The sequence below is a fragment of the Haemaphysalis longicornis genome, unplaced genomic scaffold (genome assembly GCF_048455015.1).
Source record: "Haemaphysalis longicornis isolate Haplotype H1 unplaced genomic scaffold, Haemaphysalis longicornis Haplotype H1 scaffold_90, whole genome shotgun sequence".
In the NCBI taxonomy this organism is placed as follows: Eukaryota; Metazoa; Arthropoda; class Arachnida; order Ixodida; family Ixodidae; genus Haemaphysalis; species Haemaphysalis longicornis.
In genome coordinates this window covers 149220-221308 of record NW_027526461.1, presented here as the reverse complement: position 1 = coordinate 221308, position 72089 = coordinate 149220, and positions in this window count along the sequence as shown.

Genomic DNA, 72089 nt, shown 5'->3' with positions numbered 1-72089 from the left:
ATGGCGCTTGCAGTGGAACTTGATTACACTGGCTTGAGGGAATTTTTTCACGTTTATCGGGGGAGGAGCGAGACGGGAGGACAAGATCGTGAGAAGTGGGTGAGGGAGCGAATAGAGGTATTGACGTGGCAGAGGGGACAGAAGACTATCTCCTTTCGACGGCCTTTGCAGCGAAGTGGGCAGATACGCAGCCAATTTTTACAGTTTTTTCTTAAGGCTACTGAGCGCGCCCTAAGGGGCCTCTCTCTACTGGAGAACTGTCGTCAGCGGAGCATTACTTGATAAAAGGAGATTAACTCAGTACTAAAAGCAAAAACATCACATGCCATGACTTTTGAAAGTAATAGTATATAAACGTGTTAACGACTTTCTTTACAAGATATCTTGTAGAAAATTGTGAAGTTGCATAGTTTTGTAAAAAGAGATAATTTTCATTTGCGATGCGTATATGCTTTTTTGAAAACAAATGATTTACCTTTTAGGCAAAGAGAGAACACTACAAACACAAAAATTATTTTTGTTGAAGTTCATTCTGTAAATAAAAGGGGGTATTGAATTTATTTAGGAATAGAGAGAACTTGCGTATATACGAACCAGTGGCTATTCCTCCTCTTTTGTGCCAACTTGAGCGGAAACTCTTTATTGCGCTGGAAGTTTTTCTTTGAATGAACAGAAAGATGTATTCATTCATTTTTATGTTCAAAGAGCTTAGGAAACCAAAAATTGAAGCCTTCGAAATTTTCAAGTAATGTTACGAAACGCGCTTGCCTAATAAACTTCCCATCCTTGCGTATTGGTATCATTTTATGCCGGGCTATAGGGTTCTAGCGGGTTCAAAAAATGTCTTGCACAATAATGGAGGACACGAGAGGTACGTAACCAGACGATGCTTTTCCCTTATGAATCTACAAATGCTTAGAAGACCTTAGCAATGGCTTTTGTTCTTCGGAGACGTCGGCCTTGAGACGCATTCGGTTGTGAGGAATAGATGGGTATTTTAAATGAACTATTTATTCAATGCTAATAGCTTGCAATCCTCTTACTCTCCGTTCTTTATCTTACAGGTTCACTTCGACCCACGCTGCTTTTCAGTATGTGTTGACGCTTTTCCTCTGACTAATGACCACTGACGGTTTTCCAGCGCGGCAATAACTAGAGGTCTCTGATTAGGTTCTGCAAATGATTGTTTGGCCTACGTTTAAGGGGACCTATTTTATTTGTACCACCCCTCCTTGTTACGTAGTGGATGTTTCGTCGAGAAAACCAGCGCATAAAATGCTTTGCTCATAGGCGGTTTCTTTTTCTATTCAAATTATTGGGCTGTTTATAAATAACAGTTTGTAGAGTTGGATTAGAGCTAACGGGAATGTTAGTATAGGACAGAAAGGGGAATTGTAGTAAAGGCAATAATAAAAAATCCTTTGCGTGTGCAAAATTAACAGTTACCGTTATTTGTGCTTGGCACTGTAGAAATACATAAACACAGGTACTACTTTTATATTCGCGTGTTTCTTTACTCTCCCGTCTATTAGCCTATTTTGAAAACGTACATATTCTGCATGCTGTTAAGTTCTTGAATATCCTATGGCGTAGTAGTGTACGTATACCCCTATATTTATGTTGTATTAACTTGTGCGGTACTAATCTGATCGCTGAAGCAGTTATGCAACCGACACCGGCCGTGGCCGATATAGGGGATCTTCCCGACATTCTCAGAGTTCAATACGTAATAATGCATGTATATTACATATGCAATTCACATTCATTATATATTTTTTATTCTTCCATAATCACTCAACTTTATCTCCTTTTTTATGCGTGCGGGTGCCTAATTTGTGTCATCACCCATACGCCGAAAATTATGGTTGTGACATTGAGCCTCCTTCAATCTTTTTGGCGCTGATACCAACAGAAGTAACCACCAATCCAAAGGTTCAAGGTACTCTGGGATGTCCCTGTTGTTTATTTAAAAAAAACTACCAAAATAAATCAAGTTGGTCTTGTTTCAATACGCATACTAGACTATAATTCGTGAACCGACCTACTGATAATAATTAGGGAGTATATGAAAGAATGGGGTGATGAAAGGACTGCGACAAATTGGCAAAATATTACCTGCGGTTGCACAGTTGGTTCATGATACCATCGATAATAAACACCAGAAATTCACACGTGGCACATTAACAACCCACAGAACTAGCATTCACTCACAATAGTGTTTTTGTCTGCAGCAAGAATGTAACTATACACAACAAATATCAATATAACATTGTTTTCAATTTTTAGTCTTTACAGGCAATGATGTGCACCGGTGCCGAAACAGCACAGTTTAGCAGAAGTTTTCTGTTGATGCATATATGCGTAAAAACACCCACATAATCACGTACGGCACACATTACGCGCCGAGGACTGTGTGCAAGCGTAACATGTAATAGAAATAGAGGCATGAGGTACAAATATCTTGACAATCTCCACACATTATTGTATATGTAAACCATAATTTTATCGTTTGAAAAAATGTCCCCGTATTTGCTTGCATGACCAAATTTGATCGCTCCGCTCGAAATTTCATCAAAAAGCAAGAGCCTACTCTCGTTTAAATTACGTATATGCCTCTCTTCATTATCCTCGACCCTGCATATCACGCTTTTCGTATCCCGTGTCACCCAACCCATCCATCATAACCAAATCGAGGTGTACTCCAGCCAGTTCACTTTTTACACCTGTTCGCACGGCTCCCGCCCACTCCTTTGGGTCGTTTTGGCAAGGTTGGGTTTTAGGAGGATGCTTCAGCGCAGGCTGTTCTAATCTTTTCGGTACAACATTTTTTCCTCACCCGCATTTATTTTCTATCGCGAAATTAAGCCCACGCTCCGATTTAATTAAACAACATTGCAGGTATCAGTGCTGTACCAATGTTTCACCTTAAGAATGCTTTACGTTCTATTGTTTTTTGCTGGCTGAATAAGACTGACAAGTATAAAAGCATGCAACCTAATTAGAAGTTTGGAAAGACTTTATCTGGACAGTCAAAACTCTGATGTAGGCGAAAAGCAAAAAAGCCCATGTGTTCGAGATGTCGGCGTACGTCAAAGATCCCCAGGTGGTCGAAATCAATCCGGAGACCTCCACTACTGCGCGCCTCATCGTCTGAGTTGCGTCGGTGCGTTAAAACCTGCAGTCAATGAATCAATACGTTCAAAACTCGACCTAACAAAACTCGATCTTAAGAATCACCCGAGCTTACAAATAAATTCTGATTCCCCACAGATGCCTATACGGCACACTCGAACCAACAAAATAGATTTAGCGCTATAACCGATTTGCGAAGTATTTCGGGCTCCACAAGTCCTCAAAACAAGCGAGTGGAAATCCCGCGAAGTTCCTGTGAACAGATTTGTCAGTTTTACGGGTTGGCAGCAGATCTGAGCTCCCCCGACAATCTGAGCGCCGACGCAGACGCAGACGCCTACACTACGAACACGCAGACGCCTACATGCCTACACGCTAGGCATCCCTCCTTCTACAACCTCAAGCAAGCTCCCAGCTTGCTTGTGGCTGTGGCAGGAGGGAGGCCTAGTGCTTGCTTGTACGGCTTCTACGGTAGTATATTAGTGTGGTCCATTTCCTTGGGTTTCAATGGGATGCAAGAGCTAGAGTACACCACGCGGCGGAAAACCAGGGGTCGAACCAAGTTGATGACATCACCCCTTTCATACCGTGGTGCCTATTTGTGCCTCCACTGACCATACACATGATTGGCGAGGTGGCGTGGTTGACCCGCTGGATAGATAGCGTTCTTCCATCGTCTTGGTGGATGTAAAGTGGCTGTGGGAGGTTCATCATAGCTATATTAAATATTGTTTGAAATGCATCGCTCCTTGCCGGTTGAATACTAAATTCCACTCTAACGCATTTTGATGTCGTGCACTACTGCTAGCTGTATGTCTAATGTAACGGCGCGAGTCCTCTTTAGGTCAGGTGAGAGGGACGTGTGCGCTGCTGCTTGTCCCCGTGCGTCAGCTATATTGAGAGCATTGTGAGGACATTCCCAGGAAACTCCTCGATTGCAATATCTGCCATAGTGTTTGTACTCTGGTGGTTCTTTGGTATTTTGTTCAGAAAAAATGCTGTCTAGGTTGGGTGTACGTATTCGTAGTCTGTGCCGGCCTCAGTAGCACTGCGTTCTGCATGTCTTGCTTAGTCGGGAAGAGGGGGTAGTTTCCTTGTGTGGAGTTTAGAAGCTCTTCGAAGTGTGTGTGATCCGGTGAATAGGCCGATTGTAGTGCCGCGATAATTGGATATCTTCCGTGAGGACGGTTGATGTAGAGATTCTACACTCACAGGTGAGTCTGTCAGCCCAAACTATGCCAGACGCCGACAGCCGAGCGTTTCGTGGGGGCTTATGGCAGAAGTGAGTCCAATTTTCTTGGCTAAGCTGCCGAGCTTAGTTTTTGCCTTTCCAGTGAATTCGTTTATAAAAATGCGTAGTTTGCAATTATTTGCTTGCCTGTTTCACCTTTTAGAGGTACCGCTTCTGTCGTCTCATAAGTGTTTGAGGTGATTGTTCATGGCCAGATTCCCTCCGGTAAGAGGACGTTTATTGCTTTGTTTGTCGAGTGTCGTGGTACCTTAGTAATACAATCTTCAATATTTCGGATTCACACACTGGATGATCCTTTTCTGAAGGCCTTTCAGTCACTAAGTCGTAGTATCCAATCCTTTTTTCAGTGGTTTTTATGGTGAGGGATTTGCAGTTCGATATCGTGCTAGTCGCTGCGTGTTGCCTAATCCAGGCAGGTCCATTCGTAATCCTTGATGCTATACCTTAGGGTTCGGTCTGCTGACGTATCGTGGGAGACGTTTTTGCCGACATGCCTGGGTGTGCCTATACGGGTGCACAAATCACGACACTGAAGTAGACAAAGGCAACGTAAAGAAGTTGGGTGACTTTCCAATCACTGCAACGATAGCCTGTTGTGTGGTTGGAATCAAAATCTCCTAGTACAACATATTTAGGGACTTTGTTATTTCGTGTAACTTGACTGAAGAGCTTTAGAAGTGTGCGTTCTGTTGCAAAACAACTGATCTAATGCTCGGCCTGTCTGATTGAGCGCCAGCATAGTAAAGTTTTTATATGGCTTTTCAGCTGTCTTCCAACTTCAGATTAGTTATTACATTTCCATGTAGCGTTGGCATTATTTCAGCTTCAATGGCTTAAGTTAATCTTTCTTAAATCGCAATGAAGCAGTTCAGGATCTCTACAATGAACATGTAGTACGCTTTATTTAGGAGCAAACCTCAGCAGAAGTATTGGTAATGCCTGTTTGCTGAGGAGGACGTGCCCTTCAACAGTCATCTGTTACTTCTGTGAATTAAAAAATCTCCGAAGGAAAGCGTACTTTAAGGAAAATTTATACATAAAAGTTTTCACTCCGTGAGGTGTTTTATTAAAGCGTTTTCCCAGCAACTCCATTACTTTACGCATTGCAAAAAGTACAAATATTCCTTTCCGCCGGCTCTTCTGGAAAACATTTCGGGCCCCCTGATCCAATTTCGGCCAAGTGATGGGAAGTGGGAAAATGAACAGTTAAAAAGTAAACCATTGTTTTTTTTCTTTGCAGAAGCACACGTGGGCAATGTTGCAAAATGCAGTTGCTTGGTTTTACCATAAATAACCCTAAAAATTGCCAAGAAGAAATTGCAGCAAAATGCAGCCAGGCATTTTTTTGCTATATTCATGCTAGAGTTTTCACTGTTTTTACAAACAGTTGGTTTGAAAATCAACGTAGCGTTGGCAAACAGAGGAGTGAACATACGAATAATGCTGAAAATAAACCTATAGAGGAACCACTTCGTTGTATTCCACCTATTCAACGCCCCACACAGAGGGTGAAGCCCGTCACGCAAAGTATTAGCTTCCATCTTTCCAGGCATTCATTTCTTTCAATACCGGAGATATATTTTACGAATCCTTCGTTTTGAAGAGACAATGGAACACGTGCTTTGTCGTTGCCCTACGTATTCATCGGAAGGACGCGTGATGGTAACCGAGTTAATCTGATTAGACAACCAACCGTTCACTGTGGAGACCATCTTAGGACATCGATCCCTACCATGGACTTCACGGAATACAACAAACTCACTTGTACTTTTTCTGAAGGACACAAGCTTACACCAACGACTATACTGCCCGCAAAGCAGCTAAACCGCATTCATGTCCCCCCTCCTATCCCCTCCTTTTCGCCTGCTCCATCTTTCATCCCATGAACACCCGTCCCCCAAGGCCGAGTAACAAGCGGGGCTCTGCGCCTGGATAACCTATCGGCCTTTGCGTTATCTTTTCTCCTGTGAGGCTAAAAGCAAAAACGCCCGTGTGTACGAGATTTCGCCGCACGTTAAAGATCCCCAGGTGGTCAAAACTAATCCGGAGCCCTCCACTACGGCGCGCCTCATCGCCTGCGTTGCGTCTGCGCGTTAAACCCTACAATCAATCAATCATTTCCTCCTGTGACTCGTCCCCCTACCTTTTTTTTCTGCTGTTGTTACATCGACAAGCTTCTTTGAGAAACGGTTTATTGCTGATGGCTCTGTATAACGCAACCAAAATTTCTTGGAGGAGATTTTTTTCATTTTCACGCGCGCTTGGCAACGCTGTACCAAAAACGTTTGAGAACATTATTATACAAGCTTGAGCTGATGAAAAACGAATGAAGAAGGGCTGTTTATTTTTATAATGTGCGCAGAGATTAGCACGGACAGATTTGGAAGTAACCATTGAACTGGGCCGGCTTACCGTAACAGTACAGTAATTGCAGTAACAAAGATCGGTAATACGCCTTCACACATATACCAATAGCGCGGCGCCATTATAGGGCCTCCACGCATAGTATTGTCCCATTTTGCATTTTCTGGTTAATCTTCTGTCGTTCACATTTCATTTATCCATACCTGTACGCACTCCAAGCTGACCCACGGAGTTCTGGTACCTTATTGGTGCGTATATGCGGAGTGGTAGTGGGCTGCAGGGCCCCTGCGCAATAGCCGACATCGCACACTGAACGGCCGTCGCATCGTCTCTAGAGGATGACTGGGACCGCGGAGAGGGCCTGAAGGTGAAGGGCCGGCGGTGGGAGCGTTCGGTCAAACGATGACGGCCCCTCCTGATCGTGTACTCCAACCTTTCTTTTGAGTACAACAGTGGTATCTGTCCACTTGGACACTCTTGTGGACATCTCCCGCAGCGGCGGGGTCGCTCACACCGCCCCTCGTCGCAGTATGTGCGTACTCGAAGCTCACCCACGGAGGAGTAATAGTTTGTCGCTGCGCATATAGGGGGCCTCACGTACGCCCTGATTTCCACGGCGCGCGAGCGTAGATCGCGCTCTGGACGGCTGTCGCAATGGCAACAATGGCAACTAGAGGGGTTTATTTCACGCTCTCTACCCCGCACTATGCTCTCCACAAAACCGGCAATGTCCTTCCGATAATACCGCCGTCCGGAAACTCCTCGAGTCTAAATGACGTTCAACTCGCAAATAAGGTTAGACGGCCGAGCTCTATTCCGGCCTTCGAATCAGTGTTTGCTGGAAGCAGGTGAATGAAAAACTTCGGAAGTGTAATATTTGGAATATTTCCTGAACGACGTGGTAATTTTGTGTCACAGGTGCGTCACGCTATAATGTTTCGATGTTTTCTGCAAGAACTAACAAAACTGTGCCATAGATGTAGCAGATGTTCTATTTTAACCGCGAAGCTGTATAAGCTGCTAGTTCCGCCGTCGACCGTTACCAGAAAACTCCGCCCAGCCAAGCGCACGCCACTGTCCGCCACATGAGGAGCGTCCGCGCCGTCCAGGCTAGCGCGTGGCCTTTAGCAACATGAGGAGCTGGAGAACAATCCGCACAAAGCATACCGAGCACAGGTGAGCGTGCGCATCATTAGGAGTGCCCGGCGTCGGAGAGCTAGACCTTCGAGAGCACTCTGCTCAGAGTTTGTGGCGTGATCTCTTGTGTTTTCTTCTACTCCCCAGTCACGTGCATTCGCGACGGAACTGGAGAGAACAGGCTGGAACTCCGAGAAGCGGCGAGTTTGTGGCCCAGCCCCGAATTCCTGAAGCTGGTTGCCACTTGTCCTTGAGCGTGCAACCGTGGCCCACTTTAGGACAGACGAGAAAGGCTGCGGATCAAACCATTCGGGGCTGCCAGCCTTGGAGAACTTTCATCGGCAGGCAGGTAAATCCTTGTAAAGTTCAACAGCCGGGCTCCGATAAAGGGAGAGGGGCCGCCAGCTCTGCAAGTTTTTCAGCCTCGCACCACTAGTGCATGATGGGTTAACTTTCTTCGCAAACATTTTTAACTCCTTCCTGTAATTCGTCAATAACTACTTCCGGGTGTTTTCACGAGAGATGGTGCAGGCGTGCCTGGTCAACGTCTTTATTTTGTCATAACTATTATATATATGTTATTTTTACCAGGGGAAAACATATCCTAAGGTATTTCGTGGAACAAAATTTTTCCCTTCCTCCAAAAAATTCTCAGTCGGCTCGGGCCATTAGCGTGTTGAGCGGCTCGCCGAAATCTTCAAACTTCTACCACCGTAAAACCAAAACTTCTGTAGCTATCATTCTAGTTCTTTTCTTTGTAGTCGCTGTATAGTCCCAAATGGTTTAAACTATTCGGGTTTTGGCTCCAGAGCGAATCTTTTCCTATAACTATTAGAGAATTAGCAAATTTTGAAAATTGCCGAAAATTATGGCCTCTTTCTTCTGCATCTGTACAAGCTATAGGAAGTTGAAACTTTTTAGTGCTATTCTATCTTTGTTCAATCTTTATGCCAAATAATGTCTTCAAGACTGTTCAATTTGAAAAAAAAGCACTGTACTGGAGTAAACAAGGCGTTTTGATGTATTTTCAAACTCGAAATCGAAAGCCCCCTTCGATTTCCTTCAAACCTTAAAAAGTGAAAGCCAAGGTTGCTTTAATTGTTTTTGTTTGATTGTAAAAAACCATGTTCATTGTTTTGCAGCTACAAAGCGCCAAACATTACCTTGTTAGCAGTAGTGCGGTGACATACTCAAGTGGTGCGTCAGAAGCTTACTACCGCTATGTTGGCAGAGAAGTGACTGATGCAAAAAGAAAATCATTAACAAAACATTGCGGTTAGCATGCTCTTATGAAATTACACGTGTATACAGTATGTTACCCATATTTCTCGCGTTGAAGACCCGGCTTTCGTGCTCATGTTTGGTCGTACATTCGAAACTTGATATAGTGAAACCTGATTTTACGAATTTCCCCATCTAACGGACAAATTTGCATCCCTGCGCAGGTTCCCTTACGGCTGAATCCTATAATGAACCCAAACTAACAAAATACATTCAGTGCCACTCCAGATTTAACGAAGTATTTCGAGAAACAAACACATTTAAAAGGAGCGATCTCGAATGTGCTTCGTCAGAACGCCACAAAGAACTGGCATTAAGAAAAACTGCGAGTTTGGCCTGTTGGTAAAACCTCATGTTGGGAAAAGCGCGATCAATACCTGGACGAGGAAAAACACAGGACGGAGCGCAACTAGTTTCTAGTAGCACTCCGTCGTGCCTAATTCCTTGTCCAAGCATCGTTCGCGCTTTTCCAAACATAAAGAACTGAGATTCAACGACCCTCTGAGAGACGACGCAGACGCTGCTACTGCGGAGGTTTTCAATGATGAAGAAATCGTACAATTAGTTTCCTGCCCACAAAAGGTGTCAGAGGAATCGGACGGCCCAGAAGCTGCTGACGCGCTTGTGCCCGCTCCAGGCCAGCGGATGGACGCAATTTACTTGCTCAGGTTTTTTTGCCAGGGCTCACGAAGGGACCGATGACGCGTTGAAAGCGCTTGCGGGCTACACGAAGTCTGTCCGCTCAACGGTATCGAAACCCACGCACGCCGAAGCCACAGGTCGTTTTGCTAAGAAATAAATTATTTGCCACGAACTCCGAGATTTCATTGTTAGTATTTTCAGCGTGGACGTTTAGCGCATTGCTAAATATACCGCACGTGAGTGCCGCGTCTGCCGCAAATGCGATGTCATAATAGCCGAGGGGATGCGCCTTTCCTTACGCAGCAGATATATGGAATCATCAGCTTGTAAAATGACAGTCCTGATTTTACGGAGTTTTAGACTTAACGAAATAATTCGCGGCTTCCGGTTACTTCGCCAGATCAGGTTTGAACTGTATATATAATCATACCTAGCGGCGTCTGAACAGCGCAATTCTGGACCTGGGCTTTTTAAGACCGATGGGCATTGCACGATTGCAGTAATATTTTGTATGAAACACAACGGAGCCGTGGAATGATACAAAAATGTCTCAAACGTACCAAGACTGCCGGACAGGACCAGGCGAAAAGCAGAAACGTCCGTGTGTACGAGATTTCGCCGCACGTAAAAAATTCCCAGGTGGTCAAAATTAATCCGGAGCCCTCTACTACGGCGCGCCTCATCGCCTGCGTTGAGTCGGCGCGTTAAACCCAACAATCAATTAAGACTGCCGGACAAAGACGTGTGTTCGAAATATGTGCATTTCAGTTTTCTGATCTAGTACTCGCGCTCGGCTTAGACTTCGGGAACAGCACCCGTTTGTCAGTCACTGTTCACTGAAAAATCGAGTCGACATGGACCGGCTCCCGATTATCTCTGTGACACCATATGCTACGGCACGGCGCGTAGCAACGACAAGGCGGTATACGTCTTCACTATAGTTTATTTGAGCATGAAGCAGGAGGGCGGTCAAGATGATCCTAGTCGCCAGTAGCGGGTTAGTAGCAACCAAACAGCATTAGATGCTAACAGTCCCAGAGTGGCAGACCTCTATAGTGACCTTGAATGCAAGCCAGGATGTACATGCTGGTTAGTCGGCTGAACAGGATTTTCTGTTCCAGTGGAGAACCTTTTTAAGCTACGTACGTTCCTTCTTGGGGTAATGTTTTTCATATGATGTCTTGAATATGCAGCCCAAAGCAGGCGCTCCTCACTATTCTTTGGCTATAGAGCCACTTGATGGCTGTCGGTGGACGTAAATCGCGAAACGATATGATCACGCACAAAGTGTCCGTATCTGGAGCGGTTTTTTCAAGCCGCCTCCTGTTATCGCTCAAGGCGGCCAGGGGGATGGTTATTTTTTTATAGTTTCTTTTTGCTGGGAAGCATGAGGTTATATCTAACTGAGACAAGGCAGGAAGTTTAGCCACCACCCTTCCATACCTATTTATATCCGCGGGAGGTGGACCAAGACGCTGCAAGTTAGCCTGAGCCTGGCCTTAGTCTATCTTCCACGGTGGCTCCAGCCAGGTCCGGATGTCATCTTACCACCTGTGTATATGCGAGTGGGCCTACAGAACGCGCACACCGGAACAATAAGCAGGTCATGAAGAGATGCATCCGGAAGAGCGAGTGCGCTATCTTGAACGATCCATTCGGGGTGTTTTTCCACAGCTTGTCAATGTTCTGGGTAATTCGTTCATAGTTAATTTCAACAAAGAATGCTAACCGCTACGTTTCTTCAATGGTCTTCTTTTTGTAACGGGGATTTTGTGACCTACATTGCGGCCATAATGTTCCTACAAAAAACTTGAGTATGTCACCGCAACACTGCTAACAAGACCATTTTTGGCGCTTTGTAGCTGCAAACAAAAATAGTGCATCATGTGTTTTTTATGTAGGTGATAAAGAGCAACTTTGGCTTTATTTTGTGAAAGTTAGAAAAAATTCAAGAGAGCCTTTTTTGTGTTGCCTTCAAAATATACCAAAATGCATTACCTAGCTGCAGTAGAGGGTTGATTTGCAGGTGAACCGTCTTGACCAAATAAAGTAAAATTGGCAGGAGGACTAAGCAAAAATTGAAAACTAACACTAATAATTTGAACTACCTAGCTTATTAAGATGCAGAAGAAAAGAGCCATAGATCTGGGCAATTTTCGAAAATTTTTTCTATTCGGGAATTTTTATTTCAAATTCGCTCTACAGGCCAAAAGCGAATACGTTATATAATTTGAGAGTATGCAAAGTCTTCACTACGGAGGAACCAGGGCGATCGGCGATAGCTACAGTAGCTCGGTTTTTTTTTTTTAAGTGGTAAAAGTTTCAACATTTCCGCGAACTGCTCAACACACTCGAGCCGATTCTGGGAATTTTTTTAGCAAAGCATTTTTTTTTCAGAAAACAACTTTAGATATATTGTTCGCTCTGCCCAAGAAGGTATATATAAACTTTTCGTCAAAATTTAAGATTTCGACAGGACACCCCTGTAGCCTCTCTCGTGATGACACCCTGTAATAATGTAGACGCCTAAAACACATAAAATTTTCATAATTGATTTAGGGAACATCCTTATATTGAAAGGCAAATGAGGCAGTTAGCTTGCAGGTTTGGTCTTAGTATTAGGCAGTTCTTTCCACACTGAAAAGTGACCAACCAGATGTGCACGAAAGTGTCGAGCAGCTGCTTTGATTATGCACATTGTCAGTGCGGAAGCATTACATGTCCCTTACGCAAACTCTGGCTTCATTGGTCGATGTGACCAAGATGTGGGCGTAAAATGGCAGATGCGCAAAGAGAATAACCTCGAAGAAAAAGCGTTTTGGAACGGGAAACGATAATTCGCAGCACACAGATAGCGAGACCAACCTGCAGATTTTACATTGCATCGGCTAGGATAGGATGTATCCTATCCTAGCCGATGCAATGTCATAGCCCTTGATTTTGAAACCCGTAGTAACTAGTGTACTGAAGTGTACTAGAGTGCTAATTACAAATGCAGCCAAGAATGGCTCGTTCACAGAAGTGGGCCTTAGAGGATGATAGGTACCATCAACAATATAATTCCGGACGGCCTGCAAAGAAACAAGCGCTCGCTACATCTAGAACAACTCTCAGCCGACACCGCCGCAACCGTTCCGGCGCGTAAGTTGTACTCCAGACTTATCCCTATGATGACGAAGACTAGGGGCTATAACACGACGGAGCTATTACACATTCAGTTTCACAAAGCTTGAAAAACAGTGTTCCCATCCCCGAATGTTACGCATCCTAAATGTCTCGTGAATGTTTTCGCGCCGGAACTCTTATAGACTGGTGGTGGAACTGTTATAGACCAAAACTTCGTGCGTCGAAAATATGTGTAGAATTAAGCCGTGTTGACAAAATTTTAACTTGCCGCCATGACAACTATCCGGTGATTGCTCTGTAGCTTCCAATGTAATATAAGTATTTTGAAAAACATCATGCGAAAATTAGCCTCTAGTACGGCACTAACGTTAAGCCGCGATTTGTTTATTGCCATATTAAGTTTATAGTGGACTTGTAAACGTTGCAAAATCTACGTCTCCTTCCGGCCGTCTGCGGAGAAACTATGGACATAGACAATGGCTGTATCTTTTGTTTGGTCGAAACAACCCATAAACAAATTATCCGACAATTACCCGCTGCGACGATCCTATTATTACACAGACATTCCCAACTACGTACCTTACAGTTAAATTATAAATACTGTGAAATTCCCGTTTCCTGTCGGTATTTCTACTGAAGGAAAACGGACAGCTTTATGTTTCTCCCCTGAAATAAACTCTACTCCGTCCAACTTTTGTTCAGCTAAGAAGAATGCTCAATCACAAATTACAGAGAATTGGTTTGTTTCATGCGTATCTCGTACGCGTGTACCAGTTCCACTGGTTATGCTTGCTAAATTGGAATGGTACTGACTTCTTTTTCAATATACACACCTCTTTTATTCACAAATATACCTTCTCAAAGCGTCTTCATGTCTTTACAAACAGAAAACATGTCAATGCGATGAAACATTTCACATGTGGAGGAAATTTCACTATGTACTGGTGGCTTGTACCTTCGTTTCTAGCGCTATGGAATTTTCTCGTGGGCAGTTTCGTCAACATTGGCATGACGTTCCTAACCTGTTCATCGCCACAAAAAATTTCCCACAACAAACTTACAAATAACCACTCAGTATGCTCGTACCACGCTTGAGACAGTTCTCAACCTTTCCTTGATCTGTCAGATACCTTGGTTTCATTTCAGTCTTTCAAAGCTATTAAAGCAAGCCGACTTTACGACGTCTGTGTAAACTTCAAATTAAACAGAACTAATTGTCGCACGAGGGTAAGGGGAATCAAGGTAGCGAATTCATCTAGCCGCCAAACTCCGCCAAGCAGTCCGTGTATAGTCGGCGCAAACTGCCTACCTTTGGCTAATACCGCCACATCGTGGCACGTAATGGTGTTAGCCGGATTACATTATTAGGTGCAGAACACTTTACCGGCTCGCCTTGTCGTCGTAGCTCGCTCGATGGTCCCAAGTATAGCCACACGGCGTCGCGTCCACGACCAACTATATCGTGGTCGCGTCATAGCGGCTGTCGTCGCAGCGTAACCCAGACGCTTGGAAAGCCAAGCGGTGTATATAATCATAGGTGTTCGAAACGCGTGAACCGCTGGCGCTTGTGATACATCTCTCCGTTGTTTAGAGCAAATAAAAGTGGGGGTACATATGGGGCAAAATATACGCAATTAACCGGCAGTGCCCATGTTCATTTCGTTAGGAATGAACATGGTTGGTTTTGCTTGGTGTGGTTTTTCCGATAGCAAGCGAAAAAAAGCGGCACCGTGTTACTGCCCCCTTCCTTTGATCATTATGTCCGCTAGCACAAACCAATGAAGAAGGGCGCGAGACAACAGTTATTTATATTTTAACACGGTAGCCGGCCTGCGAGTTTTCACGTCTGCCCAGATTGCGGGAGTGACGGAAATCACAGCGGAGATGTACGACTATGTTTTTAACTATATATGTTTCCTACAGGAACAAGACATTACAAGGCGACGCCCGACACAAGAAAAAGAAGAATAAACCTTCACACTGATATCGGCCTTGTGCGCGCAGGCCGTATTTGCCGTCCAATAAGCGCACGCGCCCCTAGGCGGCTAAGGCACGGCGCTAACTAATTAACAACAAAAAAAAAAAACCAAATACACAATGTGGCCAATACAGAGACACACTATCCGCCGTTGTCAAAGCCTTAACCTTCGACCACAAAAACATAGCAACTACGAAAGCTGGACCCGACACGCGAAACACTCTAGGAGGCAAACATTTTTTTACACCTCCGCAACGCAACAACAAAAAAATAATAAATATACAACACCCAAAGCACTCTAGGGGATAAACATCGTTAGCCCCGTCACCAGCAACTACTATAGGCCTCCTGCGCTGGAGGTTTGGCGACATGCAGCGCCCCTAGCGGCCGACGCCTCTGGGTAGTACAAAAGCAGACGACCCTCGCCGCCCTCTATGTGTTTTCAATTACAAGCCAGAGTGAAAGTTGGTTACGGCGCTTTGTGGCGTGTTTAAATGACTGCATACTGTATGAAATAGCCCTTAAAGTAGCTACAGAGGCTAAACAAAATAATATCCGCTAAAAGAAGCCGATTTGTCGGCTTTCTTTTGAGCGAGCTGTCGCGGTGGTCGCGGCGTGGGACAGTATCGCCAGGTCGGGTGGTTTAACTGTTTGACGACAGTTAGTTTTTTCTTCTTGCGTGCGGTCGACAAAGGAAAGTTCACGAGTACCATAAACACGGAACGCTGATCATCTTACATCCTGAGGTAATTGCAAACGGAATTGCTTCATCGGGAGCATGCAAGCGAAAGCAAGAATTGCGCAGCCGACTCAGCTGACACTGCTGGCCTGGCACCGCCTTTGAAACGAGTGGACATTTTGTTTCGTATTTTCGCAAATTAAATGATTCTTGCGTAACGTTTTACGCCGCACGATTTACGAACGGCCGGGTACATGTATACTAGCGAGTAGGTGGGGCAATAACACCAATTAAATAAACAAATTAAGCGCTATTAAAGGACGCAAAACACGCCCCAAATCACACGCCCGCTGCCTGCATAGATGTGTACGTCTATAACGTCACATAACACAGCCGCATACACGGCGCGGGTCCACGAATATTTATATACGATCATCACTGACTGTGTTGGTTTTCTAGTGCAGGGGTCGTCGAATCTGAACGCCGACACGCCCGTTTTGACTTAAAATGGAGTTAGACAGCAAGACAAGAACCGAGAATTGGCGCCCTCCAGTTGAATTGCCCCTCCCCCCCCCTCCCCCCATCTTCACACTTCGCCAGATTATTGTCAAATATTATTAGAAATTCGCTGAATTTTTTCTCTTTGCATTCAAAGCCCCCCTCCTCCTTCCCCCCCCCCCCCCCCCTCTGATTTGCCGTCCAGCCCTCTGCCGTGTCGGCTGCATGGAACTTGGCCGTTGCTGACCCTCATTCTAGGCTATTAAGTGCGAACTGGGAATGTATTCTGCAAGAGCGTAATTAAGTAAAGTGAGAGAAAATAAGGAAAGTGCGCTGCCTCTTAGTTCGCCCGACCACTTTGTTTTACGGCCACTAATTTCGGAATCGCAAAACAGATTTCACGCTTCTGACGGTCGCGGCATTTTGTCACTGGGACACGCAACAAAACGCAAGCTACCGCTGCAGCATGTATTCTTAACGGCGATGCAAACGAGCACTGTTTAATGAAAGTGCACGCATAGTGTGCAGGTACGCAAAAGAGCGGCGCACCGCAGCAGGCGAGCCGGCGGTCCACTGGACTCGCTGGCTTTTTAAAGCGCGATCATCGCCGATTGCGTCACCCTTATTTTTTGATCGGTCGTTTCTGTGAAGTCTTTGCCACCGAAAGTATTACTTTAAACTAGAGATTTTACTTAAAATTTCACTTCGTACGACCATCGATCGGTGAACCTGCGAGTAGCAGACACCGTCACGGTCCCGGCACTTTCGTCGGCGCTGTAAACGTGTTTAGCGCTGCAAAGCTTTTCCCTCTAATGCCAAGTTGATTGCTGAAATAGATCGGACGTGTCGGGGATGAGCTGGTGACCACGTCGCAAAATAATCGGGAGCGTCGAGCTCATTTTGCTTCTGTCAACACGGGATCCTATGGGACCCGCGCAGCTTTGTACTACCCGGAAGTACTGCCCGGAAGCCGCTTGCGCAGCGCCCCCTGGGCAGCGCAGGAGGCCTATAGAAATCTAGCAGCTCTGCAAGCTGTACACGACAAGCGAAATCCCCTCAAACATCGTTACCCTGCGGTCACCAAACATCGAAACTACGGCTCTAGCCCGGACGTTCATGTTCATGACTGATGCGCCCGGACATTCTCTCTATCTCTCCAACATTGTGCTTTATCCTTTCACTCCTGTCTGCTATCTATCACCGCACTGTGTTGTATGCAGGTGAGCTGCCTAGCACAATAATGCCACCAGTGTATTTCATTTCCTTGTCGTTTCCCTCAAATCACATAGAAGAAACAACAACATATAAAACTAGGGGTCGTAATCATCCTCATGCAGTGCAAGGGAAGTTTGCTTTTCTGTTCTGAAAGCCTGCCACGCTGGCAGTCTGGCTGTTGCTCTTCGCTGCGACACCGTGGTTCCCGACCGATGAACGCTTGCGAACTTCCAAATTTGAGATCACTTTCTAGCAGGACCTCAATGCATTCACAAGAATAAAAACAATTCACTAGCATTCTACTATATAAAGCTGCATATTGTGATTTGTCAGCGGCGAAACTGTTTACAAGATATTGTGCTACAGCGAAGGTAGCTGTTAAGCTCTAGACAGAGAGGCGCACGAAAAGCTCTGATGATCGTCGTCGTCTTTCCGGAGTCATTATACTACCTTGGTTTCCAATCGGTGCCGTAGCTCGTATCCGTAGAGCAGACGTTGGACATACATGAACAAGTGGCTTACCTTAACTGCGTTGTTTGAATATTTTGCCAAGGTACAAGAGTTTGTGACCACCTTCTGAGGTTAAAATTTTGGTCTTGTGAAAACGGGGGAACAAGCTTATGGGCAGTCTGGGTCGCAGGACTGATAAAGCTTCACATCGGAGGTGTGGAGCAGTCACAACGTGGGATACGGTGTGAGCGAATGAATTTCGCAGGTCATGGGAGTTAGCATGCCTATGATGCGGTGAGCCTATGATGCAGAATGGGGTGGGGTGCATATGGCAGACATTCTCAGATAATGAATAGCAGCCTACCAGTGTCGCTGAAGAAGAAAGTGTATGACAGCTGCGTCTTACCGGTACTCACCTACGGGGCAGAAACTTGGAGGCTCACTAAGAGGGTTGAACTTCAATTCAGAACGACTCAGCGGGCAATGGAGCGGAAAATGATAGGTGTAACATTAAGGGACAAGAAGAGAGCGGGGTGGGTCCGGGAGCAAACTGGTGTTAAAGATATATTAGTAGAAATTAAGAAGAAGAAATGGACGTGGGCAGGGCATGTAATGCGAAGGCAAGATAACCGCTGGTCATTAAGGGTAACAGAGTGGATCCCTAGAGAAGGCAAGCGTTGCAGGGGGCGGCAGAAAGTTAGATGGGCAGATGAGATCAAGAAGTTTGCGGGGATAAATTGGTCACAATTGGCACAGGACCGAGGTAATTGGACAATACTGGGAGAGGCCTTTGCCCTGCAGTGGGCGTAGAGAGGCTGGTGATGATGATGATGATGATGATGCGGTGAGGGCCAGTGAAGCCGCACAGCAGTTTTTTAGACAGGCCGACGTGGCGCGATTGGGTCCACAGGTGTGCAAAAATGTCAGGTGAAAAGTACACAGCGCGATGGTGGTGATCCTATAGGATCAGCAGCATCGCGCCGCAAGCAACCCAGAACGGTCGCTATAGCGACCGTTCTGGGTTGCTTGCGGTGTCGATACCCTTGCGCGAGAAACCTTGCAGGCCAAATCAGCGTGCGCTACAGCGTCTCGTGCATAGTTTGTTGTAACCGTCCCGGAATAAGGTAACATGGTTTTCTACGGAAAAGTGCATTCGCGGCCAAAAAGGAGAAAGAAAGGAGAATAGCCAGTGGTGTCGAAGGGGGAGGAATTGTGTGCAAAAGGTACGTAAGATAGTGTAATTTCCCAGTCACGGTAATCACGCGACATGCACAGTCATGGACAATTAAAACACGAACCACAGAGCGCACTTCCGAAGATGCCAGTGCCGTCGCCTGCAACAGCCGTGGAAAACGCAGGGACATGCGCAATTCAGATGTCAGGAGGGAGGCTGCGTGTCCCACTGCGATATATTGCACTCGGCTCGCTCGCATGCTTGCCTTGTCGACATGCCGCAAGACTGCTGAAAATAATTTAGCGATCCGGCGCGAGATAGTATCTGCGGCCACTGTGTGCTCGGCTCACATGAGCGCCTGCTCCCCGTGTGGGCCGGCGTCACACTGCCGACGGAGCTTAGCTGATGGGACTCAGTAACTTGAACAAATAACAATGGACACCAGGGTCACGACTAAACTATGCTCAGTGCTTCCAACTCCACAGATTTCTACAAGCACTGATGTGAGTGCCAAGAAAAACGAAATAATCGGGCCGCCAAAGTTGTTGTGGAATGCCCTTCCACAACAACTGCCTATAGAATGGTTGGCCCTACCTATCTTCTCAATTTTAGTTAATATTAGAATTTCGCCAGTGATTTTCCCAGCCCACATAATGCTTGCAGTAATATATACAGTTAAACCTGGATTAACGAACCTCCACGTAACGAATTCCTGAATTGAACAAAGATTTTTCAATTCCCCATTGCCACCCCCATTGAAGCCTATGTGTTTACGACCTGTATGTAACAAAGGTGTTGCAACGGTTAACCTTGATGTAACATATTTGCTACGTTGGTGAGTCATTTTTTGCCCTTTTTATGAAGGATAGGTTAGAGAAATGCACTAATTTAGCTAATTTCGCCCTCAACGCAATCTACTCGGCTTTTCGACGTGTGAGTGCGGTGTTGATTAGGTGCTAGGTCTGGCTGTCGGCGTGTAGTTCCGCGTCGCCGCTGCTACCTGTAGTGTCGGTTCTGCTGCTGCTGCAAAAAAAGAAAGTTGCTAAAGTTCTTCTGCCAGAAAACGAAACGCTTTATCTCCTCAAAGAAACTCGAACTTTTAAATGCGGTGTCCGTCGGAGAGGAAGAAGAATGTCGCCGCCCGGTAAAGTACCCCAGGTGGCAGCCTTTTAGCAATTTTGGTTGGGGAAAAGAGCCGCACGCTCGCAAACAGGCGCCCTTTCAGCATACGTTTGGCTCTTGAAACTTGTTAACGCACCGGAAAGTGTCAAGCGGCAAAGCGGATGCTTGAGTTACGTTTGCGGATACAGTGTGAAGAGACCTCGCTCTTTTCATGTGCCGTGTAGTGATTAGGCTCGTGGGAAAGCAGCAGGCGCTAAATCACGTAGTTTGTCACTGTGAAATATATCCTTGAATTGTGAGTTCACCGTAACTGCTGTCTACCAGTATGGTTTCGTTTGTGCTTCATTCGCGCAAGCGTTTACTCGAATTTTGCATGTAACGAAAAAGTGCCATTTTTTGTCAACTTTGTTATATCCATGTATAACTGGAACAGTGAGGACAAATTCTGGTGGAATATCTATTGTTTGCTACAAACCGAATCAGCGAAATGACTCTTCCATGACTCCATTAAACAAAGACCATTCTTGACAGCCAACCCATGGTTAACGGAGCCATGAAGAGAAAAGAAAACTTTGTTTTATTCGAAAGATTAGGTGTTTCATAGTACCCTAAGCGCTTTCCCGGAAGCAAATGATGCTTTATTCACTGAGAAATAAGGCAATTTAAGCCAAAATTTTAAATCTCCCGCTAAATTGCATATTTCGTGACGCGAACAATGGCGTCATACGAGCCGGTCCATGAAACACATACTTAGTATGTCGACTCCGTATAGCACGCACACGCGGGAGTCAGACAGGGACCGGAACTCGCGCCAAAAGCGAAACGGCGGCCGTTTTAAAAATACTAGTAAAACCTAGTGCACCCGCAGCCCTAGTCATGGAATCGCCTGATCCGGAGAACAAAACTCTCGCCGAGGAGCTCGGGCTTGCATTTATCCACCTCACACCACTTGAACGCTCAATGCTTCTAAGTGCACGAGCGGCAGGAGTTGTGGGATACGCGAATGCACCGGAAAGCGACCATTCCGCGATAGCCACAACAGACGAACGCCCAGCCGTCGGCACCACTGCCTCGTCAGCCCCGTCGCGACGGACGAATACGGACTGGTACGTATGTGCCCTATTTTTATTACGGGTAATAATAGTTCGATTTCAGTAGCAGTATCGCTTATGCCAGTTGGCCGGTATGTATCGTGTATGGAAAGCCGTTCGCGCCAGCTCTCTGCTCCGACCAGAAAGATACGAGCGTCAATGCGCGGTGTGTACGGCATTTTTTTCCCCCAAGGTCAGAGCGCTTTGACGGCGATTTGACGAAGTCGGCGACAAGCGCCAGCATGTCCCAGGAGTGAGCTAACGTAAGGGACCCCGCCGTAATAACTTCTTCGGAAATGAAGCGAGCACACTCGTACTTCTTTTAGCTCTCTTTCTTCTCCGTTTGCAAAGTTCACAAAACGTAGCCACTTGCTTCGCCGAGGTTCGTCGTTGGGCAGCACATGAAAGGAGATCTCCTCACCGGCGGGAATGTCGCACTCCTTCGACGATTTGCCCGTACTACATGGGCATTTCAAAACGCAGCAACGAAATTTCATTGTAAAGTACTCGAACAAACTGAAGTTTTCAGTGGTTGTAAACTGGAAACGAGCTCCTAACAACAGCAGCAAGCCAACTCCATTCCGGAACACTATCTCGTCGCTGCTTGCTGTTCCTTACTCCCCTCGTTTCTATTTTTGCCTTTGCTGGTTGGCGATATGACGGCCAACCTCCTGTGAAGGGATTACGATACCAAGCAGGGTCGCGGCTGTGCGTGCTGGGACGGTTCGTTGGCCTCGAAGAGCCTCGAACCCGAAAATTTATCTGCGCGACGGTGGCAACGGCGAGATGTCGAGTTCGGCGGGCGGTAGTTTCGTACGCATTGGCATACACGATTGCGAGTTTATTCGGAACTTCAACCGTTTACTCCACCATTCTTAGTGTCATAAATGGAATGTGCAGTATGTTTAACGGGCATATAGCTCACTATGCAAACTGGTAAGCCCTGCCTGACTTGCGTTTGTTTTTGCCGGCCTCCGCCAATCACAGAGCATTCTCGTGTGACATCATAGGTTCTGTTGCGGGAAATGAGCTGGTGGGTCGCATGGTCATTCCCTTTTTTCCTAATTATGTAGCTTATTTGAGCGAAGTTTGTGTTAAAAGTGGTGTCAGTATGGTTCTAACGAGGCAATCTTTCGAATGAACCAAACTTCTGTTTTCTCTTCATGGCTCCTTTAAATTCCTGAGCCAGTGGACTACGAACGCAAAACGATGCAGTCCTATCAGAAGTGAGGCGGCATGCATTTATTTTTGTCTCCATTTCTTTGCGCTGGTTTTCTTCAAGAAAACATGATTAATGCTACAGTAAGCCTTCCGAAAGAGTGCGCTCGTTTCCCACGCAAGCACTGGCCGCAGATGCAAGCAATTCCGCACCATATTGCTTTCAACGCGACCAGCGCCTTTAGCGGCGGTAGTACTGTCAGTGCTCTTAGCGCTCTTCCGGAATGGCGACAAGGCAAGCATGCAAGTGAGGAGAAGACGACATATCACAGTGGGGCATGCACGCTCGCACCCTACATCTGAACTGCGCATGTCCGGGCGTTTTCTACGGCCGCTGCTAGGTGACGGCACCGGCAACTTCGGCCGTGTGCTCCGCGATTCGTATTTAAATTGTCAATGACTGTGCATGGCAAGAATATTTCTGAGGGCCTTATTGACACGTTCAGTGAGACCGTTCTTCTGTGGGTGGTAGGAGGTGGTAAGGTCGTGTTATAGAAGGAGCGAAGGAGGTCGTCGATATATTGAGATAAGGAGTACCACCCGCAGTCCGTCAGCAACGGACTAAGAGTTCCGTAATGTAAGGTTACTGAGTGTAGGAGGAAGCCGGCTACTTCTGGTATACAGCTTGTGGTACGGACATGTTTGATTGCGCAAGCCTTTGCCTAATTGGTGGCGACGGCTATCCACTTGGTTTCCTACTGGGACATAGGGTAAGTTTAGGGAGGCCCAATCTCACCCAAAAGAACGGTACTCGTGGACGTCTGTCGGTATAAGGGAGCCTGTTAGAAGCCAACCAGACATTTTCGTGCTTCGCAAAGGTCACAGGCCGCGATGTATCGCTGTACGGAGCCGTACAAGCCCGGCCAGTAAATCCGCCAACGCACGCGGTCGTACGTTCGAGCCACACCAGTGTGACCAGCTGTGGGCGCGTCGTGCTTCTCGCGAAGGACGTGAGAACGAAGGTTCTGAGGCAAAGTACGGAGCTTCGGACGCCTTCTCGCGGATGTTTCGGCAGAACAAGACCCCATTACGGAGCATAAATGTACGCGCAATGTGATCACCTGGCTCGGAGCTAACGTGTTCAATAATCTTGCGAAGCGACGGATCACAGCGCTCATGGTTAGCATTGTTGAGAAAGTCTGACTGAGCGACAACGCAGCGGTCGCCATCATTGCCTGTATTGTGAGGTGAAAAAAAAAACATGATTATACAGGTAGTCCGCGTACCTTTGCATACCGGCGGACTTGTAGACGACCGAATAGTGGCGTTCTTGGAGTCGTGATGCCAAACTACCAAGTCGTCTCGAGGTGTCGTTTAAAAAGGAAAGGCTGCATAAGGCGCGGTGATCCGTACAAGCAGCGAATGATTTGCCGCACGAATACGGGTGAGACTTGCTTACAGCCCATATGAGGGCGAGGCATTCACGCTCAGTGATTGAATAGTTGCGTTCGTCCGGTGACTAGCGTACGCTGTCACGCTAGTGTGATGCCGGAGCCAAGTTTAGCCATTTTTTTTGTTTTTTATCGAGTGTATTTTGCAAGAGGGCATATATATGGGGGTATTAATTGATGACGAAATGTGACTAGATGAAAATGAAAATGTTCGCTTCGCGGATTAAGTGAAGGAGTGAACAATGATGGCGCCGATGTATCCATGCGGCGTATGCTGAGGCGTCGTCTACGCGGAGGCCCGTCGCCGCAAGTTGCCGCAGTCTCGTCGGCCTCAAGGCAGGCAGGACCACCGCAAGTTGTGAAGGTCGGCGATCGCGTCGCTGCGGTGGCGAACTGGGCAACCAGGGTTTGTAAAGGAACTTCGGTATTGACACCATTGGCGGGTCACGGCGGCCGTTAACGCCACCCCCCCTGAATCATCCTGAGCGCAACCTCCTCGTCACGGGTAAGACCCGGGGTAGGGGAAGGGTGGCAGCACACGGTGGAATGAAAGCACATGTGTGGCGTTGGAGGTGTTCTTTTCTCGTCACCAGGACAGTGGCATCATCCAGGCGTAACGGAAATGTCGACGATGGAAAGGATGCTGCCAGTCGGGCTGCTACGTCTGCCTTGCAGTGTTCTGTGAGTAGGTCACGTGGAACCCATTCAATCACAATCTTGTGAGCGATTGCTGCTGCAAGTTGGTGAATACTTTGAGCCAGCACAGGGCTACGACTAACTAACCGTCGTAGGCGGACTGCTTGTATAGCATCGCTGCGAACTACGATGCTCGCCACGGGGCTGCAAAGTAATTCCGGTTACAGCAATCAGAGCCTCTGTAATGGCTACAAGTTCCGCACAGAACGATGATAGACGTTGCGGGACCTTAAATCTGGACGTCTTGCTGAGGGCTGGACGGCTGGTGCAAATGAATGGCAGTTGCAGGCGCAGTATGTTGTATACTGTCTTCGTTATGTAATATGGTGCAGCCGGGTGGAAGGTGGCTATCCGTCTCTGCGATGCGTTGTTTGAAGGCAGACGCCAAAATATTGAAATCTGGACGACGAAGGCCAGTTGGTTTGTTGCCACTCAATTGCACGAACTGCCACGGGGGAAGTGCTCGCTGCGGTAGGGCTGGTAGCGTATGAGAGACTGCGTAAGCTATTATTGCTCGCGCAGAATCACACAGTGCAGCCTTCAATTTCCGAGCTTCGCGACGTTGAGAAACAAGTTCATCCAACGTGTTCAGTTGGGCTTGTTCCTGGAGAGCAACTATAGGGGTAATGCTTGGGAGCGCAGTAATTGTTCTTATAGCCTCTCTGTTAATTGCTTTCAGTCGATCCCATTGTTTTGCCGTCAAATGCTGGAACTGAGCCAAGTACACCAAGCGCCGTTTTAAAACTGCTCTATTTGTCGCGCCACGTGTGAGCTTGCTCCACCAGCTTCGGGAGCAATACGTTCGACTACAGACATCGTTTGAGCAGCTTAGTGTTTAGCCTGAGCAATGCAAGCTGTTGCTGTTCCTGACTGGTGTATCAACAATCCCAGTAATTCGTTGGGCTTTCTTGAACTGGTTGCCCAGCCAGTTGAAGGCGGATGGGACAAGCAGCAAGCTTTCAGCGGCCCCAGCGGTTGGCAACGGATTTGCGTGTTGTTTTACTCGTTGAAAGCTGAAGTCCAACCGAAGAGTCAAAGGCTGTGGTGACATCTAGGACTGATTGCAGAGAACACGGTTGAGTTTCCAGGTCTTGATGGGTGCTCTACAGGGTGGTGTCATCATCGTAAATGAGAAATTTAACATCCGGTAAATCATAAAGGCACGATTCCAGTGGCATCAAGGCCATATTAAACAAATTCGGAGCCAATACCGATCCTCGGGGCACACCACGTACATGAACCAAGGCCCCACAGCTTCTCTGTGAAGGCTAATGGGAAATAAATGTCCTGTTTTGAAGGAGTAACTGGACGAACTGCTGCACCCACATGGAAAGGTGGAGCATATCGATTGAGTTCAGGAAAGCAACGTGACTGATGTTGTCATACGCTTTTTGGATGTCCATTGGTAGGGTGGTCCGAACGCAATAACAGCGGGTTGATGACAATGTTGATGTTGCGAAACGCTAAGCCCGTTCTTCGTGCCAAGTGATGGGTGAAAGCCGATTTCCGCGGGGTAGTAATACCCATGCTGCTCAAGCTACAACGATAAGCGAGTGGCTATCATTTTCCCTACAAGTTTGCAAATCATTGCCGTAAGTTATATTGGCCGAACGTTTTCTAGCACCACCGCTGGCTTGCCAGGTTTTGGTAAGGGAACGACGTGCGCTGCTTTCCAGCTGCCAGGGAGGACTCCACTAAGAAATACCTTGTTGACTGAATCGAGGAGCTTAGCGAGCACATCACTGCTTAAATTCTTGAAGGATTCCCAGGCAGCACAGAAAACGTGGCCAGCCTTTGGCTTATCTTTGGCCAATGCTTGGCCTGTTTGGCCATTGGAAAAGTTTGGGCTGCCAGAGAACTTAGGTTCTTCGGCATGCATTTGGTCGCGGAATACTTGTTGTTTGTTTGGCCAGCCGAGGTCCGAAGATGAACGACAAAAATCTGGCCGCGGAATACTTGTTGTTTGTTTGGCCAGCCGAGGTCCGAAGACGAACGACAAAAATCTGGCCGCGGAATACTTGTTGTTCGTTTGGCCAGCCGAGGTCCGAAGACGAACGGCAAAACTCTGGCCGCGGAATACTTGTTGTTTGTTTGGCCAGCCGAGGTCCGAAGACGAACGACACAAATCTGGCCGCGGAATACTTGTTGTTTGCTTGGCCAGCCGAGGTCCGAAGACGAACGACAAAAATCTGGCCACGGAATACTTGTTGTTTGTTTGGCCAGCCGAGGTCCGAAGACGAACGACAAAAATCTGGCCACGGAATACTCGTTTTCTCTGCGGCCACCCATCTAGAAAAGATCTCCGGCCAGAGAATTGCGCGTGTGTACGTGACGACCTCTAGAAGAAGGGTCGCGGTGGCCGGGAAATACAATGGTGCGGGGGAACGAGCCGCTTGTCCGCGGGGACTATGTGGCATGCAGTAGCATGGTATGTAGCTTCGCGAGTGCCAGGCGGTGGCAGTGACCTCTTCAGCGAATACCCCTTTCTTTGAGTCAGCTAATGATGGCCAAAGATCTCTCCTTTAGTTAATAAGCTCTGATAAAGCAGGCACGGCTACTGACATCAGACTTGCTTTAACTGAAATATTAGTGTGTAGTATGCTAACTTAAATTTCGAATATTTTTCGCGCCGAAGCTTGCTTAAACAAAAAGTTACCCCTAAATGCTACATTTCCACCAATACGAGGATATTAAGTTAGCGCCGCAAAGGCGACGTAAGCGCATTCTTTTTTAAAAAACGAAAAAAAAACGGCAGCTGTTGCAACGGATCTAACTAGCATTCGTGTTGTGTTCGGAAGCACCGCACCGCTCTGGTTACTTTAGGCGTGATACCCATGAATAAAAGCAAAAACAGGCAATGAGCATGTAGACCAGTCATTTCATTTTCATTCTCCCAGCCTACCACGCACATGCATATGCTCCTAGCATACAGCTAAGTGCCCGTGAGACACGTGGCGCTACTGATTCCCATCAGCCGTTCATTTGAGACATGTGCTGTGTTAATAAATGTTATTAAATTTGCGGCGTAATAACAACATACCCCTTAGCCCTGCTATGCATGACTGCATACTTCGTTGTGCCAAAATGTCTTGCGACCCAGCTGCTTCAACAAAAACACGTTTCGTCATTGGTGAGTGGAACATCCTTGACGTTTCATTTCGGTTATGTTTCCTATATAATTTAGTACCTGGACACAAAAAAAGAACCCTTCGGGTATTAGAAATATGTATTTTACGATAGCTGCATGCCATGCTAATGTTTTACGCTCTAATGTATATTTGTATGAACCACGAACGCTCTGAAACGACGTGAGTTATTCATAAAAAATGGTGGGAACCACGGAAGTTGTAAAGCCCTATATTTCTGGCATCCAGGCCATAAGAACTGTCCTGACATCCACAAAGGATAATACATGCGTTACGAGGTTGCACATAGGTTGTTGAATACAAGCTATACATACTATTGTGAATACCCTCATACTACGAAATCACGTGCTGGGAGCGTCCTGAATTTGGAAATAATGTATTCTGTGGTTGTGATGAAATGCGTATGCGTGTTATAACATGGAGATTTAAAGGAACATTACGCGGTGTTTCCCTGCAACGTCATAGCATGCTTTCAATTATCGCTTTAATAATCTTGTGCATGTCGTTACCACAAACATATTCTCACCCAGGCAACGTGTATCACGGCTTTTTTTTTTTTTCAAAGTAGCGAATGTAGCCCATTTGAACTGTTTCTTCACGATTTTGACTGCCGCCATTTTTACGCAGCCGAGGTGGTCAATCTGTCTCCAAAATGAATTATTATAACAGCATTACGAATAGTTACATCCTTACAATTTACTTGTGAGGATATCAGTTGGCCAAGTACTTGAATAGTATATTTTATATTGCCAGTAACAAGCCATCTATATAGTGAACGACACACCAATGGAGGTTACGGGTGACACTGCTGAAGGAGGATCCGGCATGAGGTCGCCTATCGCCTAAACAAAAATGTTTGCCCCTACGCCGCCGTCACTCCCATCCCGTTTCTCCCACATGCGCTCTACTCTTGCACCGGTCGCTTCCAATTTGTTCACGAACATTTACGGCCTAGCGGACATTTGTGGTTTCTAAAACGCTTTTCAGCTACTTCTATAGATTGTTTCTCCCTCGAAAGATAGAAATAATTAGCATTGCTTCTGTGCGGGACGATATGCTTGTTTTAAAACTTGAGGCAGGAAGTGAAAGTCTACTGTCTCCCGCCGTGGTGGCTCAGTGGCTAAGGCGTTCGCTGCTGAGCACGAGGTCGCGGGTTCGATTCCCGGCCGTGACGGCCACTTTTCTAATGGGGGCGAAAAGCAAAAACACCCGTGTGTACGAGATTGCACGTCAAAGATCCCCAGGTGATCAAAATTATTCCGGAGCCCTCCGCTACGGCGGGCCTCATCGCCTGCGTTGCGTCGGCGCGTTAAACCCTAATATCAATCAATCGAAGGTCTAGTGTCGGCTCAAACGTCGGGCTGAATGTAACTGAGTGAAGAGGAGGGGTAGGAGAGGGGGGATAAGGGGATAGGTGCATTTTGAAGTTTGAAGTTTATTGAAGGGTAAGCATACATATAAAGGAATAGATAAGCGGAGTACATGAGGATGTTCCAGAGTACGAACTGTCGGGGGGACCTCCTAACACATTGTGGATAAGATAATGCATAATATGCAGCAGACAATGGCCGTTATGACAAAGTTTTAAATACAATGTGTAGCGTTAACGCTACACGCTACAATGTGTAACGGAAACTTTTTATCCATATAAATATCATTAGGCATTCCACTCTGTGGAGGTGGATTGTCAGTGACACGTTTTAGCTCTAGACATAGGGGTGACAGAAGTCAGGGGAAAGGTATGACAAAATTTTATTTATTTTACTAGCTCGGCAATCTTTCAACCGAGCAAAGAAAATAAACGTCGGCATGCGGACGTCCATCCCTGTTTTTCTGGTGGGGAAAAAAAAGAAAACCTCTAGCTGTGTTCGCCACTCATTTCACGACGCAGCGGTGAGTCGCAGTTCCAACTCTAACTGAAACCCCTTGTTTACGATGCGGCTGGTGGCGTAATAAAATTCAGAATTTTCCTGATAGGCTCCCCCCCCCCCTACACTCCTGTAACTGAAGGCAGCCACACGCCCGTTTCGCGCGCTTTATATAAATACAAAACTCGTGACCCTTACGTACAAACAGGAGCCACGCCATCAGTGTTTGAGATATCACCTATTCTAATTTTGCTGGCTTTAGCCTTCCCCTCTCCCTCCAGCCACTTTTTTTTACTTTCCGCTTTTGTTATTTTTTTGTAAATTGCTGCTTCGCGTGCTGCACCCGCCTGTTTGCAATGTTGCACCTCTCACATTGCTTATAATTGTTACAGCAAAACTTCCTTAATCCACGCGTGAACGTCTGAAAGCTCTTATTAACAAAAATGTCACTGCCTAAAGTATGCGAAAACATCTTTAAAAATTGTTTTTGGTTAGGTGGCTAAACAACCCTAATATATCTGTTGTAATTACATATAGGCGTACTGACCACTTAAGCAACGGCCTCATGCTAGAAAGAAGCCAATATTTAACTTCAATCTCGTTTTAAAGCAGCTGACAAGCTCAAGGTAGCGCATAAAAAAATCTACGTTTCTCTTCAACTTGTGAAGTTCACTTGACATCTTTTAATGAGGTCATTAGTTATTCAAGCAGCGACTGCGCTCAGCAGTGGGGGGAGGTTTGGCAAGAACGGGTGAAACCAAAATAGATCTAGCAAATGTACGTCGACGTACTATCGGCGTCAAATGAAACGCGAACCCAAAAATATGAACCTGAACCCACAAATAGCGCAATTTCTTTCTATGCAAGCCAAAATGACGCGTGCATTAGTTAAAAAAAAACCTTTGGAAAAATGGATTTCCAAACATACCAACAGCAAGCCAATATATGAACTCTGCGAACAGTATTTTTCAATTTTGCACGTTCTGGGTTCATATTTTTGTGTTCGCGTTTCAGTTGACGCCGATATTACTGTATTAGTCTATGACATAAAGTTGCTCAGGAGTTTCGAGAAATTCTATGGTGTATGACTATGGGATCTCCTACAGGTATTTATTTTGTAAAGCACCTCAGCAGCAACAAAAAATAAACTGAAACCGAAACTGAACATTCGCCACAGCCAGCAGCAAGACGACAGTAGCTGAAGCCAAAGCAAAGCCAGTAAGCAATGGCCGGCAAAAGAGTTGGGCGGCTAGGCACGTTGGGGTAATTTTCGATCGCTTTCACGCGTAATTTCAGTTTATTTAACTTGTTCGATGCTTTTCAATCTAAACCACCGTTCTCAACTTTAGAGCAGCATCCGTCACGTGTATTATACGCGGCAGGAAGCCAGGACTCGCCTATTTCTACCGTACTATGTGCTCGGTCTTTGTTTGAGGGGACGATTGTGTGTGTGTACTGGAATTTCGGTGCAACGAGGGACATCAACGAAGCGGCGTCCTGCGATTCGTCGTGAGTGCCCTCTAGGGCAGTGCATGGTGACGGTGTTTGAAGGTATGTTGGTCTTCCTTTACTCTATTTCATGTATTTGCAAGCGTGTTTAGCCCTGTTGTGCTATGCATGTATTGACAGGGGTGTAGGAAAAATGGTCCCGAAGCCAAGGCAGGAAAAAAGTTGGGGCGGGGGTGGCCGTATCTTTTGTACGAAATTTCAAGGCATATCAACAGAAAATGTCGCCTTCACATTCTCAGAGTCGTAAGCACCCCCTGCAATTTTTTGCGTTTTTCTTTCTTAACTTTTTCATGCACTCTTTGTTGCTGTTTGTTGCTCCTCAATGCTTTTTTTTTTCCTTTGTTCGTTCATACTTCGGCGTTGAAGATTGTATGTTTGAACTGTACTTACATTTACATTTCGGTGCACGCACATGTTGGTGCAGGATGTCTCGCTGTGGCAGTTTCGGTGCACGGGATGTCCCAGACATTATTTTAACGCTTTAGCTTTAATAGGCAGTTTTAGCATATCGTTACGGTGTTTACGTTTCCGTTTACCGTGTTTGAGGGAGTAGACTGCGCAGCGCGAGAGTTACCGCGAACGGTAACTTACCGGCACGGGCCTCACCGTCACCAGCGGCTTCCGGTAACACGGTAAACGGTAACGCAAACACGGTAACGATATGCTAAAACTGCCTTTTTTTTTTTTTGTCGGATGACATGACATTACGTTCGAGGGTTGGGTTTGGGCCACACTGCGCGGAAACTAATGCTAAATAGAGGCGCAACATCAGCATGTAAAGCCCCATTTCGATAGTAGACGTGAGAAATTAACCTTGCTAATTTACTTCGGTTCCACCTTCTTTTTATTTTAACATTCATGTGAAGAACCCTAATAAGTGTTACCGAAGCGCAGTGCTTTCACTTCACCAAACGCTGCGAGACGTTGCTGCCTCTAGGTCATTCCTATATCTCCTGCCTCCCCCGCTACCCACAGCAAAACTGCCGCGAGAGAAAGAAAGGAAACAAGGTAGCTTAAGCGCGTGTGCATTTACTCATCCTTACTTTCTGTATTAATGTCGTCTTCGTTGCGTTCGGTGTCAGTTCTATTTATAAGCTTATCAACAAACGTGTTTACAGGGGCATCGCTAAAGGTTTGGGGTTGCGGGAAGGGGGGGTGGGGGGGCTGAGCATCGCGGGTACCAGCCCCCTTGGTAGAGAAAGGGGGGGGGGGTGTCACTTGTGCTTCTCCAAAGTACTTAAACAGGACTGTCGCGGCGCTCGCCAAACCAGCCTATTCAAAATTTTCCCCTCTTACATGGAAGAAAGGGAGGAATGTCTGGCCTGTCCGTGGCGTGCGAAACTTGAAGAGGTAATTGCGGAAGGGTCGACTGTAAACGGGGCTCAAGAGAGGGGCGCCTTCGGTGGGACCGCGACGTGCAGAAGAGTGCGGCCAGCAAGCTTGTTCCTCCATGGAGGCGACAGGCGCCAATGATCCTGGTCATTGTGTCCCCAGCGGTTTTTGGGGTGGCTTTTTGTTGTGCACTAGAGAGGTTGTGAGCTCATGCTGAATGTATCGCTTTTCTTGCATCAATGCGGTGACGCTTCGGAGACCGCGACCTCCTCTATGCCTGCAAGATTTTCACCGGAAAGTGAACATACCTAATATGACTGAAAACGAAATCTGGGGATGATTAAAACTTAAAGAGGGGGGGGGGGGGGTCCTTTGGTAGCTATGGCATTAGGAATGCACGGGATGGTTCGGAGGAAGGTATCCTACATGGTTTACTGTCAGGGCATGAGACTGGGGCGGACTTCAAGCGGAATTCTGCGAATTTTTTTTTAAACTGACTCGGTGAAACTGTCTCGGTGGTTTTGAAAGCGATGACTAACATTGGTGAAATGTTAGGTGCATTTGATTCCTGTATTTTTTTCTTGGTGAGGGATCGTTGCTGCCATCTTGAATTTTGGTGTTTCGGGATAGTGCTCCCTCCCAACTTTGCCGGTGATCTCGAGTTGCGTGCAGGAGAACACTTGCTCCAACTTTTACGGTAGCGATTGCGGGCTTCGCATGCTTTCAAAACTGCTCAGAATGGATGTGCTCAAGACATTGTCTGGTTGAGTGACTCTTCACCATAAGTAAAGCACACATTTACGCACACACGGCCGCCTCAATCTGCACTGCCATTATAGCGCATGTTTGTCCACACTACCCACCGAACTTGAATCAGTGCTTCCTGCCGATAATATGCGTTCAACGATAGCTACAACAGATAGACCCAGCCGTTGTTGTACCTATTTTAACACTTTTAGGGAGTACTGTGGTGAGCGCGTCCCGTGGGAAGCTTTTGTAAGCCATAAACACCATTCGAGCAGCACCTAGTTGGACTTAGTGGTATTCTACATTATGGTTAAAATGTTATATAAGTATGGCGGTGAGTGCTCATTCGCAGCACCGCAACTGTCGCAGCAACAAAAACTAACGTGCACGCGTGATTAAAAAAAACAAGCTCTGTTCTGTGGCGGACATTTTTTTTTTCAAAACAACGTGCACGCGTCAATAAAAGAAAAACATCTGTGCTGTGGCGGCCACTTTTCGGGAAATCCGAGATAACATTCGTACAATGGTGATGGGGTTGAAATTCAAGGGTCCCCGCGCACAGTCAGGGAAAGTAGGCAGGTCTGCTTATTGCTTTGATTTCATTTGTTTGTTTCATAATTATTTCATTTTTCATTTCCAGGACCAGCAAAGCCAGACCACGAAGCCGACAAGGGAATTGGGGCAGCCATATGAAGAATTCATGGGAAAACATTGCAAGGAAAGGCGAAGACACAGATAGAAAGGCAATATAAATAAGCACGACGCTGGACGATGCTGATTATGAAGAAATTGATAAATATACTCTGCGAATGCCATCTAAGTGCTCTGAAAGCCAACAAAAAGAAATTGCATGCATTGCGTAAGGACAAATAAATACATAAAACTGACTGGTTTGTGTTTCATTTACATAACACCTGTGTGCCATTAACACGGCCAAGGTTAACGGCCTGCTCCAGGGCATGCATGGCAGCAGCCTTGGGCGGGCTTCCTCTGGCCTGCATAGAATAACCAGAATCTGGCCAATGGAAGGCCATACATTATTGGCCAATGGTAGGCCATACATGCTTGGCCAATGGTAGGCCATACATGCCTGGCCAATAGTAGGCCATACGTCTTTGGCCAATAGTAGGCCATACTTCTTTGGCCAATTGTGGGCCATACGTATTCGGCCAATGGTCGGTGACCCAATGCTATCAGCGGCCAAAGCAGATTGGCCAATCAATGACAGCCAAGCTCCAGCCTTACACGGCCAAGGACCATTTTGGATTAAGTGCCGAACACTTTGGCCGAAGATTGGCCGGGGGGAAAAGGGCTGGCCAATGTTCTTTGGGCAAAGATTGGCCGCACATGCTCGTGCTGCCTGGGTTCGTAAGGAATAGCGTCTGGACCAGGCAAAATTTTCCCCTTACCACAGTCTGTTGTCGCAAGCAATTCTGTCATCGTAATAGCCGTAGCAATAACTTCGATGTCAGAAGGTAATGGAAGCTTGTCCTCACCTTAGAACGGGAAACAACGCTCTGGTCACTTCAGTGGCAAAGTTTTCGGCACATAGCCTAGCCGCAAAGCAAGCACTGGCAGCCGGATCCGGAGGGCGCCGTCCACGTTCTAGCTCCCGGAATGTTCACCATAGAGAGGCGTTTGAGGTCCTCAAGGAAAACCCCTCACGCAACGTATACCACTGACTGGGTGATAGGTACTTTTCGTATCCGCGAGCCTTTGCTGTCAGGAACTGCAAGCGCGCACAGGCGTTTGGAAGAGCAGGATCTCAAGATGCTGCAAGATCTTGCCGGCGAGCAGCCCACAGATTAAGGTGGCCGATATCTGCTGCAGGCAGATTCATGTCCACCCATGTGGTAGTGGTGCCACCAATGAGCGCAGTTCGTACCCACACACGAAGGATTGCTACTACGTGTTTAACACTCCACGTGGATACGAGACTTCTCCACTTGTGGGAAGCCAGGTGAAGCCTTACAAGGAGATGGAAAAAACTGAGGAACAAGAAAATCCACAGCAAAAAGATTGCTCAAATCAATAAACAAGCGGTTGATTAAGCCTTGTCTTTATGCAAGGAAATCAGGCTTCAACTTTGTGACGGCTGCAGGGAACCCCCAGAAAGACTTGGTTTCTCCTCCGTCGCCTTATCGACCTTTCAACCAGCAAGGGGGAAACCGATCGCCATGTGATCCGCACAATAAATTCATTCAAGGAGACTCGATTCAACTACCCAAGTATCTCACAACAAAGTACCCGCAAACAGAAAAGAGCTACCACCCACAATCTTACAGAAAAAGCCTAAAAAGGCCTCGACAAACCGTTCCAACCGTACAAATTCCGGGCTGTAATTGCTGAAAGCAAGCGCAACAGCGCTCCAGGACTTGACAACTACAAAATATTAGCAAACCTTGACGACGAGGCTCCAAAAATCTTGGAGTATTTTAACGACTTTTGGTTTAAAGGCAAGATCCCACAGCAGTGGAAAACAGCAGAGATAAGATCTATTCACAAGTCGGACAAGTCCTCGCACATTGATAATTTGCGGCGAATATCCCTAAAATCGTGCGTGGGAAAGGTGATGGAAAGGGTTGTGATCAACCGTATGCAGCAATACCTGGATGCAGCAAAACCCAGCAAATGCCAGATACCATGTTTAAATTTTGAAAGCATCTCAGAACCCAGGACGTGCTGACTCAGCTAAAAGAAGTCCTAGCCCCCGCCAATCGACACTTCCCGTGAGCGATACTAGCGCTAGACCTCAAAGGGGCTTTTAATAACGTGTCGCACGAAGCAATTCTACGAAACCTTAACAGCACATGACGCGGGGAGAGAACATACAAGTACATTTTGGACTTTCTTTTAGACCGCACAGCCACACTCAAAATCGGGGCTATTACCTCAGCTCCCATCACCCTCGGGAGTAGAGGTACGCCCCAAGGCTCGGTCCTCTCCCTGCTCCTATTTAACAGCGCGCTCCTGGGTACATCAGCAAGGCTGGAGAGTATTTCAAATTTAAACCATGCGCTCTGCGCAGATGATACACAATTTGGACTGGCACTGACTCACTCGGTAGGATTCAAGACTGCCTGCGTCAAGCAGGCTACGCTCTAAAGCAGTACGCAAAGGAAAGTGGACTGGAGTGTTCCCCACAGAAGTCAGAACTCTTGATGATCCGGTGTCGTCGCACTAAAAATGACAAGGACCGCATCGAAATCAATTTAGAGGGACACACAATTGAGCCCTGCAGCTCACTCAGGGTACCTGGGCTTTTTGTGGAAGCTGATGCAAATCGGGACATAATACTCCAGCGCCTCACCAGAACGACCAAAAAAGTTGTGCAATCGATGGACTTTCCCGCTACCTTACCCAAACCTCACGAAATCTCAAGAAACTTAGACTCGTATAAACCACTACGTTCCCGCATTCAATTAGTCTACACTGAATATCCCCCACCCAATATCCAGAAGAATACAAGTACTGCCAATAACCTGGTACACTAAGACATATAAACCTAGAGTGTAGAAAAAACAAGCACCCACCACCCCTTCCCTGCATCCTAAATCCTAAAGAGCAGTGGGAGCCACTGCCGTCCAGCCCCTGCCTCTCGGACGAGCTTCTGCTCACCGAGAGGGCAGCCAGTGGTAAGACAGCTCATGGATTCCTGTGAAGAGGGAACCACGCCTACAAGGACATCATAAATGCTCTGACAATAACCGTTTCTTTCTCTCTCTTTCTCTCTGTCTCTCGAATGCGAGTGTAAGGACCAAGCCGAGGATACCAAGCGGCTACTCGCAGCGCTCACTTGCGGCAAAGATGTACACGGTGGCCTCCCGAGGCTGCCAGTTGTGGCTCCGCTGGCTACTGCGCCACCGTGGGATTCTGGGCAACGAGGATGCCAACGACCTGCCTTGGAAAGACCGGAAGGAGGGCACCCCAGCTTCCCGGCAGGGACGTCACCGCCTTCGGCGAGGCTCGCATGATGAACCCCCGACCCTCGGGTTGTGAGTGACCTGGCACTGCGGCCGCGGCCTGCTGCTGATGATGATGATTAGTGGCTTTCCCTTTGAATCGGGGCGTCGGTTGTCAGCAACCGACTTGCCAGTTTTATTACGCCTACTCGCCCTACTCCCAGCTAACCTAATATGTTTGCATCCTCCCTGCCATCTCCCTCTTTTCCCTGTTTAAAAACTCATCGCCCCCACCCCCGCTTTTTTTCTCCCCTCGCTGTTCTAAATTCTCATCCGTATGATTACTCCGCCTGCATACTCATCCCTTTCCTACTTTTCGTCCACCACCACTCCAGTCGCCTCTTCGTCACCTCTATGGCCTTCAAGTTGAGGTTCACCCTTGCCCCAAATCCCAAAGCCTGCACCAGCGTCGTTTCCCCCTCACCCCGCGGTGGTCGCATCGTAACTATAGACCATATTGTGCAGTTCCTGACAATATGGTCTATAGTTTCCCGATCACTGCCGCAGCACGCACATCTTTCATCCTGCTGCCTGTAGCTACCCGTGTATGCCCGGGTTTTCAGGCACCCTTCCCGTGCCTCAAAGAGCAACGTACTGCCTCTCGTTTGTCATAGAATGCCTCCTCCTTAATTTCCCGTTTCTCTGCCCTATAAGTCTCCAGGGTTTTTTTCGCTTGCGTGCTCTGTGCCCACTTCGTCGTCTCTGCTGCCTTTACCTGCTTTTTAACTGTTGTGTAAACACCACTTTCCCCTACCGAATTTCCGCACCGCTTGGTCAGCTGTCTGCTCCTCCGTCCCCAGCGCGTGTCCACGCTCCTCCTATACAGGTACTTAAACACCTTCGCGGCCCATGTTTCGTCCTCCATGTCACGAAGTCGCTCCTCAAACTTTATCTTGCTCTGCGCCTCCCTCGCCTCGAAAGACGCCCAACCCATATACCCTTGTACTGCTTCATTTGTACTTTTGCACGCATCAGCAGGAACGCCCTCTGCCTGCTGCTCCGTATGCGGCTGGACTGCTGCAGTGGGCCGCAGCGTTTACACCGGCACGGGCGTAGTCTCCTCTACATGTGCGAACTGTTCGCAACCAGAGACGCTGGAGCATCTACTCTGCTTCTGCCTCACCACGCCGCGCCAAGGGAAGAGCTTCACCGAGCGTTCTGCGGCGTCAAGGCATTCCCTGCGCCGGCATGGAGGTCCTTCTGTTCCCGAAGGGGCCGGCGGCAACCGAACGGGAAGTCCTCGCCCACCTGCTCCATTACCTGCGGAGGACCGGCCTAACACAGAGGCTTTGGCCCGGACTGATGTGGCCGGACTGACTTGAACTTATTCTTTCTTCTCGCTTTATCTACCTCTGTAAATCTCTGCTCTATCCTTTTACTCCCTTCTACCGCCCCTCCCCTGCAAAGGTAAGTACGCAGGTGAGCTTTTTCCCTAGCTCAAAATATACCCAACGTACTTCCTTTTCTTTTCTCTCATGGTGCCAGGGTCCCAGACCCTGGCCGTGGTTTCTAAGAACGACAGCGAGTTTCCGAAAAACCACACCTTCACTGGAGATCCCATTCTCCAAGGTCCAATCTTCACTCAGCAGGCCCTTCTCCGCACATGCATTCTCCCGCTGTTCCCTATGGTATAACCGGGCCCCCGACGCGCGCCACATCTTCATCTTCACCCCGCGGAACATGGTGGTGTGCATACCCATTTTGCGGGATTGACCATCGCCCCAGCTGTCCCTTAAACCACAAACATATATATCAATACCCCTTTATACACTATGTGGACTTCGCTACAGAGACTATGAAACGCTTATATGATAGGAATGTGTACCCGTTTATAATTCATGCAAGCGGTAGCCCAGAGACAAGAGTGCGGCTCCCTTTCCAGAAGCAATCACTAACACTGATTTGACATTTTACTTCCTGTAGACTGGAGGATAACAGAAAATTTATGCATTCATGTTTCCCACAGTCTGTACGAAGGCTGTAGATTTTTAGTTTAATCTATCAAAGTAAACGGAAACATAAAAAAGCACAAAGTATACACAATGAAAATGCAAAGTAAAAGTTCGTTTCAAAATTTTATATTTCAATAAACGCACACACACGCCGACACGTACAACAACTCTTGATAAAAACGATTGAGGGACCGGTAGACGGGGTAAATTTGAACCCTGCGCACACGTCGTCGGCCACCAAAGAATGAGGACGACTGGAAGAGGGCTTGCTAATATCTAGGTGTTGTTGGTCCAGGCATACTATTAATAGGGAGAGAAAAGAAAATTAATTCGCGCGAAGACAAGCTGCGACATATGAACAAGGGTGCCGTAGCCAAAACTACTTTTATACTGCCTGACTTAAAAATGTTAAGCTTACCGCCCGACAAACTGCATCACCCAGCTTGAGTTATCGTACATACTGGTGCGGGATCGCGAGCCTACAATTTCCAACCACGGCGCATATATGAAGCTTGTTGCTTCTGGTGCAACAGATATACCTTGTCGACATAAAATTCAGAACGTACCGAAATACCGCAGAGTCAACAAACACGACTTTAAGTACATTTCGTTTTTAGCTAATCTTCCGAATAATGAAACAACCTGGAACTGTATGAACACTGGCTCGTTCGCAGCCCTGACCCCCCCCCCCCCCAAACTACACTCCACAGATGACTGCGTATGTCTTTCCGAAGTAGTTGAATCGGCTAGTATTTGATGTTTTTTATATTGTTTCGTGCACTGCATCTGTGGTGTGTTGTGAAAGGTGTGTGTTGTGCAAGAAAGTTGTTTTTCATTAATCCTCAATTTTTTGTTGGAGTTTGTTGCATATATTCTATTTTCAATCCCCGGCGCTCTTCACGATGTTAATGGCTCTGATTGACGCGCTATCGATCGTGCTGTAGAATGTATTGTATGTGTGTGCTAGAAATGTCGGTTGCCAATCGCAAGTTGTATTGACTTTTCTTGTCTTCCACCCGCTATTATTCTGCGTCTAGTTGCAGCGTACACCTTTTGCCCTTTTCCCCTGCGTAACAGGTGTACGTAATTGGAAAACAAACAGCTTCATGCGTACGTATTAGGCCTCTAAAGCACCAATAACTAGAGAAGAAGCTAATTACAAGGCGTGTACAGTGCGCTCAGAAGCGCTTAGGGCGCCCGAATCAGGTACCTCGTTGGCCGAGAAAAGAAAGTGTGGCTATGCAGTCTCTAAGAGGCACCACCATGATCGTTTTGTGAATGGCTTATGAAATCGCTCCCCACGGTGAACACGGATCGATCATGGACAAGCAACAAAGCCGCCTTTGCAAACTCCCCAAACGTTGTGGGAGGCACCACGTGACACAACGTTACGTGTACAAACAACTCCCCCGATTTCAAGGCTAGACTGAAAAACTGTACTAAGGAAGAGAAAAGGTTGCACATTATTTTTGTTTTAGCTGGCGACACGTTTTTAAATACCTCTGATCACCTCACGTGCAGTTAAATGCGTTGCCTACACGGCTCACTGTGTGGCTGCTTGCAATACTTTTGGCGGGGCACGTACCACTGGTAGACCTACATATTCCGATTTCAAAAGTTCTTGGGCTCTCGCAGCAAAACCGTTTCGGGTTAAGGTGTTTTAAGTGATGCGCTTTCTTTTTCGGATAATGAACATATACTCGACTAAAATGGGCTATCTGTCCCCTTAAACGCAGCCAGCGCACATGCTGGGAGAAGAGTGTGGTACCTGGATTCGGCGTACGAAGTTGGAATTAAGTCATCGTGAAGACGCGTTTCTCCTTCAAGGAATCGCTGGTGCACAGTCTGGTACTGATGTGGTGAACGTTGCTGATCTCCCGCAGCGCCGCCAGTTCAGTGCCGCCCCTGTCTTGGTGGCACATCAGGTGGTGGTTGTTGGTCGTGAAACAGAGCGGACGTAGTTCTCGTGCTTTGGTGCCGGCGTCGTCTACTCGAGGGTACGGCCGACGTAGAAGGTGCGTCTTGCGGCGGTCAAGACAGCCGGGAATTTATTGCAGATGGTCACAAAGTTGTCCTCGCGGCTAGAGGCGACTTCGACGCGGCCATGAAGCGACGTCGAAGTGAGCAGCGAGGCCCTGATTGAGTTAGTCGTATACGCTGACGGCATGTCTGCACGCCGGTCTGGTTGAGTCGATCATGTGAGCATTTGATTTTCTGGTGTTCCTAAAAATGTGTTCAGAACTGCCGCTTGCGATTGCTGTGAATGAATGAATGAATGAATGAATGAATGAATGAATACGCTTTATTTATACGAGGCATGAAGCCCTTCGGGGGAAGGGGGTAAGTGGGGAGGGAATGAAGAGGATTACTACTAAAGTTCATTGTGGCATCATAGGCCCTTTCGTAGGCGTCTTCGTTCTTGTGGGCCGCCTAAAAAACTGATGGTCAGGCCCAGTCTATACTGCTTTGTAGAGACCACTCTGTAGTGCGTATCGGCCTATTGCTCCGAGGAAGGATGCGTTACTCCGGAATAGCTGTAAGTGCGGGTGAGCGTCAGATGGCAGTGGCCATTTATCAAGGAGGGCGGCTCTGCCCTTGTCGAATGTCGTACAGTGCCATATTAAATGATATAGGTTAGCCGTTGTAGCCTGCCCAAAAAAAGTACACGTGGGTGCCGATGTGAGGGAAGTGGCGCCGTTATACCATTTTCGGGTTACGTCTGGGGTATATGCCGCGTTTGCGTAGGCCTTGTTAATAAAAACTTCTGTCCGTTTGGGGGATTCAAGCTAGCAGTAAACCCTGAGGCGTAATGTCTTGAAGCCGCTTACAGCTTTCTTGTTGCAAGCGTTGGGGATGCAAATACCATGTTTTTGGAGTAGGCGCTGGCAGAGGGTTGCATATCATGGGAGGAGAGGTTCGGAGGCACTCCCTTGCAGCGTCGTGGGCTTGCTGATTTTCATATGCTCCAACCGTGTCACCAGGTGTCCACACAAGTAGAACAATCGTGCCTTGTTGCTGGAGGGTCTGTATTAGTTGTATGATGTCATTGGCAGTTGCATTGTGAGTGTAGGCCTTGTTGAGCTCGCGTATTGCTGTATGAGAGCCCGTAATTAGTCTGAACTTGGTGACGTTTGTTGGTGCAGAGTGTTCAGTTGTTAAAGCGCCCCGAGTATTCCAAGGAGCTCAGCTTCTTGGGGAGGCTATAGGTGTGCGAAATTTGGCGGCGGCCATTGAAAGCAGGGTGTTCACGGCATACCCAGGCAATGGCCGCTTGCGTCCCGTCAAGTGAGCCATCTGTGGAGATGTCCCATTCATCAGGACCTTTGTCTTGCTGAAGTTTGCGTATATATCGTTCTCGTACAGACATGTTCCGTCTTCGGATTGGTTTCCGGGGCACGATACCATTTGTTCGGCGATCCTAGGGTGGGATTGAAGGGTGGTATTAGCGTTAGGTCGACTTCGCTGTTTTGCAAATCCCATCGTCTGAGTGCTCGGCCTTGCGGTGTGAGGTCAAGACGTTGCTGGTGCATAAGTTGCGTTTCCTCCCCTATGCTGGTCAGTGGCGGTAGATGAGCGGCTTGTTCGAGGATATTAATGCGGGTATGTTTAGGGAGCCCGGTGATTGTGCGGATTGGTGCACGGTACAGGACATTCAATTCCCGTATATGTTTCTGTGTCAGAATGTATGCTGGTATTCCATAAGTGATGCTGCCGACTGCCACCACTCGCGCAAGCGTAAGACAGGCCGGTTGGCTGGATCCGCCGAATTTTCTTGGTATGCGGAAAATTAGCTGCATTGTCTGTCGCCAGGTTGTGCGTAGGGTACGAATCCGGGCGTTGGGGCTGTTGCAGTTGCTAACCTGGACGCGGAGTAGTCGGATAGTGCCGTTTTTCGAGGTTAAAATTTTGGTGCCCATTTGAAGTGTCGGTTGTTTGGCCGGGTTTGGTGGTCGCCGTCCATCTATACTCAGAAATTCTGTTTTGCTAGGTGAAAGTTCAAAGCCAAGTTCTGCTAGGGAATTTTCAAGGCTGAATACTGCTGTTTGCAGCTCAGTTTGCATGCGCTCTTTGCGATTCTAATCAGCTGCTTCCGTCCAGACGACAATGTCATCAGCGTAAATAGCAAATCGGGCTTAGGTGCTTCGCTCTAGTGCGCGAGCCACTCTGTTAATGGCCAAGTTGAAGAGAAGTGGTTCGAGTATTGATCCTTGGGGAATTTCCCTATCAAGAAAGAAAGTTTGGGGTGTCCACTGGGAGCTCTTGCTATGGAATCGAATTGGTCGGTCCACTGGCAGCTCTTGCTATGCAATCGAATTGCTCGGTGCTGCAGGGAGCTACATATTTAGTTCTGAGTTCGCTGACTGGGGAACGCAGCTGTAAGTTCTTAAAGAATGCCATTCTGATGATGATGATGGTTGGATGTTTATGGCGCAAGGCCAACTGGGGCAAAGAGCGCCAAAACAATAGTCATATATGAGCGGTGAAACCTTGAACACTAAGAAGAGTCAGCAAAAACAAAAGTAAAATCACAAAACGACAATGAGCATGGCTGGTGTACAGGGCCAGGGAGTGATCACGCGTGGTATGAAATGAGGTCTAAAAATTGAACTTCTTCTAAATATTTAAAAAACGCACTTGATAGAAAACATGGGATCGTCAGAGAGGAAAAACGCTGGGTGTAGTTGGACGTGTAGTCTGTATAGCTGTAAGAAGTGTTTGCGTCGTGTTGTGTGAACTGCTTTGCATTGAATGAGTATGTGAACTACGGATAGGGACTCTCCACACCTGCCACACTGGGGTCTTGAAGACCCCGTGAGGAGATACGAGTGTGTGACATGTGTGTGCCCTATCCGTAGCCTAGCAAGGGAACCTTCTGTGTATCTGTTGCGTGTGTCAGTGGTGTATGGTCCCAAGCGTGGTTTTGTAACGTGTAACGTGTTATCTGTTTGTTCACTCCACTGTGTTTGCCATCTGTTGCGAAGCTGGTGTCTGATGTGTGGCTTCATGTCTGTGTATGGCACTGTTGCTATGTCCATTGTATACAAGAGTGTAGCTGCAGTGGCCATTCAATCTGCGGCTTCGTTCCCGGCAATTCCAGAGTGCCCTGGAACCCAAAAGAAAGTTATTTGAAGGTTTAATGCATATGCAGACATGATAGCCTTAAAAACATGATTGATGACAAAGTTTTTAAAATGCTTTCCTGATGCAAGTGCTTCTACAACGCTAAGAGAGTCCGTGTACACGATGGATTTTACGATTTGATGTTGGACTATGTGATTTATTACCATTAAAATATTGTATGCTTCCTCTGTGAATATACTGATACAAAGGTTCATTGTTTTACTGGTGTAAAAGTTTGGCCCATGCGCAGCACAAGCCACAGCAGTTGCAGTCTTAGACGTATCATTCTAAAACTCTTCACAGCAGTACTTATGCTGCACAAACAAACAATGCTGCAGAATCGCAATCCTTGGTGACCTGTTCTTGCTAAACTGCATAAAGACAGGTCACATGACACAGGGTGGAGATGCATTAGTGGAATTGAATCAATGATGGCCGGCTTGTGAATGCCTGAAAACGAGACTTCTAGCTCAGAGGCTTCTTCTCGCACTCTTAGAGGAAACGGCATGGAGATTGATGGACGATTTAAAAAGAGTTGCTGTGAGGATGCATCAATAATGGTCAGAGTAAAAGGATGATTTGTCATAGACATGATTTTTGAGGCATATAAAACGTCCATGTACACCCTCTGGTGATCTAGGGACCATTTATTGCATTCTACATACATATTTGTAAAGGGCTAGTGCGAAAAGCACCACATGCGAAACGTAGCCCTAAATGCAGCACCGGGTCCAGCATTTTTAGTGCCATTTTTGTTGCACACCCATATGCAACACTGCCGTAGTCCAAGAGGGATCCGACTAGGGCGCTATAAACCCGCAGAAGGAGTTGCCTGTCTGCACCATATGACTGGTGGGAGAGAACTTTGAGAATATTCATAGTTTTTAGGCATTTTTGCTTAAGATGTTTCAAGTGTGGAACAAAGCTTGTTAACGAATATTATGCCTAAAAACTTGTGCTCCTTTTCAACAGGAATTGAAACGCCATTAAGAGTAATATCTGGGTCTAGATGGATCCCGCGCTTTTTGGAGAACACAACACAAGAACTTTTTCCTGGATTGAGTTTAAAACCATTCTTGTCTGCCCAGCTGGCAAGTTTTTTAACACCAAGCTGGACCTGACGTTCACAGATTGACATATTACAAGATTTGAAAGATATCTGTACGTCGTCTACACACATAGAGTAAGAAGTGGTAGGTGGTAATGCCTTACCAAGAGAGTTCATTTTAATTATAAAAAGAGTACAGCTTAGAACTTCACCTTGCGGCCCGCCGTTTTCTTGCACATGAATCCTTGACAGTGCGTTACCAACTCTCACGCGAAACGTTCTTTGGGACAAATAACAAGCGAGAGTGTTGAGCATATGGCCCAAAACACCGAAAGACTTCAGGTAACTGCGGATCCCGTAGCGCCCATCAGTGTCGTAGGCCTTTTCGAGGTCGAAAAACACAGTTACGCAATATTGTTTATGCACGAAGGCACCCTTAATATACGATTCAAGAGCTACGAGTTGATCATTCGTGGATCGCCCCGCCCTGAAGCCTGCCTGGCAGCTCTCGAGAAGACCGTTGTACTCAAGGATGTACACGAGCCTGCGATTTATCATCTTCTCGAATAGCTTGCACAGGCAGCTCGTCAGGGCAATGGGACAGTAACTTGAGGGGGACGACGCGTTCTTTCCCTCCTTCAGGAAAGCTACAACTATAGCCTCCTTCCAAGAGTTTGGAATGTGCCCCGAAAGCCATATCCTGTTATATAGGTGTAAGAGTGTTAGAATAGTGTCTGCGTGCAGGTGTTGTATCATTGTGTATGTGATGTTGTCTGGGCCTCGACCTGAGGGTTTACACGTGCTCAAAGCAGCCCTCAGCTCATGCAGTGAAAACTCTGAGTTATAGGAAGATGTTGATCTATTGTTATCTAGTATAGGCTTCTTTTCGGCTATTTGTTTGTTTTAATGAAAGTGTTTGTGTAGCGTGCTGAACTAGAAACGTGTTGGAAGTGTTGTGCGAGTGTGTCAGCCTGGTCTTCGAGTGTGTCCCCAGTAGTGCTGACCAGAGGCAGGCTGTGTGTTTGTTGTCCCTTGAGTTTGCGTATTTGTGTCCATACTTTCCGTGTGTCTGTGTAGGAGTTTATTGATGTTATGAATGTACGCCAACTCTCTCGTTTTTCCTCACGGCGCACACGTTTTCCTAACGCCTTGGCCAGTTTGAACAAGAGGAGGTTTCCCGAAGTGGGGTAGCGGCGAAGGATACCCCACGCCTTGTTCTCGGCCTCTCGCGCCCTCCTACAGTCCTCATTCCACCACGGCCTCCGCTCGATGCGTGGGGCACCAGAGGCGTGGGGAACGGACTTTTCGGCGGCCTCGAGGATGTGCGCCGTGAAGAGTTGGGTAGCTGCTTCAACGTGTAGGCGTCCTATGGATGTGTGGTGTAGTTTGGATGTCTCTGTAAATGTATCCCAGTTAGCTCATGCTTCATTGAACCTATTATGGGAAGATGGACTGCATGGGCCTTTACCTATGTATGTTAGTGAGGTGGGGAAGTGGTCACTACCACATGGGTCAGTGTCCACACCCCACTTGAGAAGAGGAAAGAGAACTGCGGAGCCAATCGCCAAGTCAAGATATGAGTATGTGTTGTGTCCTATGTATTGGTATGTAGGCTGTTTATTGTTGAAAAGGCATGCTCCTGAAGATGTAAGGAATTTCTCTATCAGGCCACCTCGGCTATCCGTGCCAGAAGAGCCCCAAAGAGAGTGGTGAGCATTAAGGTCGCCTGTCAGGCTGTATGGTTTGGGCACCTGGTCAACCAGCGCCTCGAAGTCAGAGCTTGAAAGTGAAACATCAGGAAGAATGTATATTGAGCATACCGTTATCAACCTAATAAATATTATTGTTCGAATTGCCACAGCCTCAACGACAGTGTTCAGAGTGACAGGGTGGCATGCTAAGGATTTCCGGGCTATTATGGCCACACCCCCAGAAGAGTGCGTGCAGCCATCCCTGTCCTTTCTGTATACCAGGTAACTGTTCAAGAAATTTGTTTGTTTAGTATTCAAATGTGTTTCCTGAACACACATTACACTTGGCTGATAAGCATGCAGTATTTCGTACACATCGTCAAGATTATTCAGAGGGCCTCTGCAGTTCCATTGTATTATGTTTTCTCTTCCCATTATGATGTGTTAGGAGCTACTGGAGTGTGACTATTTATGTAGGGTCTTTCGGGGCTTGGACTCTTGGAAGGGGTTTTCTGGCCTTCTCTATTCACCTGGACGTCGCAGCCCGTTCCTGCCTTTGCAATGAAAGCCGGAAGGGCTCGACGTCCATGTCGTCATCTGAAGGCAAGGGATTGCACAGCGGACTGGGCCCCCTTGACTTGGTACCCTTTCGGGGGTTCTTTGCCTGCGCCGCGGGCGGGGCAGGCGGTGGAGCTTGGATGGGCGCTGCTGTGGGCCCTCCAGTCTCCATCTCCGTGCACGCAGGTGTCCCTAGGGCCGGTGAAGAGGAAACAGTGAGAGCGGCAGATCTCCCAGCGGCGGACGCAATCGCCACATTTGCTGGAATCGCCACACTGGGCGATTCCTGATATCGCTGGACTACCAAAGGCAGTTCGGCAAGAGACGGGGCCCCCGCGGCCTCTACAGGTGTTGTAGAGGCAGCAGGTGGCTGCTCAGTTAGGGGCTGCAAGGCTGCATCAGCAGCAAGGCTGCACTGTGTCGCTGTGCTGACCAAACGCCGCCCCAGCCCCCGGTGGGCAGCGTCTGCATTAGATGTGGCCGAAAGCAGCTGGTGCTTTTGGCGTGCCTCAGCAAAGGTGATGTTTTCTGTTACTTTCATTTGTAGAATTTCTTTTTCTGTTTTGAATTTTGGGCAGGTTTGCGAATAAGCAGCGTGTGGGCCACTGCAATTGGGACATTTCACTGTGCTGTTTCGACAGTCATGCAACGAATGGTCAGACTCTGAACATTTAGGACAAGTCACCTTTCCTCGACATGATAGACTGCCATACCGTATCGTTGGCATTTAAAGCATCTCCTGGGATTAGGGACATGTGGTCGTACATTGCAGGTTAGGAATCCCACTTTGACCTTTTCGGGTGGGGCTGTGAAATCAAATGTTAGGACAAGATGCTTTGTTGGGATTTCTTCATTTGTTCTACGGAATATAATTCGTTTGACAGAAGTTACTCCTTGAGGTTGAAGCGCCTGAATAAGTTCCTTTGCTGAGATTACACATTGAGAGGAGTTGAGGTTTCTATGTGGAGTCACAGTAACAGACAGGTCAGACAACATGGTCTGTTTCAGGATGTTTTCGCTTTGATTTTTTTCTTTTTACTTGAACAAGTAGGTCACCGGATGAAAGCTTCTTACCATCACAGTCTGAGCCGACAACAGACTCAATGCATTTGGCCAAAAGAATGACTGACTTCTTGCCAACAGGGGTGTCCCCTGTGGAATGAACTACAAGATGTTTATAGAAATGTTCTGCCTTCTCTTTAGCAAGTACTTCGGTGCGGCCTCTTTTGGGAGGCCGATCATTGGAGGGGGGGGGGTTGAAAAAAATTGGGCCCATCTCCCCGCGAGGGGGACTCGAGTAAATGCGTCGCATAAGGTGTGGGTGTATTGCGTTAACGTTTAGTGTTTGGGGAGTTGGTGCTAGTGAATGCATTGTATCAGCAGCTTCTTGACGTAGTTTGAATGAGTCAAGGACATAAGGCGCGTTTGTAGCCTCCCATTCTGTGTCGGCTTTGTGGCGCAGTGGGTATCCTCGACCCAGCAGTTGCGTTCCGCCCGCAGGGTCGAGGGATCGAAACCAGGCGCCGGATAGTATCTTTTTTATATAGTGTAGGGGGAGGAGTGCGGACTACGACTACGGACGTCAACGCGGGTGACATCGTGAGTTACTGAAATGCTCTGCCTTTAAAATACCATACAGCAAGTAAAAAAGCAAGGAGACGGGGGTACTTTCTCCTTTGACGTTACCCTGGTAGTAAAAGCGGTCCCGGAGCTCCCTGCCTGGTAGACAGGCAGGGAGCCCATCGGCCGGAGCTTGACCAAGGCTCCGACGGCCACCGTTAGAGGTTTCTACCCTTCACCTTAAAAACACATTAACGGTAGGTCACAGCTTATGTTGGGGGGCTTGAAGTCCGCGGTATCGCCAGTATCATCACCAAGATTACTCAAGGTGCCCCGTGCGGGGAAAGAATGCCATTCTGGCGGACGTTGTCAAATGCCTTGCGCGTATCTACGGCCAGGAGGTAATCAAGTAAGTGTTTTCGAGATTTTCTATGAATTACTCGGCGAAGTAGCCAGATGTAGTCGTGGGTACTTAGGTTGGGGTGGAAGCCGGTTTGGGATGGGTGTAATCAGGCCGTTTACTCGAGATGGTATTGCAGCCGGTTGTTGATGAGTCTCTTGGTTAGTTTGCAAATAGTAGGTGTGAGGGCAATCGGTCGACGGTTTTCGGGTTGACGAAAGTCTTTTCCCGGCTTAGGAATGGGGTGAATGATGGTTAGCTTCAGGTGTTCGCTCATGGTTCTCTGCCCCCATGATTCATTGATTGTACAAAGAGCTTCTTTAGCGGCTGTAGGCCGATGACATAGGTCTTGCCACGTAATACCGTCATGGCCAGGGGCAGAGCGTGGTTTCTCTTGCCTCAGGGCTCTACACGTTCTCCAATAGGCAAGAGTTGTTCCATATTTTCTTGTGGGTTGGGGATTGTGAGGCGAGTTACGGGAGGCAAGTGGTCCGGTGTGCGAGTTGGGTGGGCGAAGCAGGCACGGATGACTTTGTCCTCCAGTATGAAGGGCTCCGCTTGCAACAATAATTTCTCCAAAATAGGAATCATGATTTCTGACTTCTGAGCGAGACTGCCTAAAGCGGCCCATAGTTTAGACAAGCCGTTTTCCTTCCATAGAAGGTCACATAGGTCGTGCCATTTTTCGTTCTGGAGCATGAGTTCGTACTCATTCATTTACTTGTAATGGTTTTTGAGCTTTATCAAGTGCCCGTATTGCCGTCCATATCTTCGGAATCGCTCCGTCAGTCGTTCGGAAGTACGAAGCAGTTGTGCCATGTGCACGTCCAATGCTTATATTTCTATAATCGTCGATATCGGTTCTACACAGGAGGACTTAGCGTCTTTAATACTGGTGACAGTGGTTGAGACTGTGATATCAGGAGTCAGCTCGAAGCAGGTCCTGTACTTGTACCAATTGTGAAATTGGACCGTGCTCCTTTCTTGTATCTTCTTTGAGTTTATTTCTAGCAAAATGGGATAGTTATCGCTACCCGAAGTTGTACTGGGTGTTTCCCATTTGTAATGAATCCGGGTGTTGAAAGAATAAGTTCGGGCATGGTGTCAGCCTGTTTGGGGTGTAATCCAGCCCATGTAGGCATAAAAGGCTCATTTCCGAGGATAAGGTTGCTGAACTTAAGTTCTGATTCCAGGAGTTTTCCTCGGGCATTCGAGGTTTGGTAGCCCCATCGGGCGCTGCGAGCGTTACAGTCGGCGCCGACAAATACGGGGTAATTGAAACGGATGGTTGTGAGATGGGGGATCCAGCCGTAATCATCTCTGTACCCTGAGCTGCTTTCGGGGCGGTAGTATGCTGAAACTAGAAGAACAGGACTGTGGCCGGGGAGTTTGATTCGGACCACAGGGTCCCGCTCGTGACGTTGAGCACAGATGGTCACCTCCGCTGTCGGGTATACATCCCGCCGGTGTCCGATGTCGCCTCACCACGTACAACACTGTATGGACCGTGGGTAAGGCCTGCAGCGAGTGTGAAGTTCGTGTGCTCTGATGAAAAATGGCACATGCGGGCCCTTGAAAGTCACTACTGCTGACGTTGACTGGCCAAGTATTCTGGCCTGCACTATCCATGGTCCTGACGAAGCAAGTATGTAGGGCAGTTGTTCGGTTGTTGTTCCAAGGTCTAGTCAGTGGATGACACCCCGCACCCTAGACGTAAAATGTTTGAAATACGGCTGGAGATTGTATGTTACGGCACCCAGAATGATAGACGTGACCTTGCATAGCGCAGCAGCACACTCCTCGTTGGGGGTACAGGTGACAATGAGGTTCTGGATAGCTGGCACCTGCATGGTTACCTGTTGGTTAAATGCTCTCTCTGGTATTTTTCATGCCAGCTTTACCCCTGCCGTGAATTGGCAGTGCCTCCAGGATTCCAGGCGTAGCCTGTCCCGTGGTCGATAGATGACTTTAAAGTCAGATTCTGGAAGTCTCGGGGCAAGCGGAACTCGAGAAGGCTTACTTGGTGCTGGTTCCATGATTGGTGAGCAGGCCTGCTGCTTCACTTGGCGTCGTTTGGCTAACATTTCTTGCCACGGTCCGGGATGGTGGATTGTTTGTCCGCTAAGTTCGTCGTACTTTATTGCGGTGTCATGATGTTTTGGCTCCGTCATCGGTTGAAACTGATCGCGTGCCGGCTGTCCCGGCACGCGAGCTGCAGCCCCAGCCGTCGTGGCACAAGGCCTGTGAGCGGGGTAGCCCCAGTCTGCCGGCGGCGATTCCCCGCTACTGAATGGTTCGATGTCGCTGAGACTTGTATGAAACTGTAGTGCGTGACTTTAGAAAGCCGTTTGTACTAATCACAATGGCAAAGACCAAAGACAAGCCGAAAACGAAAAAAATGTCCGAGACATCGATTGCGTCTTTAAAATCGCGAAGCAACGCACGAAAGGACACGCTTTGATTATTCTGGGTGATTTCAATGCCCATCACACCACCTTGGGCTATCAGCGTGATAACAAAAAGGGCCAGCAACTCCATGACGCCATCCGGAACAATAATCTGGATTTATTCAATGCCAGCGACACTCCTACGAAAATAGAGAATAGTGTCTCCAGAGACACTTCTCCTGACCTTGCTGTAACATACGGAATTAAAGATATTATCTGGGAATGCGTGGAAGAAACACTCGGCAGTGACCATTATGTCTGTCAACTGCAACTTCCGCATCACAAAACCCTACAACAGAGAATAGGAACTGCCCGCGTCACCGATTGGCGAAAATTCCGAGAAACAGCTTCAACAAACCCCATTGATGACATTGAAATGTGGACAGAAGAAATGTTGGAAGCTGCAAAAAAGCAAACTAAAGAACTGCCGCTCACCCACGATTGTCCCGCCATAGATACCCACCTACTGCGCCTTTGGGAGGCCCGACGAGGGCTAGCAAAACGATAAAAAACTCGACGAACAATTCGAAAATTACGGCTCAAAATCGGTCGACTAACGCAAGAAGCAGCAGACAATGCATGTAAACTTAGATAAGAAAATTGGCTGATCTCTGTACGAAACGGCAAGGCACACCGGCACCCGACGCACGTGCCGAGTGTGCCTCGCCTTCGATCCTTAATGGGAACTAAGGAAAGTAAATCAATCACAGCCCACCAACTAAAACATCTTATCCACAACTACAACGGCACGGAAGAAGATCTCCTCGAGAAAATCAAGACACCATTGCAAGACGTAACTAATCCGACCCCGTTCCCTCTTCAGCCGTACACCGGTGCTCCGAACCCTGAAATGGACAGCCCTATCACCCTAATGGAAATTGAAGCAGCGATACGAGGTTTAACGAGAAATACTACGCCCGGGAAAAAAAAGATTCCAAATAAGTTGCTTCGAAATCGGGATGCCGCAGCAGCGTTAGAGACCCTTCTAGACTACATTATTGAACATTGACAACCGGCAATATTCCTCCTCAGTGGAAGCATGCAGGTATTACCTTGATACCGAAAAATGGAAAACCGCTAACCTCTGCTAACCTGCGACCTATTTCCCTCACTTCTTGTGTTGGAAAGGTAGTAGAACATAAGGTTCAAAACCGCCTCTCCCCCTACATTGAAGATAAATGACACTTCCGAAACACCGTTTACGGGTTCCGCCTCCACTTGTCCACACAAGACATCCTTTTGCATTTGAAGGAAGAGATCATTGACCGGCTTTCTAATATACACAAGAGGTGCATCCTGACCATGGACATCAAGGGCGCATTTGATAATATCAGCCACCGAGCCATCCTTCAAGGACAAATTTTTATCAACTGTGGGCGACGAATGTACGACTGCGTCACAGACTTCCTGACCGGGCGCACAGCAGCAATAGGAATCGGTCACCTTTGCTCGATGGCATTCAAGACAATACCCAGGGGCACCCTTCAAGGATCTGTGATATCGCCGCTTCTTTTCAACATAGCGATGAAGGACCTTCCCACTCTTCTGAAAGACATCCCGCACCTCAGGCACGCACTGTACGCAGATGACCCCACCCTCAGGACCCCCACAGATCTATAGGTGAGCAGCAAGATGCTATGCAAACAGCCATAGAAAAGGCGCGACATTATCTGCGGGCTAGAGGTCTCGAATGCGCACCACAAAAGTCAGCACTCCTTGCTCTCAGTAGTAGGACGGCCGTTTTCAGGACGGTCTGTCGGCGGCCGATGTGGACGAGTAGTCCGTACTTGCCCACCGGTCTTCTCCGTGAATCGCCTGTAAAGGAGGTTGTCTTCCAGCTAGAACTCGATCTTATGCTTCTTCGTCGAATTTTTCGTCTCCTTGCCGATTTCGTGTCCTTGCCGATAATTCTCAAAAGCACTGAACCAAATTCCTCGCTGTCCACTTTATCCCAGCAAACAGAGTGTCTCGAACACATCTTGAGCTTCCGCCTTCTTGACCCACTCGTATGAGTGAACCTTTCATCTAGATGAATAGTTAGGCTAAATTGGATCTTCTGTCTCGGTGGATCTTCGATCTCGGTAGATATTGAGGGTCCATTGAACGTTCTATTCGATGGAGCTCCCACTTTGCTGATCACGCAAGCGATTGGATCTTAGGGCTCAATGGACCTTCTGACGCACTGAATCTTCCGGCTCGCTAGATCTTCAGGCCACAAGCCGATTTCGCTGGGAGCTTCTTATTGCAGAGTGCCTATAGCGCGTCCATATTGTTACCTCGAACGGTCCTGTAGCTCGCATCATTGACCTTGGTGCCGTGTATCATAAATCAACCAGATTTAGGGAAAATTCCCAAGGCGGAGTAAGTTTCTGTTAAGGTTTTTGCTTGTTCTTTTTTTCTAGGCGTAGTTTTCTGTGGAGGACCTTTGGCTTGCATTTTCTTCGCATCGCACGGGAGATCCAGGCAACGGCTCCGCAACCTCATTTTTTGCATACTCGCAACGCAGTAAAATGAGCACAATTCAACACCATCCAAACAAGCCAACCTAGCGTCGACAAAAAAAAGTGATGATTGACCAAGCTATGCCTCCCTTCTTATTATGAGAAGCTTCTATGACCTCTTATATTAACCTGCTTCGATGCATGCCACCCATCTCAGTGCTAGCAAGATCAGCTCGGCAAAGTCACACTTGCAGGTGATTAATAAATGCGAACGCACATCACATTTCAGAGAACTTTTATGCTTGAGAAAGCTAGCGTTGAGGATGTATCAGTTGTACTCGATTAAGTATTTCTTTTCACACCAGGAGTAGACCGTAAATATTTTGATTTCTGCACTACACACACTTTTGCGTCTTTTTATTTGCCGAGGCTTCAGTTTTAAGCTCGTCTTTGCCAACATTCTTCGCACTGCTGAGCAAACTTTGGTCCAGTTTCGTTCCCTGAAAACACCACGGGCACGTCATAGACTAATGCTCCTTCCTTCAGACCCCGGTGATTGAGGTTGGGGTTTGACGCACTGGAGCTACACCTGGGCTGGTAGTATTATAATAAAGAGAGCCCATATTGTTTGAGCTTGTCCTTTCCAACATTCTTAGCACTGCTGGGGAAATTTTCACTTAGAACCTTTGCCCTAAAAGAATCACATCTACCCGATACTGTGCCGCTCTTTCCTTGATGCGACGTTGATTCATTATAAGGGTTTAACGGAGCGGAGCCACACCAGGGCTACGAGGCGCGCCGTAGTAGAGAGCTAGAATTGGTTGCGACCATTTGGGAATCCTTGATTTCAAACCACTTTGGAATTAAACTACCTGGTTTGACCCCCTGGGGTGGGGGAGGGGTGGTAGGGATAAAATCCGCGTCCTAAGGCTTTTAGATTGTAGCAGTTCGTGACCATTGACAAGGCTTGCACCACGTAAACACGTGTCCTTAACTTTTCTTACAACAAAAATAAAGACTATCTGTAAAAACAATAAGCGTAGTGCAAGCTGCGCCCATTCCGCAAGCTACGCCAATTTTGTTTGCATTTTATTAGCCCAAGAAATGGTATCACCATTAAAGGGGCAGTGCCGCCCTTACCGTCCACTACTAGGAATGTATTTTGGGGTAAAGTCTATTGTCCCAGCAATCTGTTCCTGCAAGAATTACGAAAATCCATTCACTATCACCGAAACTACGAGCGATGAAAAATCGCGCATAATCGTTCCCTCTCAACTCGACCGCGGACAACGCGACGAAAGCTGCGCGTTCTCTCCCGGAGAAGGGGGCAGCTCGCGGCATTCTCTTCCGCGACCTTCGGTATATCACACGCCGGGGAGTTTTCTCCCTTTCTCCGCAACGTGGAGCGGTCTATTTCCGGTCTGGTGCTACAAAATAGCAGGCATAGGTGCCTGCTCGCAAGCACGCGCTCAGGCTTGTAGGGTGTTTTTGAAGCAATGAACGGTTATTGTCGAGTGGTCTGGTTGAAAGGGAAGTATTGAGCTCATTAATCCAACTCCGCGCGCACTCCAAGCACAAAAGAAACGGCAAAACAGGCTCGGGCATAGAAGAGGTTCCTACACAGCGCCGACGACGGCGGATCATCACAGGAAATGCGCGAATTTACCCGCGAAGTTGACCAGTCACAGCCGATCGGGCGGCCATGGCCTCAATGACGTCGATTAGTCCTTGCGAGGGGTGCATAATGAGGAGAACTGAAGAGAGCGCGTTTGGTTTTTCCGCATCTTTCACAGCTTGCGCGCTCACGGCTTCACTTGCAGGTGTAGAATTTGGTACAGGTATTTTAAATGCAGAGCATTTCAGTAACTCACGATGTCACCCGCGTTGACGTCCGTAGCCCGCACCACACCCCTCCCTACTATATATAAAAAAATACTATCCGGCGCCAGGTTTCGATCCCTCGACCCTGCGGGCGGAACGCAATGTACATGGTGCTCTACCCACTGCGCCACAAAGCCGACACAGAATGGGACGCTACTAACGCGCCTTATATCGTTGACTCATTCAAATTACTGCTGACGAGCGCTCTCTGGTCAGCAGTTGCCACAAGTGCAACAACATTAACGTAACGCAAACTACTTAACGTCGTGCGCCCCCGGAAATGCTCTGCATTTGATCGTGCCCCTCGCGAGGGGGATGTTTCACTACGTCTTTCTACTGGAAGACGTAGTGACTTCTTCCTACTGTCCTAGTGACGTCTTCCTACAAGTGTCTTCCTACTGGAAGACACTTGTCGCCATCTGTCGGATGTTGTGCGAGCCCTTTGCGGCTGATGGCGCGCTATTTGAAACGACATTTATACGTTGCCGTGGTGGCTAGGACGGCTCCGCTCAGCGGCGCTGCAGTTTTTGCGCCCTGGCGAGTTCACCTTAGCACACAAACTTCCAAGTTTTCTCGGGGCCGAGAATTTGGTAGTGTAAGCTAAGCGTCGCGCAGGTTTACTTTCACTGCTCAAAAAGTGTTGCAGGGTACCTTTAAACTTGTATTGTAAGGGGTGCGCATACGCATATGCCCCCTGCGCTCACCATTGAGAAGGCGCAAAACCATCTGTACTGTTATATTAGCTCTTTTGTGGTGGTTCACACTTTAGAGGGGGCGCAGTTATTTTGAAATATTTTTCCTACCTCCAACGGATCAGGCTCAATCCTAAACAGATCCGTTGTTAAAAATGCGCACCCATGGGCATACACAGAACAAATGAGACATGTAATTGCTTTCAAGGAAACTGACATCTTTATTCACCTCATTGAAGGGATGTTGCTGCTGTAGAGTGAGAAATAAAAGCTGTCGTGAGGCACAGATTGAAGTAAAAACGTTGAGTACAGTCAGTAGACGTAACTTGAAAGATCAGTTTTAGGTCTAATTTGCCGCATTGAAGCCGAACATTAGACAATATTTAGGTGCAGCCTTCAAGCCTGTGACAAAGCGTCGTACTCTTTTCACATCCACCTGCGGCAGCAATTCCAAGTCATATTCGCAAGGTTATTTGTCGCAAGTCAGCGATTCGCAAGGTTATTTGTCGCACCGGACCATCTTATCTATATCGTGCATAAAACTTTGGGGAACGTAATTATTAGCTAGAATATATGGGAACCCGAGATCGGCTTGGGAAGCCGAGGAAAAGGAGAATGCACTCGACTTTCTCGATTCCACGTTGGGGTTCTCTGCTCGCGCAGTGCACAGCCGCAGGTGTTATCTTCCGTCACGCTGGGCTTCGCTACGGAGTTAGACACTGTCTTGTCTGTTTCACAGCGAGGCACTTGCGCTAGCCTGTAAACATTCACACAGGGAAACGCCCACCCGCACATGCCCGCGGGAGCTATGCACACCACTGGGTAGACATACAGCATGTACATACATCCTCTTGTGTTTGTCAGCTGAGATATGACCACGGCGTGCACCGCACTGAAGCCGGTTTGTTACACTTCATAAAAATTCTGAACTGCAGAAGTGGCCCCATTCAAAAGGAATGCGAGAGAGCCTAAAAATTAAGCCACATAGTTTAAAACGGTGACAATATCGTCAGCTCGTTATCAAATTCTCTTTGTGATACGGTAGTCTCTGCCGGACTGCACAGTCTGCCTCCATACCATTTTTAAGATATAGAAGCCTATCACCTCCCTGCAAACTATAGATTTGAAGCATTCGAATGCCTCGCACAACAACCCCAGACTTTGCGACCCGGCCACAAGCGTAATTCCAGCACAGAGAAGCCTGTGTGCTTGCTGCGCAGAGAAGGCCCTCTCTGGCATGCCTAGGCCATTACTTTTTGTTCACTTTTGTTTAAACTATTCTTGCGAAATGCGGGCTAATGCTTTTGCACGCACAGATGACCAAAGAAACATGGTTGTGGACTCATTTCTTGTATCTGATGACGAAAGTTATATATCTCGTGCGCGAAAGTAGACCCATTCGGTGCATTAGAAATTTATTAGAGCAACATGTTGCACTTAGTGGTCTGTAATAGCGCTGGTAATTAACGTAGGTATCAGGGGCGTAGCCAGAGGTAGGGGGTGAGATTGGGTGTCACAACACCCCCCGCAATTTTCAGAGGGTGCATCCCCCCTCCCCCTTCTTTTGGACGTTTTTCGGCAATGTTATTTTCACGACGCATCAATTAAAACACGAAAATAAAGATAGCAACTGTACCCGTTCTCTGAAAAGAAAAGGTTCCCCGAAACCGCGTGCACGAGTATTTTGAAGCTTGGCTTTGGACCACTTCCAGTCAACGGTTTTGTCGCGACAAGTGAGTATAAATCTCCCTGGAACAAATAAAAGAAGTTACGCGTACTGCCAGGAATCGAACCTGGACCGGATAGACAAACAGAGCGAGAGGCCGTTGTCTTACCAATTGAGGTTAGAGCCCACGGGGAGTCGAGGGAGATAGACGGTGAACTCGCCGAGAACAGCTGCGGGTTCACCCCGTGCGTTCTCGCTGAATGCCACGTGGTAGCGTCACGCGACCTCTCTCGCGGTTGTGCGCTCCGCCCACGGCATGTATTGCCAGTATTTCGTCCACTTCGGTCACGAAGAATTTGAACTCGTGTGCCACACCGTTACCAAACAAACGACTAACATCCGTGGAACGTACATTAATTAAACGTTCACAAAGAATACAACTGCGATGAAAACGCAGTCTGATTGTGTATCACACCGACCATAAGGCCGTTCTGGACATCGTGCTTGAGTGAAATAATGAAGAACTGTTACAGGTACGGTGTAACGCGTGATTAACGCTAGCGGGCGTAGAGATCCATGGTAGGTTGGGTACAAAGCTTCGCTTCGCAAGCACCTCCACGGGGTGGATTGGCCCGCACTTTTATACGTACGTATTACAATATACAAAAATATCTTTTCAGCTTTATAAAGCAGATAAGTAACTAACATATTGTTTGTATGCAGGATTATTCTTCTTTTCGTTTTTTCACCGGCGATATATATCAACTTCGAAAACATAATTATGGCTACCCCACTGGTAGCCATAACTGGTAGCCATTTTGGAATGTTGACCGTATCTTGGCAGTGTCGACTGTTGGAATTGTTCCCTGGAAAGAGAACAGAGGATTAACATTTCTGAGAATGCCCAAACTAATTTTGAAGGTAGCCTGGTAAAGAACCTCTCCTAAAATGGTGCTATACTCGTCTTCACATTTCTCTATGCGCACTTAAAGCACGTCAATACTAAAAAGAGACCATATACTCATTCGATGTCCTATCAGCGTTTACTTGCTATGGGCGAGAAAGACGACGAGGACTTAAATAGGAAACATGACTTTGGTGTCTTCAACGTCCCACTTGATTAAAGCAAGAACCAGAAACATTTTGGCTATTTTCCCGGGACGTATTTTGCTCTAGAGTGAAAACCGAAAGATAATATGATGAAAAAATATTCCTCCTTTGCACCTTTTAAGAAGAAACAAAGTATACCGGTGCCTAAAACCTCCGGTTGTAGTTTTTGAGACGTTTGGCAACCATAAAATTTTAGTGAATAGTCGACCTCACCAAAAAATGCTTAGCCAGCCCACTCTTTGGAAGCCCACTCTTAGCAAGCTGCGTTCTGTCATTGTCAGCGTGAAAGACCCCTCCTCACGCTCCAGGCTTCCAGGTGTTGTTTATTAGATTCCGTGCGCCGAATGCAAATCAGTGTACATTGGCGAAACGGGCAATTTGCACAGAAGATTGACGCAGCACTAGAACGAAGTGAACAAGGGCCATGCAAAAACAAGTACACTGGCTGAGCACTGTGAGAGGACGGGACACGTGCTCGACTGGAACAAGGCGAAATTACTGACAACTTAGTGCAATCTATCTTCTCGATTACTGCTCGAGTCCCTCATCGTTCAGAAGACGCTCAACAGTATCAACATAATGGATGGCAAACTGCACCATATCTATGGGAACGCATTCCGCCGCCTAATGCCTAACATATAGCTTCGTTTTCCACGGCACATGCTCACCGTGAACAAGCACCAAAACGGTAAAAAGCTGTCTTGACTTGGTCAGTGACCTACGTTTCATCATTACAATAATGCTTTTACCTGCCTTCACGGCATTCCATCAAACACTGGACTACACTACATGAGCCATTGCCGTTCTTAACCTGCACCAGAGTAAATAACCTTTCACTACTGCTAAGATATCGTTCCATAAACGCACTTCAATATGGCCATTATATTTAGCTCTTGGAAAAATATTGTATGGCTGTTATGTATAATTTCACCTTTATGTTGCGACTGTTACAGCAGCAGGTAATATTCCAAAGACATGAAAAAATGGCGGTTTAACATGCCAAAGCTCCACTTGGGATATGGGGAGCACTGTAGGCGAAGGCTTCGCGTTAATTTTGAACTCCTGGGTATTTTTTGTGCGCACCGAAATCTCGACACACGCGCGTCTTCACGTGTTGCCTCCATCTGAAATGCGGCCACACCAAGCGGTGTCTAACCGACATTTGCCTCCACACCACACCACCATAGCCACTGCAGTGGGTTAAATATATGAAATAAAGCGAGTTTTGGAGTACAAATGACAATATTAATCGCACGTCTTATTTTCCTAATCGTTCTACCTTTTCAAATGTACCATGCAATTCCCTCTCCCCTACCGGCCTACCAAAACACCTTTGTCTCAAGAGGTAATCAGGCTGTTGTTAATGAAGTAAGTATTTACAATTCGAGGCTTGCCACCGTTAAAGTCATGAACTTTGTTTTAGAGATAAGCGACATTATCCATTTGCTGCACCAGGAGTTAATTTTGTTAAGATCACATTGAAAGCATTGACGGTAGTAGTTGAAAGAAATTGTGTGATAAATTACAACATCGTCTGCAAATAGACCTACATGGGAGGATATTGAACATGGAAGGTAGACACGATCAAGCAAACTGCCTGGGTGGACAACAAAAGTGCCACGAGCAAAAGAAGTATATAGGTATTTGGAGAAGTAAACTGCATTCGAGAAGAATGAAAATCTTTCGCTCAAGTGAGGACATTAGGGTAAAGTTTGACTAGTCTGGTGTGTAATGCGATTGAATGCCTTAGAAAAATACAGAAAAATACCGCAGTTTGTAAGCCTGTGTCAATGGATCAATGCATATCGTGAACAAATCCTGAAAGTTGTGTTTCTCAAGTAACCCTTGTGGAAACCGTGGTGATATTTAAATGTGATATTGTGCTTTGATAAATAATTAGCTTCTTGAGAGTGGATGAAATGTTCCCTGACCTTGCATATGGTGCTTGTTAGGGAAATTTAATGGTGAAGTACCGTTCCCTGATTTAAAGATTGGTGCTACCTCGACTATCCTCCAATCATTGAGAATAGTCTCTGTCATGAGAGACTGCGAAAAAAGTGCTGTCGGAATTCTACAGACTGCGGGATGTACTTTTTGGTATAGTGTGATTAATACCAGTGTGATCTGCAGTAGATAAAATAGTAATCTTATTTAAAATAGAAAGTAGTTCCACACCAGTAAGGTATTGCAAGTTCAAAACCATATCGAAAGATCCTAAATGTTTGCTTGGCTTGATTACATACGAATACTTCCATCAAAGTCAGTTCAGCATCACTTCTTGCCCTTTAGGCATCCGCCCCAGATTCTCTTCAATATCTCTGCTAAGCAATGACACGCTCCAAACGCACAGCACTGCTTCATGAAAATGTTTCAAATAACGAGAGGCCACAGCACTGCTAACAGCTATACGTCATGGCAGGTTCCACAACATGCAATAACTAACCTGAAAGTACATAATCGGTGGGTGCACCGATATGTCAGCAGTGCCTGGACCGATGTGTCGAGCAAATGCGCTGGATTCTGACGGGTGGTCCAAGCGGTCAGATGATGGATGAAGGAATGACTATTCCTGGCGGTAAAGCGTACGGTGCACTAACGAAAGGCCAGGCAGTACTTGGGCACAGCAGGTGCAGTGTCGGTTGGCCAGGGGAGGCCCTGGCAAAGCCTTTGAAACTGGACTGAAAGGCAGCCGACCCAGGACAGCCAGCAGCAGCACCTGCAGGTGCATATTCTTTGAGTGTGCTGACACTTGTTGAAATACAAGAAGAGCACACACAAAGCACGAATGCATACATCAAGTACATTTTCCATCGTTTAAAGACAGTAACCTCCAATGCACTAATAAGAACATTCGCGTAACGCCCAAAGTGAAATTTAGGTCACAGTAAGAATGTATTTATTAGACCCGCAGGTACTGTGAGTGGGGTATGCATGATATATGCAAAGGTCACTACTAAGCTAACTTGCAGGGAACGCATGCTAGCAGCCCATCTGTATCCCTTGCTTTCAATCGGAATTGGTGTGTGATAATTTGGGCTCCTACACTTCAATGTCTGACTTGTTTCTGCACGTTCAATTCTCCAATACAAATCGAGTTGAGTGAGTGCCTACAGCTTTCTTGTTAGTGTCTGTATGGCCTGCGATTTTGCGAATATGAGAACTTGCGAATTCGCTCAATTTTCTCCATTAATTTAAACAATACATCTGCCCCTGATATCCAACCCCAGACTTCCCGCGAGCTACTCTGACGAAATCGGCAGGCGCCTCGTAGACTATGCTAATTCCCTGCGAGGGCACATTCACGCATTTCACCTTCAATTTCTACGTATGTGAATTTTATGCCTCTATGAGCTCTCAGACGGGCGTCGCCATATTCGTGGCGGACTCGTGAAGGTCGGAAACTTCAGGCGTCGTGAAATCGCCGCACTCGCTCGTTGGCGCACGGCCCGAACTCTGTCACCATTTCCACCCTTCCATACTATTTTCTCCCCCTTGCACTTTGTAAATTCTCATCTGTTTAACTACACCTCCCGCGTCCTCATCTCTTGCCTGCTTTTCTTCCACCAGAACTCCGCCAGCACCCTTTCGACGCGTACGCTCTCGGGGCGCGTTGGCAAGCGAGTATGGCAATTTCACGACGCTGTTGCCGAGCGTCACGAGAACCGCACGCATATCGCGGCCCGAAGACCGCGAGGTCAAAATGGCGGCAGCCGGTCTCGCGAGCGCAATAGCTGCGAAGCGCAGTGCACGGAATTCGGGTAGGAGGGGAGACTTAACAACACCTATAAGACGCCAGCTAAGGAATCAAGTGTAGGCTTTCTTTTTTTTAGCAGCCCTGTACTACAGCGCGAGCATCGTAGCGAAGGTCTAGCTTCACCGTAAATTGATGCGGACTTCTGCGGAAACGGTGGACTGGCCGCCAAACAAGTATTGTAAATCACGTAGGCTATCAGAGCAAATGAGATGGTGGTCTAGTGAACCACTGACCCATAAACAACAGAACTCGTTCCAACCAAATACAGAATAATAAAAAATTCGTTCTTACCCTAGCAAAAAGGATGTTTCCAACGTACAATTCTCCTTCACTCTCGTCTTCGTCTCGCGGACACCACCACGCTTTGTTCGGACGCAATGTCATCCACTTTTGACGCGCAGTATTTTATGCGGCGATGATCGTTCTTCCCGCGTCCCTAGTGTTCAACACACACGTAGGTTGGAAGTGTAGACATCACCCATAAACCTTTTATACCTATGATTTAAGATTGAAATAGATAAAACTGAACCAATTGCGCAAGAAACCACTCGGCACAAAACACCATGAACAAACACACAAAAAGTGACAGATAGTTGCAGACTTCAATAGCAGCACCTCTATGTTTGACAGAAATTGTGTTAGTGCTGTAATATTGGGAACTATCTTTCTGATTTCAAAATGTGAAAGGTGGTTATAACTTGAATTTGAGGTTTTTAAATGCAAAAGTGAATACACAAAAAGTAACTGACATATATACTGATATTGTAAAGACGTTTTGACGTTTGTTTTGATTTTGTTTTCACGGCGGGCTTCTCAAGAGAGAAGGGGCGAGAAAACAAGCTACTTTGGGTAGACTTTGGGTTTAGGAAGAGGGTGGTAACTGTCGGCGTGATGGAAAGCAAGGAACAGGCACTTACCCTGGTCTTAAAAAAAGAAGCTAATAAAACCTCGCCGGAAAAACAAAAAAGCGAGGTTCGACGAGGAATCGAACCATGGACCTCCAAAACAGTAAGCGGACGCGTGATACCACTCAGTTATCTCGGCGGGCGGTGGTGGGGCGCCTAAAACAACTGTATACTTGCGTAAACTGTCAACGAATCTTGTCGTTTGTGTCTAGTTTATCCTGCATTTTTGAAATTCTGGCTGTCCTAACGCTTGTTTCTCACTCACCGATCTTGCAGACAAGGCCACATTGCTAGCGCTGCAAGCGATTGAGCCAAAGCTCCCTTTTTTGACACAAGAAGAGCTATCGCAGGTCAACCCGAGCTTCTATGCGCAAGCCACGGTAGCCACGAATGAAATGGAATGTGCCGTTAGAATTGTGGCGTTGATAACGCTTGTTTGAGCGGCACCGTCTTGCAGACAAGCAACGTAGCGCTAATACTACAAGCGATGTCACTCCGGGCATGTCAGGCGCATCAAACCCGTCGTGTAAAACGACTGCTAACAGTGCGAAAACCTGTGAGTTCGTAACAAGTGGGGATAATGCAAGGCAATATTAGAAAGCGACCGAAGCATGCGGTGCCGGCGACGTACTATGTACAGCAAACAGGTACTGTGGACGGCAGCGACGAGCGAAAAAGATTTTACAGGGGCTACCTCCCGGCGTCCTGCGCAAAAAAGGAAGATAGAACCCCTGCATACACGACCGCGAAGAAAGCTGTACAGCCGATTCAGTTTGTTCTTGACGAAGAGCAACCGAGGCTGCAGCAACAAACTATTGTGCTTGCCGTGGTATGAGCCAAAGCATATCTTGACATCGTTATGTTATCGTCCGTCTGACTGTTACTTATTGAAGGGAAAAATCAGAAAACAAACGTTGACGTCTAGCGTCTATTCTAGACATAGGCGCTCCTGTTTAGACCCTAAAAACACCTTCAGGGTGTCGGCCGGTTCTGTCTGATGGCGCGCTCGCGCCGCTGATTACCAACAAGGCGTCTGTTGGCGTTCACTGATCGTGTTGGCGAACCGGTAAGCGCCATCCCGGTTAACTCCCTATCAGAAGACTACGCTGTCGGGACGATAGAGTGCCGACAGAGCTCCTTATCAGCCGCACAAACGCCATCAAGGTTAAGCTCCCTGTTGGAAGACTAGGCTATTGGGACAATAGAGTGCCGACAGAATTTCTTATTGGCCCCACAGGCGTGCTGTCAGCACAACAGGAAAGTCTTGTTGGACTTTTTGGCCGGGATGCCTCGCTGGCGTGGAATATTTCTTGCAAACGCGGCGCGTGCGGCCGACCGACGTACCTTTGGTCTTTATTCAAACTCACAAGCTCGTACAACTTTTTAGACGTATACATGGACAAATATTTGGAAAGCCGCATATCCCAACATGAATATCATGAAAGGCAATGGCGCTATTAGTGCATTCTGGTTCATATTCTGGCTCAAATCTCAACAGACATTCAGGGTGTTGGACCGACAGCCAATCCGGAAATTCGGCATATCGGTCTGCTGGTCTGGTGTCAACCTGTTGGCCTGATGGCAGTCTGTTGGCCTGATGGCCTGATGGTCTGTCGGTCTGAATGCAGTCTGTTGGTCTAAATGCAGTCTGTTGGTCTGAATGCAGTCTGTTGGTGAAGCTATAGGTCCGATGACGAGATTGACTTAAGACACATGCTGTGAGGTGTGGAACTGGTTTAGAAGTTTGGCAAGCATGTAGGCCTTTTAGTAAAATGAAAACAGAGAAGTTCATTTTGTGCTTCTCACTTATTTATTTTCGCTGCATGTCAGCGTGCTTTTGCGAAAGGTGCTTTTGCACCCCCTTTAGCCTGGCTTCAGTGGGCGCCGCAGACGCAGTGCTGGCTACATAGATCTGAAAAAGAGCTGTAGATAGAGAGAATAATTAAGGGTTCAATGACCTTGTGAACAAAAGATTATGTGTTAAAAGGGTAACAAATATTGCGAAACAGGTTGCCAGTAAAAAGCAACACTTTGGGGAATAAACTAATACCCTGCAGCTTTTTTTCTTGTAAGCGAACACATGCTGGGCCCGCAGCAAACCATTATTCATGAATGGCATTCAGGCACAATGTGAGACCATGAGCACAAGAAGTTTCATATTAGGGGATGCTTGCTTTTGCTAAATTATGAGTTAGCTAAGAGTTCTGGTGCCAGACATTACATGCAATACCTCAATACCTTTCGGGGATGCGACCTTCTCTGGTGTCAGGGCTGGTTTGGGCTTTGTTTTTGCATGGCCCTTGTTCACTTCTTTCCGGTGCTACGTTAATCTTCTGTGCAGATTGCCTGTTTCGCCAATGCACACTGATTTGCATTCGGTGCACAGAATCTAATAAACAACACCTGGAAGCTTGAAGCGTGACAGGGGGTCTTTCACACTGACAATGTCAGAACGTAGATTGCTAGTGGGCATGTGCACGATGTGCAAACTGTGTTTCTTGAAAATGCGTGCAAAAGCTTGATTGATGTGTAGGAGGAGAATTGCAGCACGTGTTGACACTGGCCTTGTGGACGCTCCTGCCTGCTAATGTCAATGCGGATTCCTGATAGTCACCCTCTTCGCCTCTTTTTGAAATAATGCTTTAGGCAGCCACAAGGACTGCATCAAAACATGCAGCAATTACCTACGTCCCACACATCAGTGAAACTCGCCCACCTGCCTACACGGCATTTTGTCAAACACCAGACTATACTACATGAGCCATTGCCGTTCTTAACCTGCACCAGAGTATATAACCTTTCACTGCTGCTATGAGATAGACCCATAAAAGCACTTCAATATGCCTTTATATTTAGCTCTTGGAAACATTATGTATATTTTAACCTTTATGTTGCACCTGCTACAGCAGCAGGTAATATTCCAAAAACATGAAAAAAATGGTGGTTTAACACGCCAAAGCTACACTTGGGATATGGGCAGCACTGTAGGGGAAGGCTTCGCATTAATTTTGACCACCTGGGTACTTTTGTGCGCACCGATATCTTAAAACACGGGCGTCTTCACGTGTTGCCTCCATCTGAAAAGCGGCCACACCAAGCCGTATCTAACTGACATTCGCCTCCACAGCACACCACCCTAGCCACAGCAGTATGATAAACGTATGAAATAAACCGAGCTTTGGAGTGCAAATGAAAATATAAATCACCCGTGTTATTTTCCCAATCGATCTACCTTTTGAAATCCACCATGCAATCCCCCCTCCCCTATCGGCCTACCAAAACACCTTTTTCTCAAGAGGTAATCAGGCTGTTGTTAATGAAGTAAGTATTTACAATTCGAGACTTGCCACCGTTAAAGTCGTGCACTTTGTTTTAGAGATAAGCGACATCACCCATTTGCAGCAACAGGAGTTAATTGTGTTAGGATCATATTGAAAGCATTGACGGTAGTAGTTGAAACAAATTCTGTGATAAATTACAACATTATCTGCAAATACACCTACATGGGAGGATATGCAACATGGAAGATAGACAGGACCAAGCAACATGCCTGGGGGGACAACAAAGTGGCACGAGCAAAAGAAGTATATAGTTATTAGGAGAAGTAAAATGCATTTGAGAATAATGAAAATCTTTTGTGAGGACATTAGGGTGAAGTTTGAGAAGTTGTCAGCGGTGTGCAATGCGATTGAATGCTTTAGAAAAATCGAGAAAAAATACCGCAGTTTGTAAGCCTGCATCAATGGATCAATGTAGATCATGAACAAATCCTGAAAGTTGTGTTTCTCAAGAAACCCTTCTGAAAACCGTGGTGATATTCGAATGTGATATTGTGATTTTATAAATAATTAGCGACCTGAGAGTGGATGAAATGCTCCCCGACATTGCATATGGTGCTTGTTAGGGAAATTTAATCGTGAAGTACCGTGTCCTGATTTAAAGATTGGCGCGACCTCGACTATCTTCCAATCATTGTGAGTAGTGCCTATTATGAGAGACTGCGAAAAAAGCGCTGTCGGAATTCTACAGACTGCGGGATGTACTTTTCGGTATAGTATGAATAATACCAGTATGATCTGAACTAGATAAAATTTTTAGCTTACTTAAAATGGAAAGTAGTTCCACACCAGTTTGTATTGAAAGTTCAAAACCATATCGAAAAATCCTAAATGTTTGCTTGGCTTGATTGCAACGAATACTTGCTTCAAAGTGAGTTCAATTTCTCTTCTTGCCCTTTAGTCATCGGCCCCACATTTTCTTCAATATCTCTGCTAAGCAATGAAATGCTCCAAACGCACAGCACTGCTTCATGAAAATGTTTCAAATAATCAAAGGCCACAGCTCTGCTAACAGGTATACATAATGGCAAGTTCCACAACATGCAATAACTAACCTCAAAGTATATATTCGGTGGATGCACCGATAAGGCAGCAGTGCCTGGACCGATGTGTCGAGCAAATGCGCTGGCTTCTGAACGGGTGGTCCAAGCGGCCAGATGATGGATGAAGGAATGACTATTCCTGGCGGCAAAGCGTGCGGAGCACCAACGAAAGGCCAGGCAGTACTTGCGTACAGCAGGTGCAGTGTCGGTTGGCCAAGGGAAGCCCTGGCAAAGCCTTTCAAACTGGACTGGAAGGCCGCCGACCGAGGACAGCCAGCCGCAACACCTGCAGGTGCATAATCTGTGAGTGTGCTGATACTTGTTGAAATACAAGAAGAGCACACACAAAGCACGATTGCTTATATCAAGTAGATTTTTAACCGTTTAAAGACACTAACCTCCACGGCACTAATAAGAACAATCCCGGAACACCCCAAGTGAAATTTAGGTCACAGTAAGAACGCATTTATTATACCCGCAGGAACTGGGTATACATGATATATGCAAAGCTCACTGCTGAGGTATCCCTTGCTTTCAATCGGAACTGGTGTGTAATAGTTGAGGCTCCTCCCTTTCAATGTCTGACTTGTATCTGCACGTTCAATTCTCCAATATAAATCGAGTTGAGTGAGTGCCTACAGCTTTCTTGTTAGTGCCTGTATGGCCTGCGATTTTGCGAAAATGAGAACTTGCGAATTCGCTCAATTTTATGCACTAATTTAAACAATACAATGCCTCTGATATCAAGCCTCAGACTTCCGGAGAGCTACTTTGACGGAATCGGCAGGCGCCTTGTAGGCGTTGTGAAATATCCCCCACTACCCCGAGACTATGCTTCCTCCCTGCGAGGCCACTAGCGCGCATTTCACCTTCAATTTCCACGTATGTGAATTCTATACCTTTTTGAACTCTCAGACGGGCGTCGTCATATTCGTGCCGGACTCGTGAAGCTCGGCAACGTCAGACGTGAAATTGCCGTACTCGCTCGCTGGCGAGCGGCCCGAACTCCCCCACCGTTTCCTGCCCTTGCATACTATTTTCTCCCCCTTGCACTTTGCAAATTCTCATCTGTTTAACGCGGCCCGAACTCTCTCAACGTTTCCGGCCTTGCATACTATTTTCTCCGCCTTGCACTTAGTAAATTTTCATCTGTGTAACTACACCTCCTGCGTCCTCATCTCTTGCCTGCTATTCTTCCAGCACAACTCCGCCAGCACCCGGTCGACGCGTACGCTGTCGGGGCGCTTTGGCGAGCGAGTAATGCAATTTCCCGACGCTGTTGCTGAGATTCACGAGACCGGAACGCATATCGCGGCCCGAAGACCGCGAGATGTGCGGTCGCAACGGCGACAGCTGGTCTACCGAGCGCAATAGCTGCGAAGCGGACTGCATGGAATTCGGGTAGGGGGAGACTTCACAACACCTACGAGACGCCAGCCAGGGAATCAAGTGTACGCTTTTTCGCATGCACTTCCAGGGAACCTCCTGTTCGTGTTATGTCTTGGTATACCGCGGGTGTTCACGAAGGAGGACTAATCACAGCATCGTGCGACTCACGCAACATTGCGACTGCGATCTGCAGCCGCAAAGGCACTGTTTGAGAGACACGTAAATAAACGCTTCGGTGTGAAAGACTCTTGCGTGAAGGAAATTATTAACAGCCGTGTACTACAGCGCGAGCATCGTAGCCAAGGTCTAGCTTCAACGTAAATTGATGGTGACTTCTGCGGAAGCGGTGGACTGGGCGCCAAACAAGTATGCTAAATCACGTAGGCTCTCAGAGCAAATGAGATGGTGGTCTAGCGAACCACTGACCCACAAACACCAGAGCTTGTTCCAACCAAATACAGAATAATAAAAAATGCGTACTTACCCGAGCAAAAACGATGTTTCCAACTTACAATTCTCCTTCACTGTCGTCTTCATCTCGCGGACACCAACAGGCTTTGTTCGGATGCAATGTCATCCACTTTTGACGCGCAGTATTTTATGCGGCGATGATCGTTCTTCCGGAGTCCCCATGTTCAACACACACGTAGGTTTGACGGGTAGACATCACCCATAAAGCTTTTATAACTATGATTTAAGCTTGAAATAGATAAAACTGAACCAATTGCTCCAGAAACCACTCGGCACAAAACGCCATAAAAAACACACAAAAAGTGAGAGATATTTGCCAGACTTCAAATGCAACACCTCTATGTTTCACGAAAATTGTGTTAGTACCTGTTAGTACTGTAATATTGGTAGTTATCTTTCTGCTTTTAAAGTCTGAAAGGTGTTTATAACTTAAATTTAAGGTTTTTAAACGCAAAAGTGAATACACATAAAGTAACTGACATATATACCGATATTGCGAAGAGGTTTTGACGTTTGTTTTGGTTTTGTTTTCACGGCGGGCTTCTCAAGAAAGAAGGTGCGAGAAAACGAGCTACTTTGGGTTTAGGAATAGGGTGGTAAATGTCGGCGTGATAGAAAGCAAGGAACAGGCGCTTACCCTGGTCCAAAAAAAAACAGCTAAGGAAAATCTGACATAAAAAAGCGAGGTTCGACGACGAATCGAACAATTGACCTACAAAGCAGTAAACGGACGCGTTACCACTCAGCCATCTGGGCGGGCGTTGTGGGGATGTATAAAACAACTATATTTACGTAAGTTGTCAACAAATATTGTCGCTTGTGCCCAGTAATGCTGCATTTTTGAAATTTTGGCTGTCCTAACGCTTGGTTCTCACGCACCGGTCTTGCAGACGAGGTCACATTGAAAGCCCTGCAGGCGATTGAGCCAAAGCTCCCTTATTTGACTCAAGAAAAGCTATCGCAGTCAACCCGACCTTTTCTGCGCAAGCCACGTAGCCACGAATGAAATGGAATGTGCCGTTAGAATTGTGGCGTTGATAACGCTTGTTTGTCCGGCACCGTCTTGCAGACAAGCAACGTCGCGCTAATAATACAAGCGATGTCACTCCTGGCATGTCAGGCGCATCAAACCCATCGTGTAAAATGACTGCTAACAGTGCGAAAATCTCTGAGTTTGTAACAAGTGGGGATTATTAGAAAGCAACCGAAGCATCCGGTGGCGGCGACGTAATAGGTACATCAAACAGGTAGGCAGAACTGTAGCAACGAGCGAAAATGATTTCACACGACCGCTTCCGGCGGCCTGCGCAAAAAAGGAAGATAGAACCCCTGCATACACGCCCTCCAAGAAAGCTGTACAGCCGATTCAGTTTGTTGTGGACGAAGAGCAACCGAGGCTGCAGCAACAAACAATTGTGCTTGCCGTAGTATGAGCCAAAGCTTATCTTCACATCGTTATGTTATCGTCCGTCTGATTGTTACTTATTGAAGGGAAAAATCAGAACACAAACGTTGACGTCTAGCGTCTATGCCAGACATAGACGCTGCTCTTTAGGCCCTAAAAAGCACCTTCAGGGCGTCTGTCGGTTCTGTCTGATGGCGCGCTCGCGCC